The sequence below is a fragment of the Perca fluviatilis genome, chromosome 16 (assembly GCF_010015445.1).
Source record: "Perca fluviatilis chromosome 16, GENO_Pfluv_1.0, whole genome shotgun sequence".
Classification (NCBI taxonomy): domain Eukaryota; kingdom Metazoa; phylum Chordata; class Actinopteri; order Perciformes; family Percidae; genus Perca; species Perca fluviatilis.
In genome coordinates, this window is record NC_053127.1 from 25222058 (window position 1) to 25283005 (window position 60948).

The window sequence follows — 60948 nt, forward strand, 5'->3', positions numbered from 1 at the left end:
AGACACAGCCATCTTCTAACCGTATACATAACTGGGATCTATATTCTCAGAAGGCGAAGCACTGCTCCTTCTGCTACTTGGGCGGAGTGATATGCTTGCAGCACCTGAGAAGCCCCGAGGAGAGAGTAGCGATGCTTCGCCTTTCTGAGACTATAGTTCCCAGTATGTATACGGTTAGAAGATGGCTGTGTCTCATGTGACCTTGTTATCTGTACACGGTGTGACTACACAAATCACAACATGTAAATAGGAACATGTTGGCGTTATTTTGTCACTTATTGGGAGCAGTAGGCTGGTTGGTTACCTCCAGGATCTGTGCTAAGCTAGGCTAGCGGTGGGGCCGTCGGACAGAGTGACGACACGCACGGAGATGAGAAGGGTATGTATGGACTACCTAACTCTGGGGGTTACAGTGAATAAGCTAAAGTCCCAATAAGTCGGCGTGTTCCTTTAAGACCATGTTCCTGTTGGAGACTCTTGAACGTTATATAAACAGGTCATTTAAAAGCTCATGTAATAAAGTAAATATTTCCTGAAACATTTGGCCACAAGTTTTTGACAAACAATACTCAAATAGTGCATTTGTTAAGAACTATTTTTAGCTGCAGATTAGGCCAGACATTGTATCTGAGATCAACTCAAAATAATTACAGTGTCTATATTAGTAGTAAAGAAGGCACATGTCACCCAGTGCTTCATTTATGTGTTTTAAAAATGGATCTCTATGGCACACAGGAATAAAGATATATTAATATTAATTAAATTGTGTATTTTCTGGGTCCAGCTGATAACAGGGGAAAGCTTGAGGCACCATCTCCTTCATCAGCTGGTGGTTGTTACTCTAGACAGTGCCATCCCACTCCTGGATTACTGTCTGTTCCACGTGGCTTCATTTCACAGTGCATTTCTACGTTACATCGACCTTTCTCAAAAGCAGATTGCTAGATTTGAGGCAGAGTAATTATCAAATTTTCAATGTTGTTTCAGTTTTGATGATGATGATCCAACTGGAACTGTGGGAATCAGTGGAAACGAGTTGATTTAGATAATATAGATAATACAGTAAAAAGTGAAAAGTGACAAAAGAGTGACTTTCATTCAGTTTCAGTTTCACTGTTCACAGTTCTGATAGAGAGTGGAATTATATGTTGGAGTAATTTCTAATGAGAGAGCTTGGGAAGTAGGCTACAGTAAATTGTGTACTTTAACATAAACTGGTCTGTTAAGCATGTTTTTGTTGTTGATGAAATCAAACTGGAGAAGTTTATTTCCCATATCTCAGAAGAAATGTAGTCACACTTAACTAGAACGTCTTCGTCTTACCTGTCCACATCATTAAGTTAAAGGGGCATGGAAAAGTAGGAGAATAGTAACAGACAAAAGAGTCTTAGAATGGTGATTAAATAATTGCATGCATTAATACCAAATATATGATTTACCTTATGATGCCAGAGATCACCTATAGCTATACTATTTCAAATCAAATTAAAAAGAAGAATTTCAAATAAAATATTCAGAAAAAAATTAAAGTACAAAAAATATATTCCATGTTTTAAATGGTGTGAAATTCTGTTAATTAAAGCCAATGTCTAAAGCCTACATTTGTTTAAATGTGTGGAGGTAATGCTATGCTGTTAATCAAACTAATCCCTGTTTATCTGAGCAAAATGCCACGATTAAGGGAGAGATTTGCATGTCAAACACGAGGCCAGCAAATCAATTTAAATCTAGCTGACAGTGATTATGGCGACTGTTGGATAAACCATGCACATTAATGGTTATCTGACCTCAGAGGTGTGATTTGTACATAGCTTTATTTTACTGCAGAACTAATTTCCCTGTGTCCAATATGTACATATTTTGTATTTTGTACATATTACACACCTACATCTGAGAATCTTTGTCAAACAAGTGACTGTTCATCTAGAACTGAAAAGGCTAAATTCAGCCGCTAATCAGTACCACTTTTGGCCAGATGGACACTTTGACTACTAGTATGGCTGACAGATACTTTGGTTAGTAGCCTGCAGTTAGTCTCACATTATCACAAAACAACGAGACTGTTCCGACAATATAAGTTGGCTCAGTTTATTGGATCATTTACCAAATATGTATATAGTTTGGAGTTTGTTGTCACGTTTTAAATGTCATTTTGCTCAATTTGGTTTTGGAAAAGTGAGTATAAAACATAAGAGTTCTCCATACGAAGGCTTTAGTCCTTGTTGTCACTCATTTAGTGTGGAAAAATATAAACTATCTTACAGAGGAGAGTCTATTAGGGCACCACACTAAGGGACTTTGCTATTGAATGAAAAAACGAATTATATCCTGTGCCCAATTCTCCTAGGTTGCCCTGTGAGTTTGACTACCTAAAAACTGAGAAATGGAAAAATATAATACCTGAGAAAAGATTTTAAAAGTACGTACGGTTAAACAATTGGACAAATATTATGACTGGATAATACTTTATTGTAATTTAAGATATAAATCCTTTTCATTTCCTAATCTAAATCTTATTTGAACTTCAAGTTGGCCTTTTTTGTCGTTGCTGTTTCCTTTGAGTCACTTCCAAAATGTGGCCCTATTCGCTAATTTGACTCTTTCTTCACTTTTTGCTCTAGGCTTGGTAGTCCACTTTCTGCATGAAAATCATTCACACATACAATTTTATAATCAATGCCCACAGTAATAGGATTCCTCTGGCCATGGGCAATTAATACAGTTTTTCCCTTTTTTTCTCCCTGCGCTGATCTCAAAGCTACGAGACATTGGCTTCTCCTCATTTACATATTTATTGCATTGGACTCAAATCTGGCGAGTGATTGATGTGGAGCCTGCCTCCTGAATTTTTAGCGGCCCATTATTATGAAAGAGAGGGAGGGGGCTGCAGCACGTCAGAGTACTTTTGATTAAAGTTGAAGAGGACAGAATCATGAGTGTTCCCCACCTACTTTCTTCTCCTGCAGTGCTTAATCTGCAAGGCCAAGTGCTGTGTTATAGATATTGACAAGTAATTCACTCACAAAAGCCAAGGCTAATTTTTTAGAGAGTATGATGACAATATATTGCATTTAAATTTGACATATTCTCAGTTATCTGTGATCTACCCTGGTAAAGCTTGGTATTATTGTTGACATAGTTTTCCCATGCATAAAATGTTTTGATAATTTCAAATTGATAAGACGGTAACATTCCACACTACTAATGGTAATTGACCAACAACTGCCAATATTGCTTGTGATAACCTAAAAACATAATTACAAGATGTTCATCACTACCAGTCTGTATTCATAAACTTGGTTTTGACAAAAGATGTTGTCACCAAGTGCTTTACATTGCAAAGAAAAAGGAAAATGCAAAATAATCGCCTGAAATAGGTATTTGGCCCCAATTGATTTTGCACAATGCTACCCATTCTCCACGCTGAATTCCTTCACATCACTTTGTGTGTTGTATAGGAACACTGAGACAAAGACATGAGACAGACACACAGAAGGCTGCTGCTTCTCTCAGTCGCAATCAAGCGCGTAATATTCATGTGTAAAAAGGCTCTGCTCTGCAAATGTGTGTGTGTGTGTGTGTGTGTGTGTGTGTGTGTGTGTAATGGGGTTGACGACAACCAGGGTAGAAGGGGGGTTCATCAGCTATGCTATTTTTGCCAAGTCCACATCTCCACTGCTTTGTACTCCTATGATCTTTTGTTTAGCAGGTGAAAGCTGCCTTCTTCAGTTTGTTTTACCAGTAAGCAGCAAGCTTTTACAGCACTAAGTTAAGGAAATACATTTAGCTAGTAGCTTAATTGAATCTAACCACACATAAGAGCTACATTAGAAGCACATTCACCTGAAATGTAGGCCTTCTTGCAATCCAAAGCCACACCATATGCAGGTCAGTCAAGACACTGCAAAGTAGAAGCAATTTTTGCAGCAGTAGAGTATGATCAAGCTCAGCACCACCATTCTGGTGGCGGGACAGCTTCTTATAACATCTTTATCAGTCTGATTTAAATGTTTCAAACCAATGCTGTCAGATGACACTACTGTATGCAATGTTGTCAAGCACAATGATTTCCCTGGTTGGCTACCTTTGTCCTTCAGAGCCAGAGGACACAGATCACAAATAAGCCCCTCCACAGGCCCTATGAGAAGCAGTAAACCAACATTTCCATAGGGAGTAGGCTTTCCACGCTCCACTGATATGCCCGTAATACATGCATTTTAATGTGGCGCACCTCTCGAAATGGGCCACTGCTGGACTGATGTTTGCATTCAGCTAAACTATTTTAGTCAGCACCTTGGTGCGTACCATAACTTGAAATGAGTAGTCTGTGCATTGCATGTGTGTAGCAGGCTGCATGTTCTTATATAGTCTTCTCTTGAAGCCATCAGTCAATCATTATTTTTATGCTAAATGGTAAAGACATATTAAATAAACACAATAATAGTACATGAGTGCCCCCGCTCCATTAAAGTGCATGTACTGTTTGTATTAGACAATGCAGTTTCAGTTGCTATATTTAAAACTCAAACTAGCAACAGTAACTGCAGATTGCAACATCCTTGCTTTCATAAGTGGAGGTGATGCTGAATCCATAGGCAAATATGATACACAAAGGTACCATTTTGTGTGTGTCAAGTGAACTACAAGCAGAAATGTGTGTTAGCCTTCATATAGCCTACCAGGAAATGAATATGGGCGTTAGGGAACAAAAAAGGAGGTCTACTTCTATAAGTAAAATGTCTACACTTCTATTTACAACTCTGTACAGATGAGTCAAACATATTTCAAACAGAACATGCAAAATCAAAGTTTGCTTACTTACCAGACCTTATCAGTCTACTGCAGCTCTGTGAGGTTGTTCTTAGCTTAGAGCTAAATGCTAACATTAGCATGCTAACATCATGCTCACAATAACAATGCTAGCCTGTTGTATGCTTAGTTTAGCATGCCAGCATTTGTTAATTAGCCGTAAGCACAGCTGAGACTGATGATGATCAGTAGTGACCAGTGACTTATTGCTGGCCTTGCCCACTCTTCCAGCATGCCATGTGAACCTGTCACTGCTCCTCTAATTTCCATACCAGTCAATGACCTACAGTAATAATTGTGATATATGGCCAAAGACCTTGGTTGCTGTTGCTGACCTTTACCACAACCCCACACTGGGCAACCTTCACCACCACAGCACACCCCAACCCTCCCTTTCTTCATACAAGCCTATTTAGGTTGGGGGGGGGCATCCTGCCTCTCCACCCTCATCCCTGCATCTCGTCGGTGGCTCGATGTTCGCGGCTCGCCACACTCCAGTGGCTCCATGAATGTTAATGTCGGGACGGGGGGGGGGAGGGAGGGAAAGTGGGAGGGAGGTGTGGCTGCATTGTACAGAGAGCAGCTTCACCTGGTCTGCAATACACAGCTATAAGGAGCTTTTTGCATTTAATTGTCCCTATTGGTGGAGCTATGTTACTCTAATGTTGCAGTAATAGCAGTGACAGACAGCAGCAGAATAATGACCAATAGCAACCTCATTATTGTGTACTCAGCTACAGTATAATATTGATTTCCTCCTGAAGATGAAAAACAGACATTTGATGAGGGAGTTTTGCTGGTGGATCGTTTTACTATTGAAATAAAAACTGTATTTTTCAGTGGCGTCAAGATTAAATCATTTGAAAACATTTAGTCTATAATGAGCTTTTGATTTAAAGTCCTCTGTCTTGTTCTGATGCTTCTTCCTCCCTGCAGCAGGATTGTCCGCTTGTGAATTAGCCCCCCTCTTCAGTTAGTCAGCCAATGTTTACCAAGCTCTGACAGAATGAGAATGTATGCATTATGGGGTGATGATCACAGGGTGTTGTAATCTTTGACCCCTGTGGCACGTTCCAAACGCAGATTGAAGATTAAGCCTCTCATGCAGCTGGCTGACAGGCTGCCTTCTTGCCCCTGGAGAGATTCACTGCCTGTGACTTTAGCTCTGCACACTGGCCTCTCTGCATTCAAGATAATACGTCATTCATTTTAATTTCTTGATCTATAGATGGAAATTGCTTTTCAGAAATTCGGTTTGCCCTTCATCATTTAAGTCTATCAAACATTATAAATCATGAAAGCCTTGAAATGCATAGGGAAATCTCACTCCAAGGCACCACCATCATGCTAGCCAGTAGTGTGACAACAGTGTTTTACTTCCCATTAGAGATTCAGATTAATTCCAGCTAGACTGGGATTTGTGTACTGTTTGATCAAACTATATGGCAGCATTGTTCTGGGTACTAAATTGAATGTCTATGGACTGCTTTTATAACTTATACCCTTTAGCTTTATCATGTGAAGTAAGTTGCTAGTAGGCATTGGATATGTACCATTTTGGTTGGAAATCAAAAGTCTATATTTACCAATTTGAACCACTTCTTTATTCATGATATAAGGACTTTTGACTCATTGGCTTCTATTGAGTTTGAATTAACAATGTAAGCTATATGCTAAATAGTACTTAACCAACTTTACAGAAGTACAGGCATTATAAGACTTGAGGAAAATACACTAAAGCACAAATAAAATGTGTTTAAAATGAGCAATTTAAAAAAAATGGTATACTATACAGCTTACACTGTCATCCCAAATTAATTGACTTTACTAGAAATTTCATGGAAACCCGTTGCCTTAAACCATTTCAGTTTTTACACAATGTGAAACTTAATAGGTCAAGTTGTATTAACACAGAGCAGTAAGTTGATGCAGAACACAAATCAAGTTTACATTAGTAGTCAGTACTAAAAAACATTATTAAAGAAATTATTTTTTCTGGAGTCATGTTGTCTAAAATAAGCATGTTAAGTTAAAGGTCCCATGCCATGGTGCTCTTTGGATGCTTTTATATAGGCCTTAGTGGTCCCCTAATACTGTATCTGAAGTCTCTTTCCCGAAATTCAGCCTTGGTGCAGAATAACAGCCACTAGAGCCAGTCTCACAATGAGCTTTACTTAGGATGTGCCATTTCTGTGTCTGTAGTAGAGCTTAAGATCTTTCCCCGAACCCGACGGGACCCGATGGGGGGGGGGGCTTTGACCAACTGCCACTTTGCTCGTTTGAAAGCCATGATGTCTCTCTCTCATGGGTGGGCCAAATTCTCTGGGCGGGCAAAGCAGAGAAAGGGGAGGTAACCTTGCTCCTTATGACCTCATAAGGAGAAGATTCCAGATCGGCCCATTTGAGCTTTCATTTTCTCAAAGGCAGAGCAGGATACCCAGGGCTCGGTTTACACCTATCGCCATTTCTAGCCACTGGGGGACCATAGGCAGGCTGGGGGAATGCATATTAATGTTAAAAAACCACATAAAGTTAAAATTTTCATGCCATGGGACCTTTAAACATGCAAAGAAACATTACTAATATAAAACATTAGGCTACTTATCACTACTACAGAAATAATTTGTTTATATAAATATGTTTTCCTTTATGACAATCTAATCTTAAGAACAATGTAGCCAATACATTTGTTCACAGATAACAGAAAAAAAACATCAATCATAAAACAGAAAAGTTTTCCAATGCATTGAGATGCACAGAAAATTTCACTCAGTAGTCAGTGTTACTGATTTCCAATCTGTGTATGTTCCACTAAACACCTCCTCACTGCCCAGAAGCCATCAGTCCCTACCCGGGTCTCGGTAATGGTGCAACAATAAATTATAGATAAACATGAACACTAATTCAACCATACAAAACCCAGATAACATAAGTGCACAATCATAACATTAACAGAACATTCTTAAAACACTTTAACTAGGACATAAACTGCTCAGAAGATATATTTCTCTCTTGCACATGCACAGTACCTAGGTAAGGACTACTAGCCAGTCAGAAGCAGAGTAGGGCGGGCCCTGACAAGCATGCTAGTGTGATCCAAAACAAACCTGCTTCAGCATGTACCAAGGGGGTAAGCCTTGCTTCAGAACTCAAACCTCCTATGGCGCCATTTTGATGCTACCAAACGATCACCCGCCATTAGCATTCCATTGACTGCCATTCATTTTGACATCACTTTGACAGCGAATAACTTTACATCTGAAGCGTTTAAAGAATCTATTTGTCCATTGTTTATTTCTAAAGAAACACGACAATGTATAAAAGGCTCCATTACATGTACCTCACGTTATGGCTCCGTAGCAGACGTTTTTGTAAAAATAGGCTAACGATTGTGTCATAACCATGCAACTTACCGTCGCATAGTAGAGGAATTACCGTATAGTACAGGAGAAGCACGCAGGCAGTTTGGACTTACATTAGCTGTTTAAGTTTAATTACTAATGTTAACTAGCATTTTAGTGATCAATAATTATCCTGTGACTATGTTATCTCCTTACATATTCCTACGCTCTCTGTCTCTGCAAGATTGGGAATGATTGAGATTTCTCTTGGCACAGCTACCAGAAGACTAACAACTTTCAGACAGGTTACTCACGTCACATTTACATCGTCTCTCTCAGTTAGAGGCTGCGCAGTAACGCTCAGTGCTCACCGGAAAGTGATATTATTTTTCCCACTATGGCCACGCCAAGACCCGCCCTTCAATACCTACTATTGGCTAGGCGTCCATGCTTACACAAGGTAACGTAACCTGATTTGTTCAGGTCCTATCCCCTGACCACTCGGCTATCCTAAGTGGGTCTTGGCGTGGCCATTCGTAATTTTGCCACCAGAAAAGTGCTTCTAATATCCTTCACTGGTCTCCGTCCAGAGCAATGGGATCTGTTGGTCCATTATATATATACTGTCTATGCATGGCTTCGGCTAGGCCGTAAATGTTGGAACCCAACTCTTGTACCGAAACACAGGCAGAACAACCACAAACATCTTCACAACCTAGTCTGGAGCAAGACGTTTCACATTGGTTAAGTTATTTAAATGTTAAGAAATTCATCTTTCATACGTAGCGTTCTAATTCCGCACCGTCTCCTGGACTTGGCGATACATACAATCTGAACTCTTCAGACCTCGGCTCTAACTAGCTTGGTTTGAGGGCATACCACAGCCACACTAGCAGCTAGGCCAGCATTATAACTAGGGGTGGTACGGTTCATGAAAAAACACCCGAACCGCTCGGTTCGCTAGTCTCGGTTCGGAGCATGTGTACCGCACGGTTCGTCAGTACACTGTTAATGTGCACTAACCTCTTACTGCCGTAGTGCCCACTTTATACACCTATGTTAAAACACTTACTGGAAATGACGAGCGGGATGGGCGTGACAAACGCAACCCATGGCAGCTGATTGGACGATCGCGTCACATCGGTCTGGCTGGTCCCTAATTTCAAAACGGACTGTCATGTAGTGATGTGACAACCGGCTCTTTTACGCGACTCGGTTCAACCGGACGGTTGTTGGTTGGCGAACCGAGTCTACAGATTCGGTCAACGGTTCACGTGCCTGCGGTTGCGGCTGCGGCATCCGGCTACTCCCGGTCTCGGCAGTAGCCGGGTGCCCGCCCGGTCTGCTCGTGACAGCCTGTAACATTCACTTCTCTAACATTTAACTTAACATAACTAAGATAACATGTGTATTTGTATGTGATGCACTTCCCAATCAATAATGTGTGAATTTCCGAACACAATCACCTAAGATGCATCAGAAACAAGGCTTGGTTAATAACTCAAACTGCGCCGAGAACCGTTAGACAAACCGTTTGCTTATATACCGGTACGGTTGTTAACGGTTACATTCGGCTCTCAACTCTCGGCAGTCGGCAGCCCGCAGTAGCCGGGTGCACGGTCTCTACTCTCTTAACAACTCTTTCGGTCCAATGAATCGTGCTGCTCGAGGTAGCCCATTTCCTGATTGATTCTACCACCACTCCAGTGGAGGCGCTAATGAGGTAAAAAACAGGAGTGAGTCGGTTCATTGACGTATGGTACTCGATTCTCCCGGCTCAGTGACACGAATCGGGTTAATAACCGGCTCTTCGGTCAGTTCGTCATCACTACTGTCATGGCGGCTTGTTCAGAATACGATCTCATATTGTACTAAAATAGTTCACCGAAACGTGTTTCTGAAAATATTTTAAGCGAGAAATAGGCCATGCAGTTGCTGAATCTGTCTTCATTTCAGATCGAAAAAGGTCAGTTTAAAAGATTTTCGTCAGATTTTGAGAGACACCGAGCCGACCGCTCCTCAAGTGGAGTGGGGTGCCGCTGCAGGTCACGTCACGTGCAGAAATGTCAAGTGGGAGAGAGGCTGCCCAGAGCTGGAGGATGCGCCAGCGTCGTTTATAGTCTGGTGTGTGGGAACATTTTGGATTTCATGGTACCTATGATGAAATAAAACTGCCACTGCCACTGTGTGCATGTTTTGTGCAACATGCATTCAATATGCTAATTTTAGCTATATATCATCTGCTGAAGTATATTCTGGAGTGTTAAAGATTAAAAGAAAAAATAACAAGAACCGTACTGAACCGAAAACCGTGATACGAACCGAACCGTGGGTTTTGTGAACCGTACCACCCCTAATTATAACGTGTGTTTCAAAGGCGTTATTATGGAACCCAAGCAACTTCTGGGCAAGACCCGCCCTTCAATAGCATTCACACGCTACTATTGGCTAATAACTGATTTAAATCATATTAATAATATTGCTAAATTAAAAGGTACTTTTAACTTGGTTACGGGAATGCAGAATATACAATATACAAGTATTGTATTATATATTATTGTATTGATATATTGTATTAAGTATTGTGGGAAAATACTACATTTAACACACTTCATATATGCTATTGCCTTAGTATACTTTAGTTATGGAAATGTATACTGTTTTTACTTAATTCTTTATTCATCAGTTTTCCTTCATTTGGAGATTGAAAATATTTTGGAGGCAGGCCACAAATATGCTCATGTGAATCAACAGGCATTCTGCATGAGGGTGACTTGAGTTAACAGATGCAGGCTTCTGACCCAGAGGTCACTTATTTAGAAGACTTTAGAAGAAAAATCTACCTACAGTTACACAACTCATATATGTTGAAAAGTGTCTTAGAGTTGCTGGCCTGCTTTACACTTTCCAATATAGTTAAAATGTAAAAAAAAAAAAAAGCATGCAGGCGCACGGAGATAAGCTCTTAAGAATCCTCAGCCTGGAGAGAATGAGAACAGCTGGGGCCTGGCACTCCCTCTGTGTCGGTCTACTCTTTGTCACAGGCAAAAGACTCTTGTTTTCAGGCAGTAATCAGACAGCCCTGGGGCTCTGTAAAGACCCTGTTCTCTTTTCATCTCAACTGTTGCATACACCCTGCTAATTGGAATCCTGCAACTGGGTCACAGGCATTGTCTCTCAAGTGCTGTCAAGTCATTGAGACACGCAAATGTGGAATTATGGTTGCCTCAGATGCATGATTGAGTCTCCCCTCTGCGCTATCTTAATGCCTCCATTTCAATCTCATCACAGACACTGATTTTCTCCTTTTTTCCATTAATATTTCTTGCTGTTCCCTCCTCTGTTTTTGTCACCGTTCTGCCTGAAACCAGCCATCACCGGGGCCTGGCAATCAGGAATTAAAACAAATAAATAAATCTAAATTCTGTAAATATCAGCTTAGTTCCTTTATTGTAACCTAAAAAGTAGGTGTTTTCTTTTATCCAACCAAAAGGCAAACAAAGCCTTTCAAGATTGATGATGTAACTAAATGTATTTTATTATAAATCAACACGTCTGATCCACATAGTAAATAGAGGAGTATGCCTTTTCCTGCAAGTTTCACCAAACACTCCCGTTCCCTCCACTCCAGTGGTTGAGGAGGAGCCTGATTCTGCAGTTTGTCGGTGATTAAAAGAAGAATTAGCCAGCCTAGCATGGCACCACAAATGAGCAAACCCCTCTGGAAGACCAGAGAGACCAAGCAAAGCTCATTTCCAATTATACCACCAAATAACTCATTTTCTTATTGGGCCTCCTATAATTGTGGTGGGTATTGGGTGCATGCAACTCAATTTGTCTTACATATTTGTTGGTAGGATGGTAAAAGAGTTGACAGAGCCAAGGGAATGATATGAAAAAAGGAGACAAAAAAAAAAGGATGAGATAGATCCCTTAATATTTGTTTGATCGGCTTCATCCTCCTTAATACTGTTGAAGTTTTAAAGCCAGGGCGAAAATGCCACTTTAATCATCTGTGGATTGAGGAATGGGACGACTATCATTTTCGAGTAATCAGAAAATGTCTCTCCAGAGTAATAGACTTTGTTCTGACTGCTAAAATTAATGAGGCTTCCAGTGATGTGATTATCTGTCCCGAGGATCAATATACAGTATAAAAATAATTGACAAATTAAATTACTGCAAATTCTTGGAAACTTGAGTTTGTTAAAACTGTCTTTTTTACTTTTTTAATGTAACAAAAATAAAGATTTTAAAGTTTTTGCACACACACTTCCAACTATGTTGGGTAAGCTTTATTAGATTTGCACACACAGTTAGAGTCTTCAGTTTAAATTGTTCTCCATCCTCTCCAACCAGTTACTTATAAAGAAACTGGACTACATGTCAATACAGTACAGCCATGTGAAAGGCACAGCATGGACCACTAAGCAATTTCAAGTTGGATTTTCTGCAGAGCATATATGACACAATGATCTACAGGACTGAAACATTAGGGTGCTGTTTTACTGTTACTATGTACTCTTATTCTCATACAGATGCCACACTATGCCTGTCTTCAGTAACAAACTCAAGTAGAGAAGTACTATGCGATTCAAACATTAATTTCAAAAAATAATATTAAATATAAGTAACATTTCATGTACATAAGGTACAAACTTTAAATAGAACAGTTAGTGTGGGTTACAGTGTAAATTAGACACCATATTTAACATGTAACATGTAAGTTCAGTGAACAGTCTTTTTTTTTTTTCTTCACAGACAGTTTACGATTTAGCCATCCAATTGTTGATTCAAAAATATTTCTTTAGTTAAAAAAAATAATAAAATTGTAATAATTTGTTTAAGGAGCATACACTAAAACCAGTTGTCCAAAAAAAAAAAAGTAAGCCAAGGGATACAGACTACATGCTGTTAACCACTCTACATAGTCCCATTATCAATGCCCATTTTAACTATTATTATGTCTGTGTGTATTACTGCTTGTACCACTTTGTGCATGTAGGGTTTTTGCATGTTTGTATATATGCAAGATGCAGCAGTTAAAACAGGGCCCGTTAGATTCTGGGTGCAATGTGAGTGAACAGTAAGCAGTAAAGTGCATCTCAAGCAGCATGTGTGTACTGTGTGAGTGAGAACAGACGGGACAGCTGCTGTGGTTTTGTTGTGAGGCGAACTGCCCGTTGCTCACTGCAGGGTAACTGTGAAACAGTCGGGGTCTAAAAGGGACCTTGTCCCTGCTCCCTGCTGGGCTCTCCTGTCCAGATCTGTTAAAGAGTTCCCTGTCTTTGTTCAGTAACTAAGGACTCCTTATTTAGAAGTGTAAAAACCCCTTTATCGCTAATGCACCCAGCAATGTGTTGTCATTGTCGAGTCGGTCATCAAAATGCTTGCGAATTTGAACAAGCATATGTCACAAACCAAGGTGCATTTTAAATATGACAACATTTTTAAATTTATTGTTGTGTTGAGGTCACTGATTATCATGGAAGCATCAAACATCCATCTGGGCCAACTATGTAAACTCCAAACAGACCATATTAGATATTTCTTTAGTCAATTTTCAATTGCACTTGAATACAAATACATGGATTTATCTCAACACTAGCGTACATGTAAAACAATTTACAAAACGTCTTAATTGATGTCAGTCATGTGAACCCTTGCTTAGTAAGAATCATAGCCAACAATTCATCAGTAACCAGTAGGGCCATCCTGTTGGCTCCTCCAGCCTCAGTTTCCAGCCCAGGTCTCAGTCCGGAGCAGGTCTGGCTGAGCCGGGCTTCCTTTGGCTGTGGTTGCGGCCTGAGCCGTGCTTCAGCCAGGCGGGGAGGAGAGGCCAGACTCCCACTAGGAGGAGGCTGACGTCTCCATTGTGGACAGGATTCGGACCACCTCGGCTCTCTGTGTGGGCGAGATGTGCTGGGTCATGTGCACTATAGAATCCATGGCAACCTCTGGATTGGCTTGGACGAGGCTAAAAAAATAAAAACGGGAAGATTAAAGAAAACAACATCATAATAATGCAAAGAAAGCTGGGATGGCCAGGTGGGCGGATGGGAGTAATGACAGGTGAAAATGAGTTGCACTGTATTACTCTTCACCACATTGAAGCTCCATAGGTGAGAATTATCACCTGCGTATCTGCTTGAGGATGTGATCTCGGCGGATGTACTTGATGTTCTCATCGACGACAGACCTTGCGCCCTCTTCTTCAGCTAGTTGCCTCTCCAGCCATGCCACCACCTCTTCATTATTATCCCACAGATAGGCCTGTATAATGCAACAGAGTAGTTTATTGGAGGCCTAGAAATCACACTTTTTCTTAATGTAATTGGGAATGTAAAAAAGTCCCAAGAAAGAATTAACGTCACACAACGTGCGAACGGATAAAATATATAAGATATTATGAATCAACAAATAAATAACAACAAAAGAGATGGCCAGGCACGAAGTGCGATCCGGATGTCTTGTTGACTGGACCGGATAGGAAAATTAGTATTCATGAGTGCTGGCATCTCTGATACCAAACAAAGCCAGGCTGGAGGGCTTAGCAAAGATTTGGGGGGCTGAGGGGTTTAATGGGCTCTTACCTTTTTTTATGAACAGTCCTGCTTGACGTCCACAAGAACATTTAATGCCATTATTAATCATTTTTAATCTGTTTGCTTTTAATTAAGAAACAGCGTGTTGCTCTCCTATCTGCACGTGCCAGGGCTGTGATTAATTGTGGCTTAAGACAGCCAGTCCTGATTGGGATAATATATTAGCTAACAAGAAGGCCACTTCTTAGGAGATCTCAGACGCTGGGCCGGCTCCTGTCACCCCTGTGGCTGGTCCTCTGAGCCTGAGACCGGGCCGGAAGGAACAGCGTTTATTCATTATCTCTGAGGGATGTTTATTTTTATTAACTACCAGTTATCAGTGCAGCTGTATTATATCATCAAGATTTAATAGGAATGCTTACTACTTCTTTATCTGGTGCACCTTGAGGAGAAGGAATGGGAGCTTCCAGATAAAAAGAAACCTCTAATCATTCCCTGTGTATTGAGGAAATCATGAAACGGACACTGTAGTTTTCTATATTGACTTGGATTTTATTTTGCAAGAGGTTTGGAATAATTATATGGTCCTTTTTGCCCTTACCAGACCCGACGCCCAAGTGCGCCTGTATCCTTTTGTTTGGCCGAGGGGCCATTATCCCATAATACTCCATCTCTATAGCGCTTGCGTTAATCTCTAGCAGCAAGGACACACACAGCTCCCACAAACCATACAAAGCTAGTCTATCTAACAGCTGGAGCCAACGCAAAACTGGTGTACCCTTATCAGTGTAAAATGTGCTATTTAGTGAGCTTCTTATTGTGAGCAACATCTGCAAAAACAATCACTTTACATTTAAAAAAAAAAAATAAGAAAAAAAAGGCACTATCTATTTGGTTCTATCTTAAGTTGTTTTGAGTTGTATAACCAGCAGCGTAAAACATAAAAGGCTGGAAATAAAGTTTCAGCATTTTTATTTTGGCAAGTAAACTAAATGGGACATATATTTACGGTGCAAATGATTACATTATCACATTTAGTCAAACAAAAGAACGTCAATAAGTCCCCTCAGCATTTATATTTGTCTCCCCATCTCTCCCATGCCCATGAGTCTTTCAATTCAACAGTCAACATTTCTGATATTTTACACATATGACAGGATGAATACTGTGGGCCTTCATACCTTAGTGATTATAAGTGAATATAAGTGAATAATATTGAGTTTCTATGTCCCATTTATTGTCTTAATGTGCTGTACGCCCATTATGCAAATGCATCAATTCTGCTGAGGAGGAAAGTACCAACGTTAAGTGGCGCTGCTCCTGGCAACTAAAGTTTTTTTTTTTTTTTTTTTATACAAACCCCAATATTTTGTTTTCTAAACGTTATTCTATAATTATTACGATATAGCCATGTGCCAAATAGGTATTCAGGAAAAGTCAGGGCAGGAGCGAAAACATAGCAAAAATATAAAATAAAAACAGCTGCGCGCCTGCGGTTTTGGGTGTAATGGCGTTGGCTCTGGCGGTTCTAGTATTAAAGAACCACAAATTGCCCCCTCAAATGAAGCTGTAATGGTTAACTTTGTCTAACTGACATGAGGTAAAGCAGTAAACTACTACTTTTTTATGTATTAGCATATATTTAAAATCTGTGCGAGCAAAATAAATTGTACTGTACATCAATGTATACTTAGCTTACGTCCTTAAAAGTAACCTCCAGTTTTCAAACTCTGTAAGTCAATAGGATATCACTTACGGATACTGAAATGTTCCACTCAGTCAGTACTGAGAGAGACTATACATAGAACAAAACATACGAGTATGTGGTGAGGTTTTACCTTGACAGTCCCCTCGGCCTCCACAAACCAGCGGCGCAGCATTGCCTGGGTCTGTCCGTCTGTCAGCTCACTGTTGGCCGCTTGGATCTTCATCTTCACGGTGTCCTCCAGCAGCAGGCGCCGCAGGCGCCAGTAAAAGAACTGACGGGACGTTGGCCAATCAAGGATATCCTGAGTTGAGTAAAAGACAAAATAAACAATCATTTAAATGCAGCTACATTTTAGAATTTACTAAAAGGTCAACAAAAAGTCCGTGCATTTCATTCTTTGTGAATATAAAAGGGGATATGAATGAGTTCCAGGCTGTCTTAACCTATTCATGGAACGTCGTGAAAACGGACTACCTGGCAAAAAGGCCTGTGCTGTACACAGCATAAAAAAAAATGGCTGTTTATTTTGATTACATAATCCCAGGCGGTATGTGTGCGAATTTATAAAATGACGTATATGTCTACTTAATATAAAACTGCTTTAACACAAATGACACTTCGTTCAAAGGGCTAATTCAGGTTTATGAAAATTGGATGTGAGAATCTTTTCATTCTGTTGTGGATTCACAAGTCTAACACTGTCAATTAGGCTAATAGGTGTTACAGAAATGTGTTATTCTGTAAATTAAGTGTTCATCACAGTGGACTGAATTTCTGAGGATGTCAATTTAGAACTATCACGGATTGATCTGCTGATGTACCCGAGTTGAACATGCAGACCTGTACAGTCTTTGCAGTCCATACTGTGTGTACACAATACACTGTTCACATGACCAGAAGGGTCTTTCACAGATGGATGGCAGTCAAAGCGAGTGTGTGTATGTTTGTATGTGAAAGATGGGACTGGGAAGGCACAGGATGGGATGGGGCTTGCCTGAGGCTGCTCTGTGGTTTCTGAGGTGATTGACCAGGGTCATCATGAGATAATTATGACGACGAGTCTCACAGCCTGGTGAGACCAAACATTAGTCACTAGGCAGGTGCAGCCAGACTGATACTCCCCTGCAGGCTTTTCACGTTATTCACATACTGCACACTCGCACTGTAGCAATACATGCCTGCAAGAAGTGCTCACCGTTATTACGCCCTTCTCTTGCATGCGACCTGGGGTGTCGTGGAGGTCTGCAAACTGCACAGCCACCTGGTGGTAGATAGGCAGGAGAAACTCCTCGCGCTCCTTCAGCTTGGTCTCCAGCTCTTTACAATCAGGGGGACTCAGCTCTGGTGTTCCTGTTGGCAAACAAACCCATAAAACACTGCTGTCAAATCATCTGCCCAAAACTGACTGCCATGTGCCTGAAGGTTTTGATTACAAGCCGAGTATATGGATGAGAAATCGCAGTTCTTGCCAATATGTTCAGAAAACTATGTTTACGTTTAGGTGTGAAAGACAAAAATGATATCCTCCCATAGCAGTATGATAGTTGGCCTTTCCTTATAGTTCCAGTATATAGTTATTTTAAATTTTTTTATTTTTAACAAAACAAACAAATTTTACAAGCCCACTCCCGGCACCCATCCTCCATCCTCTTAAAGTGCTCATATTATGCTCATTTTTAGGTTCATAATTGTATTTAGAAGTTGTACCAGAATAGGTTTATGTGGTTTAATTCTCAAAAAACACCATATTTTTGATGTACTGCACATTGCTGCAGCTCCTCTTTTCACCCTGTGTGTTGAGCTCTCTGTTTTAGCTACAGGGTGAGGCATCGCACTTCTGTTCCATCTTTGTTAGGAGTCGCACATGTGCAGTAGCTAGGTAAGGACTACTAGCCAGTCGGAAGCAGAGTATGAGGGCGTGCCACGCTAGCAGCTAGGCGAGCATTATAACGTGTTTTACAAAGTGACGAGCGTTGGTCACGGAAGTAAAGGCTGGACTACAGTAGAGCTGTTTGGAGCAGTTTGTGAACAGTGTTTTTCTGTTGGAGATGGTAAGTCCCTTTGGGGTGGACGTTGGGCTTTTTCACTTTGTAAACCTTTAACATTCACAAAAAAGATATATAACACAAAAAGGAAAAGGGAAAAGCCAAAAAGCATAATATGAACACTTTAAAAGAATATGTCTGGCTATCATTAAACTGGTCTGGAGTGGACCTAGCTCCCAGAGCAAATAACCCTGGGCTGAATGGAACCTGGAATCCGACATAGGTTATCATGTCCAAAATTCCTGGACCTTATCACAGGACCATAGGACATGAAGTAATTGGCCGTCCTCTGTCTTACATTTCCAACAATTTGGTGTGTCTTTCAGACCAATTCTAAACAATTTGGAGGGAGTCAAACAGAAGCGATGCACCTTTTAGTTCTATTGCCATCAAATCAGGTTCTACGTGAGCATTGCTGCGGTGACTTAACACCCGCTAATAGCATTTTGTTTTGGAGCTCCCCCAAAACCCCTGGCTGCTGTCACCAAAGACTGATTTCTGTCAATTCCAATCTGTAAGCTCTCAAACCCTCCCCAGTAACCCTCCATTCCACCAGTTCGCCAAAAGCGCAAAGCCTAAATAGCATTGGACCACAGTTGCTCCGAGCCTGGAGGAAATCAATAGGCTGTGCAGGAGATACAGGAGAGCTGGTGATTGATCCGAGCAGGCTGTGATTGACATGTCTCCCGGGGGAGTGCAGTGAAGATGATACAATCGACACCAAATGAAGAACGACAGTGAATACACACATGCTCCCGCCTGATATATAGCTCCATACTAAAATGAGGACAAGGCCGAGGGGGACAGAGACGCCCGTAAAGAGCTATAATTAGTTGAAGTGGAGAACTCACCCAGTTTTTCAGCCAAGCCCATGTAGATCGGATCCACTCTCCTCATTGTCTTCACCAGGTCCTTTTTCCTGAATTTGATCTCCACTGTTCCTTCAGGCTCCAAAACTCCACCTCTGGAGACAAGAATGATTTAAGTGAACAAAAGGTGGTTGATTAAAGATGATCCTCAATCTGCCCTTTTTCAGTCCAACTCACCGGCTGTCCTTGTCAGCGTACATCTCCATGTGACGGGGGTTGATGGTGGGATCTATAACCACCCAGGATCCTCCTCTCAGCTCAGCCTGGGGGGGGATATAAACCAGTACGGGCTGCTTGTACTCCCTTAGCCCGTCCACAATGTAGGCCCCAAACTTCAACACCTGGTCGTACATATCTAAGAAAGAGAATTTCATATGAGATACTGAATGGGTTTCATCCCAGAGTGACTGATTACCGTAGAAGCAGAAGTACCTTTCATTCCTCCAGAAAAGCCCCTCCAGTTTGAAAACACCATAAGAGGTAGGCCCTCTCTGTTCAGGTCTTTAATGGCCTGGGCTGTTTTGAAAGCAGAATCTGGGAACCACACCTGCCCTGCCTGCTGGATGATCTAAATATACAAACCAGAAAATCAGCATCAGTATCTGGGTGTCTGTAAATGTCGAAATACTTGGATGCCAGCTCACGCTTGAGTGTAAGCATTGACGACCCCTTACCTTCGCCTCAGAGTCCAAATTGGCTGGATCGGCTGGGATTGACAGCTCCACTGACCTGGTTTCCACGGCGACCACTCCGGTAGGTATCCCACCCAGTCTGTGGAGAGAGGCCATTTAGCGCTGACATCTACAAAACACCTTGACTACATTTATAGCGCAAATTCATTATTGGCAGTGTGTCATCATGGTTTTGTGTTCTAGTGGGACACTTACCTGGCTCTGCCTACCACTACACTCTCGCCCATGGCTGCATGATCTCCATGAAGGAGCCCTGGTCAAAAAAGCCACTCTGCCAGGTCCCCTTTTGAGCTGTATATACAGAGAGGAGTGAGGGTAGTACGACAGAGAGTGAGTGTGAAACGGGAAAGAAAGTGGAGTTAAGTATTGCAAACTGGAAATGCAACTGAATCAATTTTCTGAAAACACTTTCATAGCGTTTTCAAAAACTGGATTTATTCCTCCTGTAGTCTGAGGTTGTGTATTTTTTGTTACAAAGAATCTGTAGTCTTAGCAGCAAACCATGATGGATGACTGCAGAAGGAGGCTTTTTAAGCTCTTTTTCGGCCTGCACACCCTGAGAAACATGCCCAGCCTACGAGGTTACCATTCAATTAAGCCTCGCCACTCATCACTACCAGAGACGTTGACTGGCTTCCCACACGGTCCCCCCAATCGCTTTGCTGTCCCAAGCTGTAATTACACTGATGTGGTACCTGCTCAGTCCTGACCTGCAGTGTAAAACATACCAGATCCATTTTTGGTGCCATCTTGATCTTGCCTTTAGCATCATGCTGTTAGACTTCACTGTTTCTCTATTGGTTTCCTAATAGTCTCTCTAGTAATTAATTATTTCAGCCTTTAACCCAGGAAATATTAGGATTAAATGATGAATCTTTATATTTACTTTATAAATAACACACAAAAATGGGAGTGTGGCTATTTACAACTGCTGATGAAGCATTTTGAATAAAAATGATTAGTAGAGGAAATGGGCAAAAGTGAAAGTATATAAAGCATCATCAAAGTTACAACCAGAATGCTATATAATGCAATACAACTTTAAGTGCAACTCAGTATCTGATGTAGCGACCATTTGTTCCATTTCCTGAGCAGAGAATGGATATAAGGCTGAATGTACAGTACAGGCCTGCAACTATGTTGCAATTGTTTTCATTATTGATTAAATCGGATGATTAGAAATAGTTTCCCAGAGCCCAATTTGATGTTGCAATTTGCTTGTTTCGTCCAATCAACAATCAGAAATAATTAAGATATTTATATTAATTTAGATATTTAATTTACAGTAATTTAACAACTGAAAAAAGTGGGAAATCCTAAGAAGGGAGAAAACTGCGAAGCAAATGTTTCACGTTTGCTTAATAATTGATAAAGGACTTGAATGATGAATCGATTATGAAAATGCAACCAAGTAGTGGTGGAATGTGAGAGGAATAAGGATGACACCAGGGTAATCACTTAGTAAGCAAAAGGTTTTGTTAAAAGTAAATTCTAAGTTACTTTTTAAAGATCTGGCATCACAGAACCACTACCCAAACAGTATTTACCAGAACTAGTCAGCTACACTATTCTGTACCTACCTTGCAACAAGAATGAACAAGTTTCCATTAAAAGATCTAAATGGACATTGACTGGACACTCACTCGGGCTGGGACGTCCTGCTAGCATCCAGCGAGGGTCATACGGAGTCTTTGTAGGCACAAAATCCACCAGACGATCTATGGGATCCTTGGCGTTGAGGATGGGCACTGGACTAGATTTACACTGAAGAAAGGAAATGTCTTTATTTTACAAGGAAAAAAGCCACATAGCTCTAAACATTTGGATAATGACATTTATCACACAGAAATAGGAAGCAACATCCTATTAAAAACAGCTAAACATTACTGTACCATGGGCATGTAGGACAGCCACTGCAGAAGTGCGAAGACTCCCTCAAAGTCGTCACAAACAGTAGAGTGGGTCACACCATTGTTGTGCATGATTTGAATGCCACCAAGTTGGTTGTTTGATGTGTACACTTCTCTGCCCAGCACCTGTGGTAAGAAAAATACCAAGGTGTTGATTAATTTTTTTTTTTATTTAGAAAATAATGACAAAAAGAATACTTTTCTGTTGAATCCCAGGCTGCCTGATATTTAATTCTGGCTATTTAGGCATGTACCATGATAGCAAACAAGGCTTTTGAGGGTACATCACACGGAGTCACATTGCAGCAGCAATGTGCAGAAGCATGGCTCTTTTAAAAGCTGCTTGAAAACTGGAGCAATGGTTTTCTGCCCAATTTAATTTCGCGTGGATTCACCCTTTAAAAGCCTCCTCTCTCTGGCTTCCACTGGAGCCAACAGGGTTAATCCGCTGTTCATGTTGTGCAACCTTGGCCGATTACAGGTGGTGTTTTCACCAAGCTTCTGGTGTGGGGGGCCGTGGATCAATGAGATCGCACACAGACAGACATGCCAGGTAACCGGAGGGGGCCCTGCATTACATGGCCCCACTGCCTTGTCAATACAGGTGATCGGCAGCCAGAAATCTCTCTACCACGGCCTACACAGGTGGGTGGCAGCACATGCCACTCTTCCTGGGGGATTTTCTAACAGCTGGCGTAAATTAACACATGCCCTTTCTCATCCAAAACACTCAATTAATTCAACTGGCTTACATCCCCTTTATGTTGTCATGTGCATTCTGAATATATATCTATATATCCATCTACCAGTTGTGATAGAGGGTGTTGTATAAGGGTGAGATGGAAGCCACCAAAGTACTTTTACCTTCAAAATTGCCCTTATGCCAACCTGAAGCCATAAAATCTCACTCCCATCCCACCCTATTTTCATAGGCAGCATAGAACAGGTGGCAGGGCCCTGACATGGTTCCATAAAAATCAGAGAGGAGCTCAATCCCTACCCTCAGCTCTCACCTTTTCAGCCATCATTTACCTTCTTTATTACCATTAATGGTTATGTATCTGGCTACAAATCTAGGGCACTCTCCTAAAGCTGTCAGGAAAGCCTGCGGCCCCAAGAAACATTGCAGTCACCTTGACATACACAAAACCCCTGTGCCTCTGGCCATCGCCGGCTTCATTAAGATTCCACAGCAGAGAGAAGAGGAGGGGATATAGGAGGAGGAACAGAGGGAGATGACTGTGAGGAAGAAAATGAGGGGCGAACTGGATGTAACGGCTCACTGGGGTATTTATGCTAGTAGTTACTATCCACTCCCCATGAAAATATGAGAGCTTTCCAGCAGTTAATGAAATGATCTCTGGGTGGCAGCCTCCTGCTCTCCATTAAGTTTCAGTTAATAGCTAGTATACCACATGATAAAAAGGCAGAAAAAATACACATTTCATGCCCGTGTCACTGGTGAAATCAGTGCTATTTTAAAATACAAACAATCGATTGTAAACAACGTATATATTGCAATACATCACCTGCACATTGTTGACACTTGTCAGTTAACATTATGATGAGTCTACTCCCATAAATGGAGCTAAACAGTGGGGGCATCTAAAGACAATTGAGATTCCAGCAAATAGGAATGCCATCATGGGGCCATTTGCATGATTTGTCATGTTGCGATCTGTCATTTAATTTGAAACAGAGTCGTCGTAATGCATTGACAAGGACAGAGAATGGAAAGCAAGACAGGAGGAGGTAGTGAAGCATGAGAGCACACACACACACACACACACACACACACACACACACACACACCAATCAACTGCATGCAGAAAAACAATCTGCCTCAGCAAAACTTTTCATTTCGATTAAAAACAAATGATATGGGTGTCCTGCACTGCAGCCCCCGGCATGCCACTCTATTTCTATGCAAATATAACTTCATGGTTCACTTTCAATTATTCCACTATGAGTGGCAGGCAGGCGTATGGCTGGGACCGGAGAGGTAGGTCCTAGTAGAACAGAACGAGGCAGGAGGAGGCCTGATCGCCGAGTTGGAACAGCATCAAAATCATTGTACACTTTTCTGATTTATTCTTTTGATACATACACACATCTACCCTGTCATGCCTATTTCAGAATATGCAGTTTCTGTTAATGTATTATAAAAAAAGAAAAATACACACTACAGTAGTAGTAGTTTAAAGATAACTGATGTTGTGCTTATTCAGTGTTGCACACAATCACACAATTTAAAAAAAGCTTGAAAAAAAAGGTTATCTTGAAATTTTTTTTACTGAAATATTAATTTACATGGTAGACACGTTTACCTTGTTGAGTGCTCCAGCTCCAGTAAGGATAATGTGAGAGTTGTCCACTTGAATGGTTCTCTGTCCAAGCCTCACCAGATAGGCCCCAATCCCTATGGCCCTGCATGTGACCTATAGGTCAAGACAATCATGTTAAGGCTTGCATGCTAATCAACTCTTTGTATTGAGCAAGTCCTTGCTTTCTAAAGATCAGTGTACAGCTTAAGGCTACGTGTATGCATGTGTTTTTTGTACACCAGTGTGCCCACTTCAGTCCTACCAGGTTCATGGTGATGATCTCATCATAAGCCAGAGAGGATTCTCCAGCAATCATTCCAGACCCTTTCAGATTCTCCACACCCAACCCTTCATCTTTTCCAATGATGTCAGTGATCTTGTACCTGCATGGCAACACATACATTTACTGACAGCTGGACGTGACCCCCCAATAGCTTTTCCTTTCATTGTCACCTCTGTGATAATCTCATAGGCTTTCATATGTGAAGATGTGCGTACTTGACTGATACTACAGCATCTTGCAGACTTATTTCCTCACGTACAAAGTACAAAGGAGTAATAAAAAGATGTACCTAGATTCTCCCTCATCCTCCACATGTTCGCAATGCACAGAGTTCAAGGCGGAAACTTTCTTGTAGTCCTGAGGTGTGAGGTAGAGATACTTGAAACCCTGCAGGGGAATATAGCAATGACTGCTTAGTTATGACAGTCAATGATACAGATGCAAAACACACACAAAAAATAAATAAATAAAAGCCACCAGGTCATTGTCTGAATTAATGACATCCATTATGGGGAAAATAAATTCAGGGATCTCTAGTACAATTAGGAATATATTACTGACCTTATAAGGGTCAGCTGTATCTTGCCAGGCAACATGGAACATGTGTCTGATTTCCTCTGCCAGCCCAATGCGGGCGCCACTGTTGGCTGCGATGTAGATTCGGGGGATGCCGCTCTCTCGTGCCATCTCTGAGGCTCGCAGGAACAACAAGTCCTCCTGGGGTCCAAATGAGCCTATCTTGTGTGTGATGTCATTACTTATGACGATGATCTCACGCCCCGCTGGATATTCTGGAGTACGCAGGGTCATCCGCCATGCCACCATACCAATCTGGATAGACAGAACAGAGGCACTTTAACACTATATATATATATATATATATATATATATATATATATATATATATATATATATATATTATATATATATATATATATATATATATATATATATATATATATATTTATATTATATATATATATATATATATATATATATATATATAAATATTGTAAGATAAATACACTGTAAATACTCTATTTCTATTCAATTTAATTAATTTGACTCAGACTGCAGCACTTTCTGCTTGGCATAAATAGAATTGCCAGACATAGGTATTATTTCTTAATCCACGTTCAATAATGCATTAAGCATTGCCATACAACAATAAAGTATTTAAAAAGCACACAGCCAAAGAAACACAGAGACACCTACAGAGTGAAAGGGAAATTGCACATTCTGAAAGAGGTAGATAGACAAAAAAGGTCATGTCAAAGTAAAGGAGTACTATTTATGTTTTTTTTATGTCTGTATTTATGTATTAAACTAAAATAACTGACCTCATTGCCCCCTGGCAGTCTGTTCATCTGCACCAGCTGGCCTTGGGCGTCAAGAACCAGCTCTGTGAAGGTAAGCAGCTCAGAAGGAAGCGGGCATTTGGGTAAGGTGGCAAAGGCCTGGAATGAGTGCCACAGCTTTTTCAGAGCCTGGGAAAAAGATAAATTCAAAAGTTATTCCATCAACATTATATGGACAATCAGTATTTATAAGCATAACCCAAGCACAATGGTCAAGATGTGAGTCATTCGTTTTTGTTTTGTACCTGTCTGAACATTTCTGGAAAGTCATAGACATAGGTGGTGCCCAGAGACTGCGCCTGGAAGCGCTTAGACTGCAGCAGGTCCTTGGTCACATAGGGGGTGTTGATGAGCATGCCGTGCAGCGGACCCTGCTTGTCACCATATGCTTGAAACATGATCTGAACAAAGAGGGACAGAGATAGTTACTTTTTTATAGATATACTGACCTCTTCTACCACCTTGCCGAAATACCATTATGATTTGAGAATGATTATGATAATGAGCATCGGTCATACCCACTGCTACAGCATTAACCAGCACAAAGTATATGACGTACCAATCCCGTATTCTATACACTATAAACACGTTCACACAGAAGCACAACTCGGAGCAACGTACACAGGAAGTGGCACAAATCTAGAGAGAACATCAGGCTTTGTAATCATACATTATCAGGGCCATCAGACAGACACACATACCATATACTTGTGACCTATCCTAAGTGCTGCAATGTTCTAAGTGCAGGTAAGTTTGATGCAGACACTTCCAATTACAGCTGTTTTGTTGAATTATGCCCACAACACCTTAAAAAAAGCTTAGCAGCATGTCCTTGTATGCCAAAAGCATTCCACTCCACACTGACACCCACATCATCTTGCTATTAGACTTATTCTAAACTCAAGTTCAATCATTTTATCAATGATTGCAGGAAATGCAGCAGTTTTTTTTCTCTCAACCATGTTTAGAATCTTGAAATAGAAACCAAACTCAACAACTCTCACATTCTGCTGGAGCTGATGGGATAACATTTCACTTTTAATCGATAGATTTACTAATATGGATGGTTGATTGACATATGGATGAATGGCTGGGTGAAGAGTTACTTACCTGATCAGCTGCGAGGTCAAAGGATATTACTAAAATTATTGTCCACCAGGCTAAGGGCCCGACACCATACTGGATCTTTACTTCAACTCAATAAATCTTAAAGCCAGAATTTTGAAATTTTACTGGATAAAAATGACAAGCCTAGGCTTGTTAATTGCATTCTGGGAGCTGAGGTTTCCAGGATGGAGCTGAAGTTTTTTGCCAGCGACTGGACAATAAGCAGATGAGATGGAAGATGCATGAGTGCCCCACCTGTCGGTCTTTGGGCCCCACCTGTCCCGTTCGGGAATCAGTGACCTCCTTGTACAGGCTGATGTCCAGGTAGTAGCCTGATTCATTGGTGAGGAAGAGGCGGATGGGGATTTGCTTTCCAGTTGGAGTCAGGCGGATGTTAATTTTCAGTTCGGCCTGCAGGACACGCAGCTTCCACAAACGGCTGCCGTAACGCATCACCATGGAGCGCACAGACTCCTCAATCTGAAGTTTGTAGAGAATGCAAACTCATTAATAACACTGTGAGCTCTGGTCTGACTGCGTATCAGAGGTGTGTGTGTGTGTGTGTGTGTGTGTGTGTGTGTGTGTGTGTGTGTGTGTGTGTGTGTGTGTGTGTGTGAGAGAGAGAGAGTTTCACAAACCTTTGATGGGTCCATGATGACTGTGGGGACAAAATTGAGGAAGATATGGTTGCAGTCAGTTCGTACAGTCGTGTTGTTGAAAGCCACCTCCAGCTCATCCATGGCTTCCAGCAGCAGACGCTCTGCCTCATTGTGAAGGTATTCAAAAGAGGCCTCCTAGTGAAGCAACAGAAGAAGAAAAAAAACCCTGTCATTTGGGGCAGGTATGATTAATGTGTAAATCAAACAAAAGGACATACAGAACTGTGTTGGAGAATCCAAACCCTTTGAAAACTTGAAAAAAGGGAGCGCAACAGTTGTTCCCCCATCATCTTACCTTTGTGACCAGATCGGAGTGGCGGATAATGGCTCGCACAAAGAAACGGTAGTCCGTAACCTCTGTGCCCACCTCCACACGGGCTGCACCCAGGTACAAGTGCATCTTATGGTTGGAACATGGGATGGCACTTAGGGCAAAATTGCGCATGCGATTGAGCTCCAATTGGAAAGCTAGTGCCGGCTCCAAATGACGATAGATCCTGTCCTCCTCAAACTATTGAGAAACAGACCGGACAGAATCACAAACACAAAAACTACACCTTTTTAAATGAACATGCTCAAAGACTTTCCTGAAAAACTTTTTCTTTACGAGTTAGGCTTCCCTGCCATTATCTCCTCCATTAACAGAAGAAGTCCAAATTGGCAATTTCAGGAGCACCAAGTTGATGTAAGAGTAAAAACGATGCCTGTGAGCCACACACTGTATTAAGTAAATGAAATTATGGGTAATCTCGATCTCAGAAAGCTGCTAATGGGTGTCATTTCTCTTAAATGGGAGACATAATTTAAGAGTTCATTACTTTAATGAGTTTTGGTGGTGTCATTGTAGTGAAACTATCAGGGGTAACGGAGAGGAAGAGCCATCACTGATTGTGATAGAGTGAAAGTCAGCACTGCCAGGGGGGTGAAAAGTTGTTTCCTATAACCACAGCACGGTTTTGAATGGTCTCCCAGTCAAAGGAAAGTCAATCAATCTGTTGTATTTTGAAATGTGTGGGTAAATTTGCAATGTTACAATAATTTGATGCATGTGGGTATCCCTTTATCTTTTCAATAGACCATAGTCCAACAGGCCATTTCTACATGAGCAAACACCAATTTGTCCATTCAGAAAACCGTTAAAAGTGATAATTTGACACATGGTTTGAAATATGTAGACACCCACCTTGTTTCTTGCACGGAATGTGAAAAATTTGGGAAATTCTCTCTGTATGGAGGATAGTGAGAAAGAGAAAGCAAGAAAAAAAAAATTTAAATCAACAATTGTCTCCAAAGCAAAAAAACATGGCTATAAGCACAGCAGTGTTAAGAACACCAAAATCAGTTAGCCATGTATTAACTATAAACCTAATCACAGCAGGTGTCAATAAGCTAAGCTGGGCTTTGCTAAAATTGTTATACCAGTAAGTATGGAGTATTATGCAGTGATGATAAGGACCTTGCTCTACATGCAATGGGACGTATGCTCCTTTACTGATGTCATTTATCTATCAGAAAATCACTGTGTATTCACCCAGACAGCAAGCTGACATAATAATGGTAATAGACTGTATATATATATATATATATATATATATATATATATATATATAGCACCAGTCACTATGCTAATGAATAAAACATTTCCTTTTTTCAGAGACGTTTGATCCCCTGAATAATGCCTGGTAGCCCTCTTTGACGTTATCAGATGAAGTGTCCCACTTGCCAAAACAATGCCAGACCGATTGGGGATGCTCTCATCAGCTCACAGCCTGCACAATAACAAGGGGACTGTAATAGTCCACACACTGGAAACCTCCACAGCCATGATGTGGCACTGTGATTACATATCATATTCACCTTCTACAATAAAGTGGATGACCATGCAGAATGGTGGAGACTAGTGAAAAACCCCTCCCTGTAACAAGGGCCACATAATGACGGTGACACGAGTTAGCGTGATTAGCTCTCATCAGAGACGGTTGTGCCATCAAAAGAAAAATCAAAGCCTATTGTCAAAAATGACAGAAAGAACTGGGCATTTCTCAAAATGTAATCCAGTTCTACATCCCTGTCATTATCATTCAAATGTTAGTGGGTGTTCTTTTGAATGGGTCCATCGTGGCGCGATAAATATGGCCCTGTGTACTACAGCACAACTGACACAGCATAATCACCAAACTGCCGTGATTGGGGGTTCAATTCCTGCCTTGCTATTCACGCTAAAAATGTGTGCTCACATCACTGCAAGGCACTTACAATTAGCATTACATGGTGACAATATCTGTGCAATGAGTTCATGGTTCTGGGGCTTTAATGACACATTTAAACTGGAGCTCTAAAAACGGTGGGTAACCCTAAATGTATTGATTCAGCACAATGGTGGGTTAGGTTTCCTTTATTTACCCTGATGCAACAGAATTAAATGAGCTTTATGTTGAAATCAGGGAGTCGCAGAACCCCATGGTTAGTAATGGAAAGATCAAACAGTCACTGCTAAATAAAATCCATGAAGGAATATTACACTTGTCTTTTAGGGGTGAAAAAAAAAAACAGAATAAATTTTTTAACATAATAATTTATTTTTACCAATGATTGACCTAAATATTTTCTGTTTATATGGTACAGCCGACGGCAACTACATCATATCCGTTTCTAGCAAAGCAGAGCGAAAGCAGAAAATGCAGACAATTAGTTTTTAGAAATGTCTAATGATATATTGTCTCTAGAAGTATATTATATAGCTTTTGTTTTTGTTAAAAGGAATTAAAAAATAAAAATAGCAATACTCAAAACAATCGAATCGCAATACAAATCCAATCGGCACCCAGGTATCGTGAAAGAATGCAATCGGAGCAAAAGCATTTCGTCCCAGCCCTACTGTCTTTTGAGCTCATTGGTCTACCCTACCAAATTCATTGGTACTTGTCCCATAAATCAAATCAAAAGAGCCACCTGTCCTCATTTTCTTTTGTCTTCCTCTACTTACATGAAACCTTTGGTCCACCTCACAGTTGACTTGCTTCCTGAAATCCTGTCATCATGAAGCAAAAGCATGGCATGCAGAAAGAGATACAGAGAAACAGGAAAAGCAGCTAAATTCCAAGTGCAAATTATTATAATATATAAATGTAACAATGTCATTCCATACAAACAGAGTAATGAAGTATTAGTAATTACAAAAAGAAAGATGCAGAACAATTCATTTCATTTGCAGAAAATGTTTGGAGATGCTTTTCAGAACTGCTGAATTAGTGACATGCAGGGCAGCTCATTGTGGAGATAGGTAGTTGACTTAGTAAATATCAACTAGCTCACCTTCTGGGCCACAAGGAAAGTCAGCCTACGGATGCCATGTTCAAACAGCATAGATTTCTGGAATGGGAGGCAAAAATTGGCTAGATAAAAAGATCTTTCTGAGCCATCTCATAAAAAAAGGAACTGTCAATTCTGAAATCGAGAGACACAAAAGCCTTGTTGTGAGGGCTCTCACCTTTGAGTGAGTAAACTCTCGGAATATGGCGGCCAGGCCGTCGTCATCAATGTCGCTGTCGGTCTTTATAGCCACATTCAGGATATGGATAGGCTCGTCCTGCACGCTCTGGATGACAAAGCAATTACACATTTCATTCTTAGGTCCACAGCCACACCGGTCAATGACTACGTGGCGACTGTTCTCCTCACCTTGTTGTCCTCTTCGCCATACAGGACAGGATTACCTCCCTCTGGGAAGGTGGGACTTGATGGCGGAGAGTCAGAGAAGCAGCTCAACACGTCGTTTATGTTCCTGTAGAGGAGACAAAACATACATGGAATGAATCGCACTTGCAATATCATCTTCACCTACCAACGGAATACATCAAGGTTAAGACCCATACACAAGGACTGACCTGGTGAACTCCTGGAAGGAGCGGAACGCAACCATGGCTCCCATGCGCTGACAAGGTGGCGTAAAGGACGTGTCAAGCAGAACGTCACTGACGCTGGCTACATGCACCATGCCGTAGTGGTTTAGGTTGGATGAGAATGACATCCTAAGGTATTGACAGAGAGCAGTTACAACAGGAATCAGCCACATCACTAGATTGACTCTGTGAAAATGTTCCCCATCCACCTTTAAGAACCTCACAACAGTTTGGATTCCTCTGTTTTTAGGCAATTTCAGATCCTGGGATATAATAATAATAATAATAATAATAATAATAATAATAATAATAATAATAATATCGATGAAAACACACAATTATGTGTTAATTGTAGGGGACTCTTTAAAAACTGAATGAGGTTCAAATAATAATAAAAAAACAAAACAATTAGTAACAAAATTACACCATTACATGTGAAGACAGGGAAAGCAGCTATAAAGTAAGGGATTTATGACAGACCACATGACAGTGTGAGAACATGTTCCTTTCACAGGAACATGGAAACATAAAACCATCAGAGAGACCATTTAAATATTCAAGTTCCAGTTTGTGGGGTGTTAGTCCTTTGATTGTAAGAAGCTGTCCCAGAATTTACACCCACTGAAAGCACTCAAGAGGTTTTGTGTGTCAAACCTGTCCACAGTATCCGTATCTGAGGCGTTTTTCTTCTCAGCACTATCATCCTTAGATTTACTATCTTGTGCTTTAAGGTCCTGGGGTTTAGTTTCCTGAAATCTAGTGTCCGCGGCATTTATAATGTCCAGGATTGGAGCAGACATTCTCCTAGCAGGACAGTCATAGGTTTCAGTTCAGGAGATTTGCACTGGTGTACAACATTTCCCAAACATGTAATTTGAATTATCCACCTGCCATCCCAAGTTAATCCAAATCTCCTCAATATTGAAGCACATACACACACTAGTTTGGTATAGAACACTCTTTCACAAAGACCCAAACACACACAGAGACTCAAAAAATGACACAGAGGCTGAATGCCAAGGGCCATGCTGGGGTCAGTACAATTAAGAAACCTGTCTAAATCAGACAAATTGCAGTTGCTAAATCGGTTTCATTTTGGAGAGATTTTAAAGCACCAAACAGTTGCATAATAAAAACAATTGGTTGACTTTATCAACATATTAATTACTCAATCATGAATTAATAACATGAATTACTGCTTTGACCGTGCAGCTAGCTAGTCTACAGTCACTAATAGTCTGTGCAATGGAAATAATGTTTACAATACCTGTTTAGAGTGGGGATGTTCCCTCTGCAATCAAACAACATTGATTACTACGTGGTTAGTGGCAGGCATCAGGAGAGGAAGACAGTCAAGGTGCAGAGCTATGCGTGCGTGTGTGGTGTGTGTGTGTGTGTGTGTGTGTGTGTGTGTGTGTGTGTGTGTGTGTGTGTGTGTGTGTGTGTGTGTGTGTGTGTGTGTGTGTGTGTGTGTGTGTGTGTGTGTGTGTGTGTGTGTGTGTGTGCCCTTTACTGTGATGAATATATTTTGCACTGATCAATATCTAAATGAATGCAATTAATGGGAAAATGGAGGATAAAGTAAATTGGAAATGTCTTTCTAGCCGTAAACACACATTTCACTTCCCGATTGCTCCCTTTATAACATGCATTATGAGATTCTAAGGCATCCTTGTCCTAAGGTACAAGACAGAGAATCATTTCACACTCACACTTTAGTTCGAAGTGATGAAGGTTAATTCAGGCACATACAATCACAAGGATGCGATTAAATGTGTGTACGACAGCAATTTAAAAGGATTTCTGCAACTAACTGCATAAACAAGCAAAACAAAAACGGAACAAAGAGAAATACTAGCACTGCAAAGCATCAACAAGCAAATACACAGAGACATACACACATTCACACCCAGGCAAACTGAACACAATCACACAGGTGGGATGAAGACAGAAATGCCAAAGTACTTTGTCTGTTACAAGCTTTCTTAAATCACGGGTGTGCCGATGGTTTTAAGTTTTACATGGCATAAGAGTGCCCCAAAGTTTTTCCAGGACTTACAAGGAATGGCAACTGACATGAGACTGGGAGAGAGGCTGGAAGCTTTGTTGCTCATGGCACTCGCACACTTTAAAAGTATTTTTCTTTTGCACACGAAGAGCATTTACATGGAGAACAATGACACATAGCTGGGAAGGTGGGAGAGGAACTGTGGCACCATGGATGACATAAGATTGTAAAGTAATCTCCAGCTCGAGTTATCTTAGCTAGTTGTATCTTGTAATAAAAAGGCTTTGGAGAGAAGATATGTTTTGGGTAACCACAGCACACCTCTACCTATGCTACTAACACCTAGACAATTGAATAACCCAGTGGTTCTGTGAAGCAAACAGAGATACAAATATAGAGGAGCCCCCAGATTGTGCTGATGATTCTGAAGAAGAAAGCAGCGAGTAGGAACTGCTAAGATATATGTTAAATTACACATTACGCAGGGATCAAATGTATGCTCACTGCCACCAATGGACAATTCAATATCCATCCCTATTATAAATATTGATTCCTGTCCATAGTGCCGTTTAAAGGGGGAGGGAGCAGCGGGAAAGGTAATGCACAGCATGTGGGCGTTGCAGGCATTTTATGAGCAGTATACCTGTTGGGATGCGAGGTGGGAAGCATGAACTGGAACTCTACTATACACGTGTTGTCCCTCAGTTGACGATGCTGAACACTGTTGAGCTCATAGGCAATGTATGCTCTGCGAACGTACACCTGCGATAGGAGATAAAGCCACAGAAAATAGTAGTTTGATATGTGCATTTTAAAATGTATTCAAATGAAGTTAAAGCAAATTGAGATCATTGTTGCTCTCACCTCAAGAGCAGCCATCCTGACTACCTGATTACTGTGGTAGAAGAAGTTGGGCAGAACATCAAAGATGGACGTTTCTGAAAGGATCAGTTTCTAGAGAAAAACAGATAATCAGTCATCTTGAACACTGTCTTTATTTTCAGGGCATTAGTTAAAGCCAACTCCTGTGTTGTCTACCTGCAGGTTCTCGATGCAGAATTGGTGTCCATACATGTCAATTGCAGAGAGGAAGATGGACTCCACCTGGTTGTGTCGTAGCTCATAAGAAGGGAGGTGGGAAGCTATCAACACCTGGGTAAAAAGGATGAATGAAATACGGTCAATTCATTTATTATTAAATGATATAGCACACTATTCCCTTCACAGTTTGTGAAAGTGTCTCTCTGTCATCTCTTTGCTCCAGATTTATGAGAATTACCAATTTTCCTATTGTAATCGTTTTGTTTTTCACCCATTTAAATGAAAAACAGTAGATGGTGACATCTGGTGGTGAACTCATGACAGTACATTTTACATGAAAATCCTATATAAAGCAGCTTTAACCACTTCAGGAGAATTCATATTTTTCAGGTTTTGACTTTAAGCAGGCACAATTTAATATCAAAATTAATTTGTCAACAAAGATTAGGAATCCACATCTGACCTGCCGGGCCCGCAGTGCCACCTTGGCATTGGTTGTCTTGCTGAGCTGGGTGAGTTCAGTCAAGATGGCCATCAGTTCATCTGTCAGTGTGGGATCCCGGCCACACAGCTGATCCTAGACACAGGAGATGATAACTTTACAGAACATCACCAGCTAGATATCTTTAAACTCTTTAGTTCAGGGAAAACTTTGAACTGGTCTGACTCAGCGAGACGGACACTTACAATCAGCATAGTAACCAGCAGGTTCTTCTTGGTGACTTGAGCATGGGAGAAGATGTAGTTGAGCACGTTGGCCATGTCGCCTTTGTTTTCCTCACGCAGTGCAAACACACACTTGTCATAGTGTCCTGTTAACAAACCAACATGTAAGAGCTTTGGGAAATACTGCACAGGGGAACTGCAGAGTCACAGATGCTCAGGTGTTTATTGTTAAAGAGCTCCCCCAAGTGAACAGAATGAGTAAGTGCAAGTCTTCTGAAAAACTTGAAGGGCCGCAATATACTAGAAGCACATTCCTCTTGCATGTGGCAACGTATGAACCCTTGAAACCAATAATTAAGGGTGTTGCTGCAGTCCCTCACCATTCTGAAACTGGATCTCTACTTTCAGGTACTGTCTGAGCAAGTCCATCACCACCGCCTTCATGTGACCTCTGATGCCACTGCGATACCTGTTGGGAGACAAACACAGTCTGTCCTCACGCAAAGAAGAATGCAGCATTGTACCTATTGTGCACAGGAGATCTAGTAACAAGGAAAACAACCAATACAGATCAAACCAATTTCAGAGTTACAAAAAAAGTTCATGGCATGCAGCAAATTACGGTGTGAGCCTTCAAGACTTCGGAAACGTTGTTCCAGACCTAATGTGTTCAAGAAGCTGGTCTGTACAATCTGTCACTTTGGGTCATAGGCTGTAAATCTAAGTCATCAACGTGTGAAGCTTTGCATTATATTGATAGTATCTCAATAGAATTCTTTGCATATATAGAGAGTAGCAGACTCACTTCTGCACCAGCTGAACAATGCTTTGTGTGTTCATAAAGAAGACTTCTCTCTCTGACTTCTTGTTAAGAGTAGCAGCATGGCTGTCCAGGATGTTTGCGATCTGGAAAGATAAACAATATAAGCATGTAATCAAAACAGCAGTGGAGACTCGTAAGCATTAAATCCCACTGGTACTGATGGCCCCTCAGTTAGCTTGCTCTCGTTATAGGTGGGATCCTAACTGGGTGTGAAATTAGGGATTAAAATGAGAGATTAATAAAATTTGAGGTGTGTGAAAACATCCTCTCACTACTTCTCACAGAGACATGGCCTTTCTTTGCTCTTCATAAAATATGGATGAATATATACGAAACTGTACAAAATGGTTTACCCACAATAACCCATCAAATGCAGTGGATTGTTTCAATAATGCAGCAAATTGTTGGAAGAACTACACATTTTCTCATACAGACTTTGTTATAAAGAATAGATATGTAAAACTGATATGTGTAAACATGATTCCTGGTGCACACACACAGACAGAGACACAGACAAAACTTGCCTTCTGCTTACCATTTTACTTAGACAGATATGCAGTCACTCAGATATATATTGCCAAATAATTTGTTTGCGCAAGAAACTGTACAAAAAGTCAAGAGGAGGTGGACAGTGTTTTTCTGGCAGTCTGGAAAATTGGAGTGCAATTGAATCCTACAGTTGAGACATCCCATTGCCAAACTAACAACGCCATTAATACCTGGAAACCAATGAAACCCATTTATTATAACAGGTTTTTACTGCTGTTTTGTAGATTATCTAATGCGGCAGCATTAACTACATATTAGTGCCTAACAAAATTATAATTGGCACAGAAAAAAAAGAACAGTGAGGTTTACGGTTAGCGACAACGTAAGTTTAAGAAGAATTCTGTGGGCATAGTTAGAATTGTGTTTGCATGTGTTGCTGCACCTGTTGGCTGGGAAACTGGCAGAGCACGGAGGTGATGTTGCTAGCATACTGAGCCATCTCCTTCTTGATGCACTTCTCCACAGCAGGGGGGATGCGACCTGACACACTGGTCATGATGTCTTGAAGCTCCAACAGTGGCAAAGAGGGATCACGCATGGTTTTCATCATCCTTTCCACCCACTCTTTCAACTAGGACAGACACAAGAGACATATGTTTAAGGATTTGCTTACAATTGGAAGCGCTGATCTTGCAGTCTACACAGGTGTTCATGAATTCTTACCCTAGCACTGAAAAAGGGCTCAGGAAGACAGTAGCCACTCATTATGTGAACAAGATGATCCAGTGTGTTGTGGAAGACTCTGTGTAGCTTTTCGCCTCTCAGAGCTACTGCCTGGATAGTAGGCAGTGGCCCTGTGAACAGGTCTGCCTACAAGACAAACACAAATACTGATTATAGACATTTGCCAACATTGCTGTGCATATGCTGATGTTTCATACAAAAGCATTGTCATGGTATAGTATAGTGGGAAGTACTGTAGTAGGCATACTCTGAAATAAGAAAACCACACCATCAACAGCATGTTGAAGAAAACAATATCCTGAATGATTTTTGTCCAAGAAAGTAATTCAATATGTCATGTTTACACTTCTGTAGGCATTGTCACCTAACCAGTAGTGTCACATTTACCAAAAGAGGGCTCCTTCTTCCCCATAAAGACTGCCTCCTGGCTTTCTGGCATTACCTTGGTTCAGATGTTTATGCAGACACCGGCTCCCTTCAGATAAATAAGCCTTCATCTTTGTTGGTAGTTTCAATTTCCTGCCTCATTGATGTTTTGACTTCATAAAGTGACTTGTCATATACAAAAATGCACACACCCAAATAACTAATATATAGGCTAAGAGTAAGCAGAGTGCATCTTTTGTGCATGGAAACGCAGACCTTGACTTACTTTTCCTAATAGAAGGAGCCGAAAGCTCAAATGAATGGCCTAACTTAAAATGCTAACTTTAACTGAACAAAGAAATATTGCATATCATTTTGAAGCTGGAATGTGGGAAATCCTACCCAGCATACAGTATATACCTGTGCAGATTGCATTAGTCAGACATACAGTACCTGTTGCACTCTGCTTGGGTCATCCAGTTGCAGCTTGGCAATGACACAGCCAGGGTCCAGTGCTGCTCCAGCCCTCTTCACATAGTGAATACAACCAGACTCCAAAGCTGTGAGGGTCATTACCATCTTCATCACCTGGAATTTACAAGTAAAAACTTTACATCTGTACAACAGAAACAAAAACTAAAGTACATATGAACTGATTCCATGATTCCACGTGATCCTGAGGACCCCCATGAAAACGAGATGCTGCATCTCATGGGGTTGATCCTCTAATAAATGTTCATAAATAAATAAATATTGTGGAAAACATACTCATAAGCCTTAAGCTACTGTACCTCTATTTCAGCGTAGCACTGGCCAGAAAACACGTGCCCACCATCCTCGACTGTGTACTGGATAAGCTTTCCTGCTGAAGGAGATCGTAGCAGCGAAGGATCATTCTCCCTTTCAAAAACACAGGTCTTGTTCCCAATCGTGATGCGATACCTGCAGGGAAAAAAAATAAAAAATCAGAAGTCTTAAGTGCATCAAGTCATTTCTGTAAAGTTGTAAACTAATTCAAGTTATTTCCAGGCAAAAAATAAGCATAATAAAGATGTGGCATTGCATTATGGCTTCATTCAATTTCATTCTGCTCTGTGGTACAGCTTATTTATAAAGGATAATTTCATTCTAAAGCTTTGTTTGCTCTTACCTGTCCACCTCTTCCTTCATGTAGGTAGTGTAGCTGCTTCCATCATAAGACAGCAAAAGACCTCCATCACTGAGCCGATGTACGTCCACCTCAGCCGAGGAGTTGTTCATGATGACCACATAGGAGTTGGGAGACTGGCGCGTCACTGTCAGGACGTACTTAGTGCCTTCATAGATCAGCTCCACGTTCACAGTGTTGAGTAGTGTGTGAGCTGGCAGCACCTGGCCCCTGGTCAGAGAGTAGAGAGCATCTCATGCTTGCTATTCAAACACTGCAAGTTTTATTTTTTATTTTTGTCCTGAGTGTCTACTGCTTGCAATGCATTACTATGACATTGCCATATGTTTTACCTTTCCAGAGAATGCAGAAAGTTGGACACACTGTTCCTTAGATTGACATCTGCCACATGAAGAGCCCCGGTCACAATTCCCAGCATGGTATTGGGACGCTCCGCCTACACACAACATACACTTCATATTCTTAGCCAGGAAAAGGTTAAAATCAAACGGCACGGAGCCAGTAAGATGAACCTCAATGGGCCTTTCTATTATTACAACACTTCTGTCTGGTTTCAGCACTAATATCGGTCACTATGTCAAGCATATCTTTGACCATTATAGTTTTTTTGAAAGAGCATCTAGTGGCCACAGATGGAACATCTCTGCATACCTGCATCTTCTCAGAGATAAGCCTGTCCAGCCAGCCGGTGTCAATGCTGTTGTGCTGAAAGCTTTCCGTCTCCAGCAGCTTAATGAGGTATTCCACTGTGGTCCTGAAGTCTCCTCTGATAGACAATTCCTTCAGCGCTACCACCATGTTGCTAGAAAAAGATTAATACATCACCACACGTGTTAATGATGAAAAAAAACTCTGATTAGACAAATGCATAAGAAATATATCCCATTGTAAATATGAAGTAAATTAAGATTAGCAACAAACAAATGTTTTTTGAGTGATCTTTCAGACAAAGCAATGCTTTTGAAAATTCGGTGTATGCTCACGAGATGGCTTCTTCCCGATTCTCTCCCCAAGAGAAACAGTGTCCAAATTGGGAGTCAGCAAACTCGTGCAGCCCTCCAGCCGCTGCAACACTGAAGTAGCCCCACACGTTCTTATTGCTGCGGAAATTCAGCTCTTGCACTGTTCCAGAGCTTGGTTTGAAGCCCTGCAATTACACCATGTTTCACTCTTTCAAAAACAGCTAGTTTGACACTAAGTGAAAGGTCACATTTAGGAGTAATAACAATGGCCTTTATGTATGGTACAACAGAATTACAATTATTTAGTGTACCCGGAGAGAGTAGGGCTTACCTCATCAGGGTTTTCACTGGTAATACGTGCTGCAATGACATGGCCCCGTGGGGAGGGGGCTGTCGACAGACCCTCAAAGTCAATTGGAGAGTCTCCCCAGGGCTGGACCCCATAAAGCATCCGGATGTCTTTGATTCTTTGAAGAGGAATACCCATAGCAATCTGACAGAAGATAGGGTTATTAGCAGAAAACAAATGTATGCAATGGAACGGACATAAATAGAATATTTAGGAACAGGCTCGCAGGCACTGATGGTAAACAACACATTAACTTATATGGCTCATGATTATATTTGCTTTGAATGAACCACACAAGTTTTCCCCTGCGTGCTTTCTGATGGTTGCCAACATCATGTTTTCTGTTTTCTAGACAACCGATAAACACCATCTTTCTGACAGATAGGGAGTCCCGTCATTGCCTGCAAAAAAAGCCCCTCATCCTTTGTGCCAGAGAGAATGGGTCACTCCCACAGTATCATCCAATCAGCATGGCTACGAAGCTTTCCCAGCAACACTGCCCTTCAGCTTGACTGCCACTGACCTATTTACACACGATCCCCCACACTGCAGAACAGACCACGTGACCATGTGCTGCTACAACAACTGGATCTACTACTTCTTTTACAGTCCGTTGCCATGGAGACAGGGGGCCCAAAGTGGTGAAGGCGGTGAAGCGTGCTAACTTTGTCTTCTGTAGGACAGTCCCAGACTTAAAACGCACTGTATGTGATGCACCAGCGTGTGGTCTTTGTAACAGTGCAGGCATGTCTGGGTGGGACTGACCTGCAGTTGGGCAGCAGGCAGGTTGACATCAGCCACCATCTCCGTACAGGGGTGTTCCACCTGCAGACGAGGGTTGAGCTCCAGGAAGTAGAAGCTGCCATCCTGGCTGTAGAGATACTCTACTGTACCTGCACTGACGTAACCCACCATCTTAGCCAGCTTCACTGCACACTGAGGAGAGCAAACAATTCCATTCGTTTCAAGGTTAAAATTTGTTAAATCAAATCTGAATTAGTTAGGTCTCTATTTATTATCTATACAGAATTTTAAACAATGCTAGATGGGTTGTACCCCTTCCATATCCTCAAACACATCCGAAGTGGCGATGGTAGCAGGAGCCTCCTCTATGATTTTCTGGTGCCGTCGCTGCACAGAACAGTCTCTACCAAACAGGGAAATGGCATTGCCATATTGATCAGCCAGGATCTGGACCTCTAGGTGGCGGGCGTGCTTAGCCAGCTGCATGACGAAAATAGGTGATCCTGGAACTTCTGCCTGGACCTGGAGGACCAAGTAAAAAAAAGTAAATCCTTGCAGCCAAGAAATGCGCAAAAAGATCCTATTCAAAATGTCTGTAATTTTTTTCTCCATTAAATCCACTTTGGTGCAGCAACATTTTCCCATTTGGATTTTTTATTATACATTCTAACCCTGTTCTATAACGTGTTATATCCTGCATTTTTCTAATTAAATGCTGGATTTAGCCTGAGTTTCCACGTACCTGTCTGAAGAGATTAGGGAAATCATCAACTGAGTTGACTTTACGGATGCCTTTTCCTCCGCCTCCCTCTGAGGCCTTCACCATGACAGGGTAGCCGACTTTTTCTGCAGCCTGGCAATGGAAACATACAGCTTTTCAGTATACATTCAAGTATCCACAGAATACTTAAGCACATTAATTTGGCATTATGAACAGTTAGTTAAATGACATGCTTACCTTCAGGCCATCCTCCACATCCTGGATGCAGCCAAGTTCATACACGTCAGAAGGAACGTTGATTATTTTCTTCTTTTGGTCGTTCTCTGTCCATTCTACTGTCAGGCCTGAGAAAGAAGAACAGAACGCATATTAACATACAAGCAAACATCTGCTACATTAGGTTTAAATCTGGGAGAGTTCAGGAATCATACATTGTTTTTTTGAATAATAAAAGACAGCCCCTCTTAATTTAAGGTGGATTAAGTGGATCATGAACAGCCTGAACAAAAGACTATCTCTGGACCCTAAACCGTGACCTACCTGAGCCGCTCCAGGGCAGGGTTGGGATGCCAGCAGTCTGAGCCACGATGGACGAAGCAATCTTGTCTCCTAGAGCCCACATAGCCTGACTTGGGGGACCTGAGGAAGAAGTAAGCAATAAAATAAAACAACAACGAAAGAGCAGTTTGGTTTAGTAAACGGATACTGTGAAGGTAAGTTAAAGGGTCAAAGTGATAGACAAAGTTAGAAGCTTGTCTTTACCCATGAAAGCGATGCCATTCTTATGAAGCAGCTCTGGAAGTTTGGGGTTCTCTGAGGCATGACCCCATCCAGCCCACACAGCCTGTAAGGATCAAGAGTATGACAATAGGTATTTCATCAATGATGCAATGATTAATTACTGTGGGGAAACTACAGATATATTAAGCATGTGGTCATACCTGAACAGGTATGCGTTTGGCAATGTCCAGAATGAGCTCGACATTAGCATAGTTGTTGTTATTAGTCCCTCCTGGCACAGGCACGTAATGATCGGCCATTTTAATGTACTCTGTGAACCAAAAGATAGACCCAAAGAAAACCTATTATTTTCCCCAAAACATCTTGCTGCAGTTACATATACAGTTTTCCACGCTGGATACTTGTGTACTGTACTATCTCTTAATTAGCTTGAATGCACCGCAAAAGAGCAGAGTCTGGCGGTTTGTCATGTCACTTGCACCACAGTCCATGGCTGATATCATGCTAAAGCTCACCTGCATTGGCCTTCAGGTCCTCTGGGGTCACCATTACAACAAAGCGGATTGCTCTTTCATTGCGAAACATCTCATAGGCCCAGCGGCGGATGGAGCGCATGCACTTGACCGCCGCAATGCCATTGTTGGCGATAAGCACCTGGAGAGGCAAGATAGTTGAGTTAACGATGTTGATTTGCTCACATGCGTTAAAATACGCCATTAATAATGGCTGTTATATACTGTATACAGACATTAAATTTTATGGCTGTGTGATGCAAAAACACAATTTGTTCTGTTTTAGAATTCTGTTTTTTTTTCCATCATTCAAGAGGTTTCACGTAGTGTACTAAATAAAAATCGTCACCTTCTCGATAACCTTGTTGCCACCAAAGCGGGTGACAAATTCAGCAGGAGAAGCCACAGTGAAGTCCCTCTGGAGATCTATACGCCGGCGATCTCTGCCTTGCTTTACCAGGTGCAGCCCCGACATGCTTGGTCTGTTTTAAGAAATACAAAGAATGCATGTAACAGCCCTTAATAACACCTCTAGTTTTGGAAGAAATTAGGCAGCTATGCTGATAATGAACACATAACTCATAAGCTCTCATTTTCAACTGTACAAAAAACAAGACAAGAAGTAAGAAATTAAACTGCTCGAAGGAAACTATCAAACGAGTGGGTGAGCAGCTTAATCTATCAAGAAACGTTAAAGAAAACCTTAAAATGTACTAATGTGGCTAATGATTTGGTAATGTTTTTAAGAAGAAAACAGTCTGCTAACAGTATAACCACTTACAGATCAGACCATGTCATGCATAACAGGACAGGACACTTTACAGTCCTCAAACATGGTAACATTCTGGGACAAGAGCCCTTTGAATCAAGCTCCACCCCAAGGGGAGGTTGGGGTGGAGTTCAGGGGTAGTTCAGGGGGTGGGAAACTCCTCTGGCTGGCTGGCTTATGTGGCCTGACAGTGCATTATTGCATCACTGTAGGGGTTACTGACTGAAGAGGTTACTGAAGAAGCAAATGTGCCCCTACTGAATGGAGGCCCTGATTTCAATCCAGCTGTGGAGCTGTGAGAGTTTGTTCTGTCCTACGAGAGAGACAATGCAGTATTTCCAGTTTTAAAACTGCAGTCCCAGCTTCTTTCAGTTAATCCCTACTTCTCTCAACTTCTTTTTACTTGAGAAACCGATCACACAGAGTCAGACTGGACAGAACAATGATTCCCACATCTTGTATACAGTAGATAATGTGGTTCTAAAATTGCAAACAAAATCAAACTTTCCTGACTAGCACAAAAAGTTATTCAGCATACGAAAAAAAAATTAAAAAAAAAGTATTTACCTGTATTTACATGGCTGGCTGCATAATATAACACTATTTAGAAACGAAATTTACAGATAAACAAAGCTACAACACATATAAAACACGTATAAAATCAGTTTTTAACACACTGGAAAGAAATAATTTCCAGTAAAAATAAAAGCATATAATTATTAGGGGTGTGCAAAACAATTGATTCACATTCGAATCGCGATTCAAGCTCTACCGATTCAAAATCGATTCATATTTTTTAATAAAATAAATAAATAAATAACTACATTTACAGACTGTAAATCGTTTTGTTTTTAAATCGAGAATCGTTTTTTAATCGATTATGAATCAAATCAAATCTTTAGCCTGAAAATCGATACGGAATCGAATCGTGACATTTTCTGAATCATGCACCCCTAACAATGGGGAACACATTTAGGAAATGATCAGCACGTGTAGCCTATCTCATTTGAATCTCAAATCTTCTGTGAAGCTTGAAAGTAAAATGTAATTTACAAACTTCCGTCTGTTTAAGTAACAGTGACATGAGAGGTCTATACAGCTCAGCAACAGACCTGGGCCTGGCAGAGAGACTAACAACTGCTACAAGCTTTAAACAATTCTGTCCGTGGTAAAAAGCTCCTTACGACTAGTCCAATTGGTAATTTCTGCTTGTGACCATTTTTCCAACTTACCCAAAACCAAGATTCTGAATGCTACCACACAGACTCAGGACACAAAGTAACCCTTTAGCAGCGCGCTGCAAGTGAAACCACATTTTTTCACGTTTCATGTGCCATTAGAAGGAGTACATAGTCTGATCAAAGGGACATTTTGGACTGCTCCCACAGGACTAGTCTCAGAGATAGCATTTGAAGTTGCAGGGTCCCTATGTGCAAGCCACCAAGAAATAATGTATTTCAAGGCTGCTAAATTAATGTCTACGTAATATGTAAATTGAATGTATAACTATGGGTACAGTTTACAAATGCCTGAACAAAGTAAAGTATCCAAAATACTTAAAGTTGCAGCAAAGACGACTCATCTTAAACCCTAAAGAACCAGTCATATTTCCAAGTTAGGAACATGTTTTAAGCAGCTTCATAAACATGTTAAAATTATTTATACAAATTGGCTCGCATGCCTGAGAAAAGAAAAGCTTTAGAATACAGATCATCACAGAAACACCTTTATCCACACATATAACATAATCTAATCATAAATGTAAATGAGCATTGAGAGACTAGAGGTGATGCAGACTGGCCAGGTTTGCATTCTTACCTTAGATTGTGCAAGGGGCCATCATTGTTGTCGAATCCCATATCAAAGGTGCTGCTTGAGCTATCAGAGGATGGCGACAAGGAGCGAGTCTCCTTTTCCTCCAGCCGCAAGTCAGGCTTCCCTTGGATTTCATCCTCTGAGTTTTCCTCCGATACTGATCCCACAATGAAGTGAGAGTGCAATGCCGCAACAGCCGGGTTCTTCTTGGCAGCACCGTTCTGCTGTGCCATGTCTGGGCGACACGAACAGGCTGCAAATACTGGCAAGAAACACAAGAGTGGCAGCAACTGTTATAAAGGAGATACGGAGTCCAAATATCAGGGTACAGTGTGTCACAAGATTGCATTGGCTGGCAGGTGATGCTGTTTGTCATGTTGCAAAAGTGAGTTACATAAACTTAAGTAGACTATCTTGATAAACTGATATTGCAACACTTGACACTGACTGGGAGCATCAGTACATTGTGTGTGCAGGCTCTGAAAAAGTGGCTTTATTGAACATGCCAAAACAGTTTGGAGTATGTCATAATGCAAGACGGATTATATAATGACATTTGTATGTAACAATGTTCATACGGTCATCAGTAACCATACAGCCATCTGAAGCATGTTTCACAACAACGCCTATGTAAAAAGGATATATTCACACAGTTTAACACATAAACAGTATAATCCTGCCTGCATGTGAGATACACTTAAAGTGTGTCTGCCAATTAAAATATGCAAAATAAATGCTTTTAGTCAATGCAATGGTCGAGACTATGGACCTTTTTCAGAGCAGACATTTGGACTTGTCATAGTAGGAAAAGCACAGCTGAAATTGATAACCTTAACGATGGCTCAATTCCATCAAGTGTCCCAGTAAACTGTATCAGTGAGTCAGCATGCACAGTACCAGGGCCTCTCCTAAGTGGAATGCAGCCATCATTAATGGTTTTGAATACACCTGTGCTTCTCCTACTATGACATGTCAACATGCCTGCCGTGAAAAAAGGTCTATAGAATGACTACAACTGCATTAAATTGATTTTAAGGCAAATTTTACTCTCGGACTCACTTTCTCGTTCATAAGTTACCAAGGACGTCATATACAATGTTAATTAACCTCACCCTATGGAAACAGAAAGATGTCCCCTAACTGCCACGGTGCTGCCTCTGTTCCTTCACGTTGCTACAACTCACGCGAAGATGCTCTTCACGTGCTCGGGCAAGTCGAAAGGCTAGACTTCACAGACACACCTTAACTTACCTATCGATAGCTGCTTGCGGGACCAGAAAAACAAGCCGAGCACTGCGGCCACACACGCTGCAAACGTGAGCCAGGAGAACATCATAAAACGATACCGATAACTGCATTTAACAGACCGAAACTTCTGCCTCAAACCATATCATTTAATGGCATAGCTGGTCAACTGCTTTCTAGCTAGCTACGATTAGCGCCAAGTCAACGAACGTTAGCGTTAATAAACGTTAGCGTTACCTGTCAAGTCAAAGCCAGCTTCCTAACTCAACAGAAGCCACAGATAAACTGAGGCGAAGATGCTAATAACGTTGGCGTTAGCTAGCTTACTGGCAGTGGCTAATACAATTATAAAGCCACAGACATGGCACTAATACATTAACGTTAACGTTGCTACTGACTGTCTGCAGGTGTAACTGTTACTGTAGCTAGTTACGGCAGCGAAGTCGAAATCTCTGAACGCAACTAACTTAACGATACAGACACAATCTGAGATAAACATCTCTGCTATCAACTCACCGCTGGAGAGGCACCGAAACGTAATCCTGAAAAAGTCCAAGAGATCAATACATTAATTCTGTCTATCAGACATCTCTGTTTCCAGGGATGATGAGAAAAAAAAAAATCACATCATGATGAGGTAGCAGCCGCTTCAACAGCAGAGCTTTGGTGGGGTGATGATGATGCGCAGACAGGTTACTCCTGGACATTGACCTCTGACAGCAACTTCCGCTATAGAAATAGATTAGATAGAAGATACATCACACCCTAGGCCTAGATGGTGCATGAAATGAAAATGGAAAAAAATTATAAATATATATTATATATTATGTATATTATGGATGATATAATATGAAAATGAAATACTTTTAGTAGATGTGTAGTCGTAGATAGTGTGTATATATGAAGAATATTTAATGTGTGTTAAAAGTAATATATGTTTAATCTATGCAATTCCAATGAAGCACACTAATAACAATATCAATATTCTACACTACCAGACTTCACCCACCTACCAGGCACTTTCACTGCATATATATTTAGGTCATATTAGGTATAATATAGTCCTAGTTTCAAATTACTTCACTTTTTAAAGATTATAGTTAACCATTATTTACATTTTTATTGTTTAATTATTCTCTGCCTCTGTATATTTTTGTCCTCATGCTGTCAGTTTTTGTGAAAGTTGTGACTGTTGAATGACCTACATGTAGTTGCTGTTATAAAGCACTCTATCTTTAGCGATCTTTGGCCCAAAAGGCCCCTGTTATAGAATTAGGCTACTCTGCTCAGTCAAATAATCTTAAGGTTTTCATAGCAAACTCATCAACTGTTACATTAAAACAACAAAATTACATCTCGTCTGTAGCATAGACTGTGGTCTGTACTGGCTAAGATTTACTGTGCAAATATTTTCTCTCTATTTCACCTAGATCTAGGATGTGTCGTGTTCGCAGAGAACCAATCAGCTTCCGGAGCGATTTAATGGGCGGTTATAGAAGGGGCGGGTCCCGGAACTCGAGGTTGTCCCATTTCGTGCATGTGCTGCACTTATATACTGTCTATGGTGCTGCACGTTGACATATGATGCTGCATCATAGATATATACCTTATATATATGTCAATGATATATACACGGTGCTGCATGTGTTGTTTTATTGTCTGATTTCGTAACAGGAGGGACGATACTCCACGTGTTTTGTTCTCATAAAACCTTTCACAGTTTCAGGTCTTTTTTTATCGCTTGTGCTCGAAGCCGAACCTATATGAAGTACTTGGCGTAATTCCACTTCCTATCATGCATTTATGACAAAAATAAATCAGTAGGGCAACGCATGTGAAAAGATCTGCACCAGCGCAGTTTCCACCACCCCCCCCTGTGCTGCCATAAATCAGATTAGTGCAATGAGACACGTTAAAGATGACGTGAACTCAGAATACATTTTCACAGGCTACTCAGGAACGAAAAGAAGACGTCTTTGATTTCCTGACTTCTGCTTCGTGTTAACCTACTTTTTCAGCTGCTGCCATCTGAGTCAGACCTCCCAAACTAAAGATGCGAGTTAACTGTTGAAATGAAACCATAAACTGTGAATATTTAAATTTAGTGAAATAACATCGAGTCTCAATTCCAGTATTTTCAGCAATCTCTCTTTGAATAGTTTTACCACAAATGCTGCGTTACTGCAATTGTGATCCACTAGATGGCTTCAGAGTCCAGTAGGCTAATTTGCCACATCAAAGTACATAGTAAATTAGGCAGAGATCAAATCGTTTAAATTTAAATCGTGGCTTTATGGATATGGTTAATATTGCATCATTAACAAATAGAAGATTATACTTCTTTTTTTTAATCTTATCTTGTTTTCAGCAAGATAACTGAGATAACGAGATGTGTGTGTGTGTGTGTGTGTGTGTGTGTGTGTGTGTGTGTGTGTGTGTGTGTGCTGGTGTGTGTGAGGTGTCAAGCAGTCACATCATCAGGACAACTAGCGGCCTTTTATTACTCTGTGTGATGGCCTGAATGTGACCGCAGAGAAGTAAGCCTGCTGTATCCATTGTGATAATGTGTCATGCTGTGGCCTCTGTCCAAGAGTATATACATTACCCAATTTGAATACAGCTATCTACATTTGTTTGCATGAGGGGACTATAACCTCTATATCCAAAAGGGACATGACTTTTTGTCACAATGCACACTATGTACACACTTTGCATGAACATATGTTAAGCAAATATGTGTGAAAGCTGTACTGTTTGGAAAAGTCATCCACCGAGAAATATTTCAAAACATCTTGTATTGACTATATGAGTCACTATATGACTATATGTCATTTATGTATTCCAAAGAAGTATTTTTCGGTGCAGCTTGAGCAGATGTACGAGCAGAGGGATTAGCAACTCAAGTGGAGCTTTGCTGTCACAAGCAGAGATGTTTTGGGAATTGCCCTAGCAAGCAGTGAGCTGCACTGATGCATATGGAATGAAGTGCACAGGACCGCAGACTCGCTCATTCACCTTTATTGCTCAGCCACCATTTGCCTTGGCCAAGGGCATGGCAGCAGCAGCTGTTGCACAGAACCACTTTTAGCTTGCTGTGAAGCTTCAACACACATTCAAATTAAGCAGCTATTCCAGAAAAGAAAAAATTACGTTTGTGTCACTTTTTTCTGTTTAAAAATACATGGTCATTCTTGATTCCTGGAGCAGCATTGCCAAAATGTATCCTATTGCTTTCCAAAACCATTACTTAAGAATTAAGATCATTAGGTTCACAACAATATTTGTTTACAATTTACAGTGAGTAATGTGGTAAGAAGGGAAGCACAGTACTTCTACAACAGAAACCAACATGGAGAATAAAGAGTTAACCCTGATCTTGCCAAAACAGTATTTGGATGTACAAATGAAACTGAAAGCTTAATTTAGTCAAATTAACTAATTATGCCTAACATCCAGACAGATACTGATACGCACCGGATGAGCAGGCTTTATTGAATCCAAGTCATCCAAAGTCTTGATACATCTTTTCTAGATGCATTTGTCCATGTGTAGACATTGCTCTTTGCTGGTCTATAACATAAAATAATGACAAATGATTGCTGATGAGCTTCTGTATTTTTCAGCATTGTCTAGCGTTATCAAGGATTTACCTTTTATTTTGCTATTTAGTAAATTAGAATTCCAGAGCCCAAGAGCAGTGATGAACATTGCAGGTAGCTTTAAATGAAGCAAAAACTAAAACTAATTCAAAATGTAAGCGTTCCAAAAAAAGACAAAGGCTAAGCATTCAGAGTCTGGAGCTTTAATTACCTCTGTTCTTAGCACCGTCTAGTAAAGTGCACTATACTTAGTTGGGTTAGCTTGTGTGGATGATTCAATCATAAATGATCATGAATTACCCGTTTTTAGATGTATCTTGTGGTGAGACAGCAGAAGAAATGTGATATCTGACCTCTTTCTGACAATAAACATCTGGACATGTATTGTTCAATGTGACCTCAACAATACTACATCCATATATTATAAACATAGTAAGAATTGCATGAAATGTGAAATCTTTATTTAAATTGTGAGAAAAAAAAAGAAACACAATTCACCTGAATAGTTTGGCAGATAGCCTGCCAGGTTAATGAAGACATTTTTCTTAAGTGCTGGTAAAAATAAAAGCATCCTGAGTTTTCCATCCCAGTCCACGGTGCTGCTTTGGTAGAATGTGAACAAGTGGCTTACAATTTACTCATATATCAATGGCAGGATAACAGTGATCAGTTCAAGTTACAGTGTTCAGTCTCAAAAAGCTTTGATTAGCCATGTTTTATACAGAATGTGAAATGAGAAAAATATATACACCATCATACAGAATGAAGCAATAGGAATGTTTTATTCATATTTTAAGCATATCATTGTCGTTCTATATAGCATTCCACTTTGGGTATTGAGTTTTGCATAGCTCGTTTTCCCTAAATGAATTCCAATGACCATCTTTTTAAAAGTTTTCAGAACTTCCAGTAAATGTCAATTTGGTGTTTTCACAAACCAAAAGACACCATGATGTCTTATGTTAAAACTGGACTCAATTTGGCTAAAAAAAAAGTGATAAAAAGTAATTTAAGACGTCTAGGTTGCATATAAAAATTACTATATTCAAACATGTAGTGAGAAACCTCCTTCACACTGAAATATAGTAGGCCTAAATATAATTAATGTTAACATAAATCAGTCTCTTTTGACCTGTAAATCTTACCAAATCAATGTTTATTAATCAGGTTTATTGACGATATAATGACAAAAGCAGCAACACATGCAGTTTCTGACAAAATATTTATTTTAGGTGATTATGCGGAACTACGTAAACTTGTCTGTTACCCAGTATCCACCACTTGAAGGATCACAAACAACATAGAGTCTATTGTGGAGGAAGTCGCTTATCAAGTCCTGTAACTGGGTTCTCTGTGTTTTGCAGTTCATTAACTGAACACTTGCTGATTTTCGGTGAAGCACACTTCTGCTTGGCTTTGGTTTTGTGACTTTGATTGTCAGACACTGGACTTGACTGTCTGCTCTCTGATTTGGATACCTTAGATTGGGAGATTGAACTGCTAGGCGGTCTGGTTGCGAACAGGTTTTGGCTTGAGTTGACAGAGTTGGGGATCTGATAAGGGCTGAAACGCAACCAAGGCTGAGCGCTGCGGAAACAGTGGTTTCTGGCCAGCGTAGAGGTTGCCGAACAGGTGGGGAGAGCTGGTGCTGCCATGTAGCCGTATGGATAGGAGAAAAGTCCTCCAAAGGGTGACAGTGAGATTCCCTGTACGAAAGAACACAATTGTTAATTATACTAACACCATACATTTTCTGTGTTCCTACATTTTCCAGACTGTCCTCACCCAGAAATCGACCGTATGGCTCGATTATACCGATCCACAATTACGTTTTGAGAGCAAATGAGGAAGTGAGGTAAAAAAGTAAAAGAGCACCAAAGACCACAAGAAGACACCGGTTGGAGTGAGGGTTTTCTGTTTGTGTCCGATGGTCACAGGTTGCATGTCTATAATTTGTGAGAGTGGTTTATAGAGAAAAGTCAGGAAAGATAAGCACAGATTTTTTTTACATCTATAAAAAAATCATCTCTTGACACCTTGTAGGTTAGGGTCCACTGGTCTAGATTAGCATATTGGTCTGACTGTGAAAAATGTCTTATTTGCAGATTTTCACGCAACATGTAACATCTGTCAATTCAGATCAACTTTCGCCAGAAGTTCAGTCCAGCTCTTTATTTGAACTTTTCCAGCCTGAACTTAAAATCAGCCTGCCATTAAACTCCTCCACTCCACCTTACTGCCAAACTGGCTCTCCCTTTCTTGAACCAAGGAAGGGAGAGTTATATCCAGTCCAGCAGATTTATGCATATGTATAATGAAATGTCTTCAAAAACTCTCCCAGATCAGATGTTGAAAGAAAGGCCACTAAGACACCTATGCACTTCCTGTTTAATGGTTGCTTGGTCAATTTGGTGGCTGTATTAACCACAAGTTAATTATAATTCCCAAAAGTATAATTGTCTCAGTTGCCATGGTATAATAATCTGAATATACACATATTGCCTTTTATAATTTCTCTACATGCTGCCTTGAATTTGAAGTAGTTGGAGCTCATCATGAGAATGATGTTATAGCTTTTGCTGGAGGCTGATAGCATTACTTCATCCAGGACTAAAACTAAAACATGTACAGTACAATGTAAAGGGTCAGTTCGCCCAAATTACAAAAAGATAATTTCTACTTTTTCCCAGAGGGGCTAGATATATCACCTCTGAGGTTTCTGCTGCCATCACAATGAATGGAATTTCATGTATTGTGCTCAAAACATGCTCTATTATGGATAATCCACAGACCTCACTTCAAACAGTTTTCACCGGAAGTGAATTAAAACTGTTGACAGTGAGACCTAAAGACCTGTTTTTGAAAAGATGCGTTCCTAGTAATTTTTAAGTGCTTTGAGGAGCAATGGTATTCCATTCCCTTCAGATTCTCTTCTCACTTGGTGTTTTAGAATATGAGTAATATTAGAATAGCATGCTCCTGCTGTAGCGTACCTGAGATGCCAGCATGTGGTGAAACATGAAGGGAGATGGAGAGGTGATGCTTTGAGAAGACAGGCCTCCATTTTCTACTCCAGGCAAGGAAGACAACAGATGTCCCATACCCTCCGGCTTAACTGACAACTGTCCTGGGTGAAACAACCAAGGTGCCCCAAGCTTAAGAAACTGTTGGCTGTGCGCACTCGAGAAATCCAAAGTCTGAAGGTGACCAGCGCTGAGGGACGATGAGCTCTGTGTTTGCAACATCATAGGCAGGACCCCATCTTTGGTTTCGCTCATGTGCCTTTTTGAAGAATCAGTCTCCACAGAGTACATATCATCTGATGATCTAAACATTGTTCTCTCTTTTGTTGTATCCTGATTGTCGTCGCTCTTACTGTGAGCAGCCTCGTTCCACAGTATCTCCTCGCTCTTCTGACTCAAAGTAGACACATGTTCAGTCCTGGAACAGCTGGCTTCAGCAATGTCCTTATCTTGTAGATCAACATCTGAATCACTTCCAATATTGTTCACATCTGTGGGGGAAAAAAAAATCATTACGTATATTCGTTAAAAATATATATATGTATGTATGTATGTATGTATGTATGTATGTATGTATGTGTGTGTGTGTGTGTGTGTGTGTGTGTGTATATATGTATGTTGTGTATATATATATATATATGTGTGTGTATATATATATTGTGTGTATGTGTATATATATATGTATGTATGTGTGTGTGTGTGTGTGTGTGTGTGTGTGTGTATATATATATGTGTATCTATGTATGTATGTATGTATGTATGTGTGTGTAGACAGTGTGTGTGTAGTTCTGAAGGAAGGCAATCCAAAATATCAGAAAAAATAATAACGGTCTTCGTCAGGGCTTTTGACAAGCATAGTTGTGCCCTGTTATCAGAACACAGTGGACAGAGATGACTAGTGTGAACATCTTGAGCCGTGAATGAGACAGTGTTCATGTGTGACTAAACCCAAGGCGCCAGAACAGTTGATTCATTAAAACAAACTATTTTTGTTTTGCCAAATTGAGTCACACAGTAAATTGGGGTTGAGAGCTACATCTCAACTTCCCTCCATGTTTGTGTAGCTCACTTCACTGCCTCCCTAGTGCTCCAGTGTTAAATATGCATATTACGTAACTGCAATATCCCAGGTTCAATTCCATCAGGAGACATTTGTTGCATTTTATACCCATCTTTTTTTACCCCATGTTTCTTATTTCTGTCCGCTGTCCAATAAAAGGCAAGAAAGGAGAATGACTCAATCAGGACACCTCATCTTCCTCAACTAGCAAAACGTATTGTGTTTTGTTGACCATTTGTTCACCATACTGAAAGTTTATTCTTTAGAAGGACAAAAAGAACATAACCCACGTCCACTTACTAGCTGATAAAAGCCATGATATGTGGTTGAAAGCTAATTTATAAATGATGTGTTAAGAGGGAGCTGGGGCTATAAGTTTGAAAATAAAAACAAATCTGGGAGTGTGGAGTTATAGAAGCAAGGTTACCATGCCTCTGTTACCTGCTCCTCATCTCTGCTTGAAGTCAGTGGCTAGCAGTGGCGTTTCTAGACCATTTCAAATGGAGGGGCCAGGCTGGGGTCACATGCGATTTCAGGGGAACCAAATATATTAATCAACCCGCCCATAGGTTTGATTCTACAAAGGACTACTGATAAACATATAACGATAAACAAAAGAATACTCAGTCAGTGTTAACCTACATTTCATATATCACTGCACATAAATAATATCCCCTGTTCGGGGATAAAGGTGGGGTTAAAGATGGATGAAAATATTTGCCACAGTTAGGGGGGCCAGAGGGGAGTCGAGGCTTAATATAACAGGGGCACTGGCCACCCTTGCGCACCCCTAGAAGCGCCACTGGTGGCTAGGCTACCTCACTGAAACATTGGTGGTCTGTTTGCATTTTGGGTAATGTAGGCGCCAGATTTGGACAGGGAAGAAGAATGGATATATGATATATCTGGATCTGCGGCATCAATTTTGATCTTTTTTTGTAAACTGCCCATCCTGAGCTTGAAAATACAGTATAATGACTAATGCTAAATCAGTGGATCCTAAAGCATAAATGAACACTGTCTCTGTTTTGTGACTGTAATGGTTAACAGTTTGTCCTATAGAAAACTTCATAAACATTGCCATAAAGGCAGCTTAATGGAGTGTAAGTTAACCCACCTTGACAGGTTGGTGTGGACATCAGAGGACTGCTCACCAGCTCCCGAGGGGAATAAAAAGGATCACTGGTACTGGGTTGTTCACATGAGTCATCAGAATCAGCACAGTCCCGGTCCGCTTTGCTTTCAGTCTCATGCATTGAAGAAATAGTGAAAGGCTTATACCTGTGGATCACATATGAGATTAGGTCTAAATATGTATATATCCATACCGGTATGTCCTTATTACAAAAAAAAAAATAACGGTATGCATTCTGATAGCAAAACATATTGCCTACCTTTTTTCTCGTTTCCCATTTCCTGTGTCTCTGAATCCTTTGGCAAAGGGGTTGTTGTCGATTTTTAGCTGTGTAATCTTATGGAGAAAAAGACACATCAGCGAGTTAGCCACTGCAAAAATACAGCTACTTGCACAGTGACAGATAACTGTATCAGTATCCACAAAGCTCATATGTGGCACTAACGAGGGCCCAGTTTTAGAGCATCATGTTCAGGCCATAAATACCTTTTAGTTTCCAAACCATCCCAACAGGCACCAGACTCATGTTTTTCTCAAATTTTTCATAAAAATAAAAGTCGTTGCGAGGTGCATCCCGTGCGAATAGATTAGGTCTGTTGTGCATGCATAGGGGTGAGGAGGGGGGAGGATGGTGGTTACCTTTCCATTCTGATACGCTGTGACCGCGATGAACTCCGTCTCCGGGAAAACGTAAGTCCGGAAGGTGCTGTACGGAAGCTTCATTATGTCGTTGGCTCTCACAATATGGAATCTGGGTTGGTATTTATGCATTGAATTCAAAATTGTCTGGAAAATTAAGACAAAGAAAGTCTAAAATGAATTTCGTTGGCTGGTTACAAATCATAATTAAAATGACCGTTAAATAGCCTACATTTGTGAACAATAGGCCTACTGTTTAAGTAGCCTACAGGTTCACTGTGAACTCCTATTAACTTTTTAGAACATGAGCTTTTTAGAACAATAAGGCCTATATGATACAATTACAATTCGTATTATTGCTACTTACAAATCCATGCTTGTCCGAAATATTATTTGTGAGTTTGAATTTATGAAAAGCGACGGGCTTGCTCATCCACTGCTCTCCTTTGGACGGGCTGTCTGGGTGGATGTACATGCGCTTTGGCATCTCCGGGTCAGCTTTTCCAGCCACCACCCAGCGGGAGTTGTGAAACTTGTAGCGGCACTCATCAACAGCGACGATGTCCATCAGCAGGATATACTTTGCTGTTTCAACCAGCCCGTTTACCCGCACTTTGAAAGCTGGAAACATCCTCCTTTTGCAGAGAATTAAGGAAACATCGATGTTAGACACTTTATTTTGGGACTTTTTTTTGCAAGCAAGGAGCTTCCAATTGTCACTTTGAAACATTTATTTCGTTAAGATAAAAGATCAGTTTGGAAGTTTTAAAGGTCTGATCAGAGTGGGAATTTAACATTTGTATTATAGGCTGCTTATAGGCAAGTAACTGAGCAAGGATTGAACTGGACCCCTGAAACTAAGGACCCCGACCAATATTGGCTTCTTAACAACACACAACAGACAAGACCGCTAAAACCGATCCCACAATAATAATATTTGTATAGCCTATTGGACCATAAAACGATGGCATTTCAAACCCATGCCTATGTCCCGGTAATGACTTTCATAGATTTAATTTGCGGCCAATATGCACATTGTAGTTCACGTACCTTCCTGATTTTGTTATAACCATCTCAGTTCCCATTTTGTGAAATTCTTTCCATAAATTCTTTGACTCCAGTGTGACTTTCGGGTCATCGTCGAGCCATTCTTCTGTCTGCGCACTTTTCAAGGGGCGCGGGTGAACTGGCTGCTCCTGGCGTCCCGGAGCTGCGCGCAGCCCCGCATCAGGGGCAGCCTGCTCCGGCACAGGCTCGGACAGGGGGGCGGCGTCTGGGAAAGCCAGCGCTGCAGGGAAAAACGAGGGCTGAGCGGCGGTAAAGAAGGTTGACAAGGTCAAGGCACCTGGTCGATGAGCCTGGAAAGGATGGTAAGCCATGGCAGCCGCTGTGTCAACTGGATCTCTCATCGGGGCATCCGATCTGACAGCTCGCTACCATAAAGTCTCTGCCCGCTTGCTGAATTGCAACAAACCGTTTTAAGAGTTTGTGAGTTTTGTAGCATGAAAGAGAGATCAAAAGGAGGGAATGCAAATTTTCAGAAATCTCCAGATAACGTTACAATGTCAAAGGCATGTACCCTATCCGCTGGTAGATCCAACATGGAGAGGGCAGCTCACTTTGGGACCATGCGTGCGCAAAGCTTGTTCAAACCTTGTAAAAATTGCAGTGGCACCGAGTAGTGAAGACAGAGAGAGTCCTAGAGATGATGTTTACACTGTCACACGTCTGTCTGCCCCGGCCTTACACTAATAAGCCGAAAATCTTTGACAGGCTTTATTTTCCGGACCAATTACAAAGGCGGGGCGTGGTTTCAACCTCTCAGAGTACAGAGATGTTAGTGGCTTATACAGCATGAATGAATCATAATTAAATTACTTTCATAATGTTGTTGTTATAACAACAATATACAATATATTTTTTATTATTATTGTTATTATTATTATTGTAATAATAGTATGCCTTAGCGTTAGTGATGCCTATATTTTAGCCTATAGTTTATATTTCGTTAGCCTGTCTTAATTGACTTAAAACTCATTATTATTATTATTATTATTATTATTATTATTATTATTATTATTATTATTATTATTATTATTATTATTATTATTATATCAACGTGATGATCATCGTGCTGTTTCCCCCCAAATGTCATGTGAAAACCTCATCGAATTGTGTCTGAATTTATGAAAGGCGTCCAGGCTATAGCATGATGATGGTGAAATTAAAGGTAACTCTAAAAACTTAGATTCTTCTGCTGCGTCGCTGAATGACTGACTCATTCACGTATCCATCTTTTGAAAACACCCAAGGATTTCGATGAAGTGGGAATTCAGGGATCTATTAATTAAGGCGGACTCGGCGCCAGTTCGCTGGCGTCCCGCAAAGAGCCAAGAGCTCTCTCCTGTCACTTCACATTTAGGCAACTCTCCAAATTCTCAAGTTGCCTGCTCCAGTTTTATTTCCAGTGCAGCCTTCAGGCTACACTGCTTTAGCTTTTGTGAACAGGAGACAACCTGAGTTAAGAAATAAACATTACTCTAATCCAAGGAGCTAAATGAAAGCAGCACTTGTCTGATGTAAGAACTTGAGTTTTGAGAAAAAAAAACCTGGGGCAATTTGGCTTAGTGATGACGTGAATAAGAGCTTTTTATTTTTTTTATTTTAATTTTGTAATCTCCCTTGTTGTAGTAGACCACTCTGAACTAATTTAGACTGAAAGGTTTTTCAATAATTCTTCCATTTATTATTTTATGAATCTGATGTAGTAATCTCTCTCTCTCTCTTTCTCTCTGTCACACACACACACACACACACACACACACACACACACACACACACACACACACACACACACACACACACACACACACACACACACACACACACACACACACACACACCTGCCTGTTCTCATGAACCATGATAAAGCTACGAAAAGTTAAGCAATGTAATTCGTACACGGTTGTTTTTGCTGTTTGCACCACATTGACTACTGCTGTATAACGCAGAACGCGGCCGGCCCCACAGGAAGGTGGTCGGGGAGTTTGCCTTCTGGGGAAAACAAAATGCATGCATGCTCCTGGGAGTGTTTTACAAACCCCAATCTTTTCCTAAACTTAACTAGTCGTTTTGTTGCCTAAACTTAACTTTCGTCACCGCATAACACTCACTTTTTCTTGCCATAATCTCAGCTGAAATGACCGGCAGCTCACGGTGCTCTGTGCACAGCGCAGTCACTTATTCTGGGGTAACTAGACTACCAACTACCGCTGACCTGACGGAGCACCATGACCGGTACCCAGCGCACAGTCACCTATTCTGGGGTAACTGAACTACCAACTTCCTATGACCTGCAAAGCACTACGACCGGCAGCTCGCGGTGCTCTGTAGCCTACCCAGCGCACAGTCACTTATTCTGGGGTAACTAGACCACCAACTACCGCTGACTTGACGGAGCAAGAATTAATATAATAACTTAGTTTTCTTGCATTCATTTAAAACATTTTTGCAGTTTTATTTTTCTGTCTTTAAAATGTATGAGTACAATATTGCACACAAAAACGTATCAATAATAATCATACAGAGAGACATGAAGACACATTTTTTTTTATTATTCTTTAAGAATGACTGATAATAATGATCAGTTACGGACGGCAGTTTGTTAATTTACAGAATCTTAGAGAAAAGGTTCCATGTAACATAACCTGTGGCTGTTGTACTATCACTTCAAAGTTCTTGCAGAACATATAACTCTATTAAATGTATTGAATAATGATTGTTAACTTTTAATTGGTCCCGTAGACTAGAAATAATAATAAAAAGTCTGCTGTTTTTCTCTTTGCTGTACCAACGGGCTGAACAATAATGGTGCGTTCTTTTTGTCCACCGAAGTCGATCTACGAGTCGTTTTCCGGAGTTACGAACCGGAAGTTGCAAAAAGAACGTCCCCGAGGTCATATATACGACTCGTCAAGTCGTCTGAACTCAGAGGACCCCGAGTTCACTTTCAAAGATGGCTACGTCGTGCATCACACGTAGTAAACATTGTGGTTTTCTACAATTTTAAGCACTTTTGTCTTTGTTGTAACCAAATGAAGAAGTCGTACACATAGCACTGTATACTGCTACCTATAGGCATGTCGCTACAGTCTTATTATGAGTTAAATACCAGCTAATTAGTTATTTTGTAGCTTGTGCAGCTGAAATTGGCTAGAGACGCTCGGTTGCTATATGACAACAATGGCCGAGTCTTGAGCAGAAAGCAGAGCAGTAGCCTACCCGCGGTTATTCGTTTTTCGACAGGGATGTGACGTCCAACTCGAGCTGCTAGTCGTGATTACAAGACAAAAAGAACGCACCATAAGTGCAAGGTGAAGTGGCAGCAGTTACAAGGCAGGAAAAGACTCGGGATAGGAAGTGACCTCACAGGTCCCATAAATGATGAATGGCTCCCGAGATAGTCAAGGGTAATAATTTGTCAACAAATCCATGAGAGGAGTTCATGATCGAGAGTAGACGGGTGGGAAGACGTCATTCTCCATTCCTTTGTGTAGATTATCACAGAAATGGCGTGCATGAGGTTGCCTTTCGAACACAGCCATTGACAACGCTGAAAAAAGTGTGGGGTTGAAGAGGGAGTGGCGGTGGTTGGGTCTGCTTTTCCTCACTCAGCTCTACTGAGAGGGATGGTCTATATATTTCACCATTTCTCTCTGGTGCAACTCCAGCCGGCGGCTTGAGAGAAGCGCCAGAACAGGAAGGAGGCAGTCAATCT

The 60948-nt window shown here is 40.9% G+C and overlaps 2 protein-coding genes across 2 annotated transcripts; both read right to left on the reverse strand.

Moving 5' to 3' along the window:
- Nucleotides 1–12408: 12408 nt before the first annotated feature.
- LOC120543755 (acetyl-CoA carboxylase 1-like) lies at nt 12409–47401 on the reverse strand. Its single transcript, XM_039776988.1, is given in 55 exon segments — nt 12409–14127; nt 14287–14423; nt 16534–16704; nt 17599–17753; nt 19300–19412; nt 19495–19672; nt 19750–19885; nt 19992–20088; nt 20205–20229; nt 20232–20300; nt 21653–21773; nt 21902–22045; nt 24247–24357; nt 24506–24626; nt 24816–24913; nt 25088–25357; nt 25867–26013; nt 26130–26285; nt 27268–27471; nt 27630–27785; nt 27946–28161; nt 28834–28875; nt 30966–31022; nt 31141–31248; nt 31332–31434; nt 31538–31681; nt 32207–32356; nt 32820–32843; nt 34204–34322; nt 34425–34514; nt 34599–34712; nt 35065–35178; nt 35289–35413; nt 35648–35736; nt 36073–36173; nt 37022–37210; nt 37303–37449; nt 38143–38277; nt 38481–38631; nt 38840–39067; nt 39190–39293; nt 39509–39659; nt 39841–40004; nt 40151–40312; nt 40934–41104; nt 41225–41434; nt 41655–41765; nt 41871–41977; nt 42174–42272; nt 42396–42477; nt 42575–42684; nt 42890–43028; nt 43236–43368; nt 45474–45732; nt 47232–47401. Coding segments are annotated over 54 exon segments (7155 nt in total). The 5' UTR covers nt 45704–45732; nt 47232–47401; the 3' UTR covers nt 12409–14000.
- A 3352-nt stretch (nt 47402–50753) lies between these two features.
- Nucleotides 50754–57902, reverse strand: LOC120575594 (T-box transcription factor TBX2b-like). Its single transcript, XM_039826392.1, has 7 exons — nt 57222–57902; nt 56539–56806; nt 56172–56318; nt 55792–55868; nt 55515–55678; nt 53308–53828; nt 50754–52020 (listed from the first exon to the last, which is right to left on the reverse strand). The coding sequence occupies exons 1-7, from the start codon at nt 57578–57580 to the stop codon at nt 51622–51624; spliced, it is 1935 nt and encodes a 644-aa protein (XP_039682326.1). The 5' UTR covers nt 57581–57902; the 3' UTR covers nt 50754–51621.
- Nucleotides 57903–60948: the final 3046 nt, after the last annotated feature.

What these genes read in the sequence shown, in the direction of transcription:
- LOC120575594 (XM_039826392.1), bottom strand. Translation starts at nt 57,580, where the DNA reads ATGAGAGATCCAGTTGACACAGCGGCTGCCATGGCTTACCATCCTTTC. An exon ending in CAGCGTATCAGAATGGAAAG is followed by an intron (nt 55,869 to 56,171) that starts GTAACCACCATC and finishes TTTCTCCATAAG; the next exon opens with ATTACACAGCTAAAAATCGA. An exon ending in ACCACATGCTGGCATCTCAG is followed by an intron (nt 52,021 to 53,307) that starts GTACGCTACAGC and finishes TCTTTCGTACAG; the next exon opens with GGAATCTCACTGTCACCCTT.